The 72,089-nt window shown below is 43.4% G+C and overlaps 1 protein-coding gene across 1 annotated transcript; it reads right to left on the bottom strand.

Moving 5' to 3' along the window:
• Positions 1 to 20,583: 20,583 nt before the first annotated feature.
• Positions 20,584 to 46,386, bottom strand: LOC142699079 (uncharacterized). Its single transcript, XM_075847987.1, has 11 exons — positions 46,260 to 46,386; positions 44,669 to 44,784; positions 44,420 to 44,459; positions 39,745 to 39,876; positions 30,106 to 30,278; positions 29,716 to 29,876; positions 28,018 to 28,144; positions 25,792 to 25,869; positions 25,598 to 25,674; positions 23,573 to 23,683; positions 20,584 to 21,299 (listed from the first exon to the last, which is right to left on the bottom strand). Exons 1-11 carry the CDS (start codon positions 46,384 to 46,386, stop codon positions 21,257 to 21,259), a joined length of 1,185 nt encoding a protein of 394 aa, XP_075704102.1. The 3' UTR covers positions 20,584 to 21,256.
• Between the last annotated feature and the right edge of the window lie 25,703 nt (positions 46,387 to 72,089).

Here is a 72,089-nt window from a genome sequence, read left to right as displayed (position 1 = left end):
GAAGTAATAATGGGGGGCTCATGTTAACCTTTTTACTGGCTAGTGCTAAGTCCTGCTTTAGTAATCAATGTCGTCAAACAGACAACTGCCATTACTAAGATGGTAATAAAGTGTTAAAAAATATACAGGCATAAAAATGGTGGTAAAGCAATAAAAACATACAGGCATAAAACATTTTTGGACTAAAATAAAAACTCCCCCACACAAACCTCCTTGACCATTTTATAAAGAAAAAAATAAATAATGCGTAAATCATCGAAGTAGTCCAACGAATCTTCAACGTAGTCCAAACGGTCCAGTGGAACCTGCAAAATAAGCAATTTGAAAAATAAAAAAAACGTATACTCACCCATAGCAGTCTTCTGTCTTCTTCCTTCTCTGCTGTGCCGCAATAGAATCTAGACATCAATAAACTCTCATTTCAGGACCTAGAGATGCACCAGAAATATTAATAGATAATGGGAGGTCCTGTGTGCCAGAAAAAGCTAACACAGGGACTCCTAATATAACACAATACCTTTCCTTTAAATGGGAACTAAACTTTTAAAAACTTCTGAGATGTCATAGTGACATGTTAGAAGTTATTGTCAGTGGGGGTCCAAGCACTGAGACCCTCACCGATCGATAAATCAAAGAGGCAGAGCTGCTTGGGTGAGCGCTGAGCTGTTTCGTTTCTGATGGGCTTTTCTAGGAGCCGTGTATGAGCTCAATAGAAAGTCTATGAGTCCGTACACCAACTGGTTGGCTTTCTGGGAAGAGCCGATCAGAAGCGAAGCAAAACTCACCCGAGCACTTCTGCGGCTTCGTTTTAGTGCTCAATGGGGTCTCAGTGCTCAGACCCCCATCGATCAAAACTTTTGACATGTCACTGAAGTGTCTCAGAATTTTTTAAAAGTTTAGATACAGTTGAAGCAGTTAGACAAACCTCCCCCTTGCAGTATAATATTGAGGGCTCTATAGGGGAAATTATACTACAAGGAGGGGTCTGAGCTTCTGACTGCTAAGGGCTCTATGTGGAAGGATTATCATGCGCTCAGCTTCCTGCCCCCACTAATTTAAAAGTGATCGGCTGATGCTGGGGGTGGGATTATACTGCAAAGGGGGGGGGGGGGTGTATGAGCGTCATGCTGCTGACAGCAGAGGGCTCTGTGGGGGAGAATCCCCCCATAGAGCACTCAGTAGTAACTGTCTGAGTGTCTAACTGCTGAGGGATCTATGGGGAAATTAATCCCCCCCCCCACAGAGCCCTCTGCAGTCAGATGCTCAGACCCCCCCTGCAGTATAGTAGCTACTGAGGGCTGTATGGGGGGGGGATTATTCTCCCCCACAGAGCCCTTTGCTGTCGGCCGATCACTTTTAAATTAGTGGGGGCAGGAGGCTGAGTAATGTAAGCGGCGCTCTGTTAGCCTCACCTTTTAAATCACAGGCCGCTCTGCTCCTCCTTCTGACCTGCTCCTCTCTGGCTGTGTGTGCAGCGTCAGAGAGGAGTGTTCTAGCAGACATGCACTTATCCTGCAGCACGTCTGCTAATAAGTGCTCTGGTGGATGGGTCATCAGCTATCCGGTAGTGGACAACCCCTTTAAAGAGTGTCTGAGTAAGATTGTTTATCGTTTCCAATGACAGGCAGAATGGTGAATGCGGCTCTAGAATTTAACACAGGCTGTTACTTTGGATCTAAAAAGTAATGAACGTTTTATATTATATAAACTGTAAAAAAGGGATGTTCTAAGCTGAACATACACTTTACAATTCCATTCCATCAGCTTTTAAAATCATTACCATTAAAGGGTAACTAAACATTTGACAAACTTCTGACATGTCATAATGACATGTCAGAAGTTTTGATTGGTGGGGGTCCGAGCACTGAGACCCCCACCAATCGCTAAAACGAAGCGGCGGAAGTGCTCGTGTGAGTGCTCAGCCACTTCGTGTCTGTTCGGTTTTTTCCTGAAATCAGTGTATCAGAGTACGGACTCAATAGAAAGTCTATGAGCCCGTCCTCCAATACATCGGCTTTCCGGAAAAAGCCGAACAGACACGAAGTGGCTGAGCACTCACACGAGCGGTTCCGCCGCTTCGTTTTAGCGATTGGTGGGGGTCTCAGGGCTCGGACCCCCACCAATCAAAACTTCTGACATGTCACTATGACATGTCAGAAGTTTGTCAAACATTTAGTTACCCTTTAAGTTAATAAAATCTAGCCTGGACTATAAAATACTTAACAATGGAAATCCAGCAGTAATTATTACACCTTATTTTAAAAATACAACAAACAAATTTACATTTGGTGAAATGTTAAAAACGTTCTAACATGCACGATATTCTCAGAGGTAACAAAGCATCCCTAAACAGACATAATGTACAGAGCTGTGAACTACTGAAAAAAAATATTCGTATAAAAGTCTATAGCAAATTAATTCTACAATCAGCCCAACACTATCCATCTAAGGCTGTTCCCAAGTAACGTAAACACAGCAGAATTTGACCAGATGTTCCGTCCAGAAATTCTGCAGTGTTTACAGTAGCAGCAAGGTACATGAGATTAAACAAATCTAATCCACACAAAGAGTTTTAACCCTTTCCCTCTTTGGCCGCTTTTGACCTTCCTGACAGAGCCACATTTTTGAAATCTGACATGTTTCACTTTATATGGTAATAACTTCGGAATGCTTTTTACCTATCCAAGCGATTCTGAGATTGTTTTCTCGTGACACATTGGACTTTATGTTACTGGCAAAATTTGCTCGATACATTGAGTATTTAATTGTGGAAAAACACAAAAATTTTGCGAAAAATTAAGAAAATTAGCATTTTTATAAATTTAAATGTATCTGCTTGTAAGACAGGCAGTTATACCACACAAAATGTTTTCTAATTAACATCACCATATGTCTACTTTAGATTGACATCGTTTTTTGAACATCCTTTTATTTTTCTAGGACGTTACAAAACGTAGAACTTTAGCAGCAATTTCTCAAGAAAATTTCAAAAGGCTATTTTTTCACGGACCAGTTCAGTTGTGAAGTGGCTTTGAGGGTCTTATATATTAGAAACCCCCAATAAGTCCCAATTTAAAAACTTCAGCCCTCAAAGTATTCAAGACAGCATTTAGAAAGCTTTTTTTAACCTTTTAGACGTTTTACATGAATTAAAGCAAGTAGAGGTGAAATTTCCAAATGTCATTTTTTTTTGCAGAAATTCATTTTTAATCAATTTTTTTTGTAACACAGAAAGTTTTACCAGAGAAATGCAACTCAATATTTATTGCCCAGGTTCTGCGGATATCCCACATGTGGCTCTAGTGTGGTAATGTACTGAAGCACCGGCCTCAGAAGCAAAGGAGCACATGGAGGATTTTGGGGCCTTCTTTTTATTAGAATATATTTTAGGTACCATGTCAGGTTTGAAGGGCTCTTGAGGTGCCAAAAATGTGGAAATCCCCCAAAAGTGACCCCATTTGGGAAACTACACATCTCAAGGAAATTATCTAGGGGTAAAGTGAGCATTTTGACCCCAAAAGTTTATTGCAGAAATTAAAGGAAGTAGGCCATAAAAATGAAAATCTACATTTTTTTCAAAGAAAATGTAGGTTTAGCTAATTTTTTTTTAATTTCCAGAAGGACTAAAGGGGAAAAAGCAACATTTGTAAAGCAATTTCTCCCGAGTAAAACACACGGCAGGGCTCAGAAAGGAAAGAGCACTACTTGGCTTTTGGAGATCACATTTAGCAGGAATGGTTTGCGGAGGCCATGTCACATTTACAAATCACCTGAGGGGACAAAACAATGAAAACGCCCAAAAAGTGACTCCATTTAGGAAACTACATCCCTTGAGGAAATGATCTAGTGGTGTAGTGAGCATTTTGACCCCACAGGTGTTTCATAGAATTTATAAGAATTGGGCAGTGAAAATAAAAACAATCCCTTTTCTTCAATAAGACGTAGATTTAGCTCAACGATTGATTTTCATTTTCTCAACAAATAAAGGAAAAATAATTATTTTCTGAAAAAACATAGAAATTTGTAATACTTACAAGGAATAAGGAAGAAAATGCACCCCAGCATTTGTAAAGAAATTTCTCCCGAGTACGGCAATACCCCATATGTGGTCATAAACTGCTTTGGGCACAGAGTAGGGCTCAGAAGAGAAGGAGCGCCATTTGGCTTTTGGAATGCAGATTTCGCTGGATTGGTTTCTGGTCGCTATGTCACATTTGCAAAGCCCATGTGGGACGAAAACAGTGGAAACCCGCCAGAAGTGACCGCATTTTGGAAACTACACCCCTCAAGGTATTCACCTAGGGGTGTAGTGGGCATGTTAACCCCGCAGGTGTTTTGAAGAAATTAGTGTGCACTCGATGTTGCAGAGAGAAAATGGGATTTTCTCCATAGATATGCCAATATGTGGTGCCCAGCTTGTGTCGCCATAACAGGACAGCTCTCGAATTATTATGCTGTGTTTCCTGATTTTAGAAACACCCTACATGTGGCCCTAATCTTTTGCCTGGACATTTGATAGGGCTCAGGAGTGAAAGAGTACCATGTAAAATTGAGGCCTAATTTTGCGATTTACAAAGTATTGGCTCACAATTGCAGAGCCTCTGATGTGAAATAATACAAGAAAGCCCTGAGAAGTGACCCCATGTTGGAAACTACACCCTCAAGGCATTTATTAAGGGGTGTAGTGAGCATTTTCACCCTACAGGACTTTTCCATAAATGATTGCGCTGCAGATGGTGCAAAGTAAAATTGTCAAGTTTTCCCTAGATATGCAATTTCAGTGGCAAATAGGTTGTGCCCAGCTTATGCCACTGGAGACACACATCCCAAAAATTGTTAAAAGGGTTCTCCCGGGTATGGCAATGACATATATATGGAAGTAAACAGCTGTTTGGGCACACTGTAGGGCTCAGAGGGAAGGGAACACCATTTGGCTTTTGGAGTGTGGATATGCTTTGTAGTAATTTTGTTTGAGTATTGCTGGTGTTTCCATTTATAATGTGGGGGCATATGTAAGCTTGGCAGAGTACATCAGGGGCATAGTCATGTGGTATAATAATTGGGTTAAAAAAAAACAGTAAAATAATCCATAGATGTGTGTTTCACTGTGACACAATCCCTTCTGCACAGGCCAGTGTCGCACTGATAAATGTCCTTCCTTATCCCCCACTTCTGGTCCACACTTCACACCTTTGCAGTTTGGGGAATTTTGCTGGGAAAGTGTTGTCCAGAAGATATGTTTAGGCCCTCCCCTTCCTGGTTCCCTAATTTTTGGGCCTTGATAATTCACCTCTTGAAACAGAAGATATGTTCCCCTCGGGCCTGCACAACTGCGTATTTTTTACTTCCTGATTTATGGAAGTCTTAACTAATTTTCTTTTTTCATAGACGTAGTGGTATGAGGGATGTTTTTTTGCGTGACGAGCTGTAGTTGTTATTGGTACCATTTTGGGGTACATGCGACTTTTTGATTACTTTTTATCCTATTTTTTGGGAGGCAAGGTGACCAAAAAACTGCAATTCCAGCATCGGTTTTTTTAGGGGTTTTTTATACAGCGTCCACCATGCGTTATAAACTACATTTTAACTTCATTCTGCGGGTCAGTACGATTCCGGCGATACCTAATTTATAGCACTTTTTTATGTTTTACAACTTTTTGCAAAAATTTGTTTTTTCTGTCACCAAGTTTTGAGAACCATAACGTTTAAATTTTTTGGTCGACTGAGTTGTATGAGGGCTTGTTTTTGAGAGCCGAGCTATAGTTTATATAGGTACCATTTTCGGATACATGCGACTTTTCATCACTTTTTATTCCGATATTTGTAGGGCGAAGTGACCAAAAACCAGAAATTCTGGTATAGTTTTTTACGCCGTTCACCGCGTGGAATAAATAACACAATATTTTTATAGTTCAGGCCATTACGGACACGGCGATACCAAACATGTTTGGTTTGTTTCTTTTTTTCAATAATAAAGGACTTGATAAGTGAAAAGGGCGATTGTGTTTTATTTTATTACTTGAAACTTTTCTTATATGTTTTAAAACTTTTTTACACTTTCTTTCAAGTCCCACTAGGAGACTTGAAGGTCCAACTCTCAGATTGTTTTTTTTTTTATATATACATTGCGCTACCTATTTAGTGCAATGTATTAGATCTGTTAGTCATTCACTAACAGCAAACCGATTAGGCTTCACCTCCCGGCTGGCCTATTCGGCTTCCGTAATGGCAGAGCAGGAGGACATTGTTAGGTCTCCTGTTGCCATAGCAGCAGTCGCCAGCCCTGATTGCATAGCTGGCGATCTGCAAGCAACCTCTAAGATGCAGCCATCGTTTCCGATCGCTGTATCTAAGGGGCTAATGGCAGGGATCGGAGCTAGCTCCAGTTCCTGCCGTTACAGGTGGATGTCAGCTGTAACATAGAGCTGACATCCACCGCTGATTACGCCGGTTCAGCTCCTGAGCCAGCGACATCTTGCAGTCGGCTACGGGAGCTTTTCAGGCTTCACCGCCGGGTGGGTCCTGTAAGGCTCCCGTGTTAGGCATACCGGGAGGCCAGTATTAGGCCTCCTGTTGCCAATGAAGCCACCGGAACCCCTGCAATGTTATTGCAGGGGTTCCGATGAGCTGCAAACAACTTAAATGCAGCGATCGCTTTTGACAGCTGCATTTAAACATCGGTCCTCGCCATTACCCCAGGGTGTCGGCTAGAAGATGGTGGCACCGCATTCCACAATTTGTCGTATGGATATGGCAAAATGCGGGAAGCACCAGTTTCCATGACGTATCCATACGACAAATGTCGGGAGGGGTTAAACCCACAGAAAGTGTGGTCAGAAATTCACATTCTGAACGGAGTTTCATTCTGCAGTATGTCAATTGTTGATGTGAATTTGGAACATACCCTTGAAAATTAGCCCATCTTTAGAAAACTACCACAGTAAACGTGCCATTTTTTGTGGTTTACTTATTTATTTAACCCCTTAATGACCAGGCCATTTTGCACATTAATGACCAAGGATTATTTTTGGTTTTTTCACGGTCGGATTCCAAGAGTCGTAACTTTTATTTTGTTCCGTCGATATAGCCGTATAAGGGCTTGTTTTTTGCGGGACGAGTTGTATTTTGTAATTGTGCAATTTTTAGATGCTTATAATATATCGATTAACTTTTATTAACTTTATTTTAGGAGATAATTGAAAATAAGCAGCTATTCCAGCATTGATTTTCAAGTTATAAATTTACGCCGTTTACTACGTAGCGTAAATAACATGTTAACTTTATTCTATGGGTCGGCACGATTACGGGGATATCAAATATGTAAAGGTTTTATATGTTTTCCTACGTTTGCACAATAAAAACCCTTTTAAAAGAAAATTACTTGTTTTTGCATCGCCGCATTCCAAAAGCCGTAATTTTTTTATTTTTCCGTCGATGTGGCCGTATGTGGGCTTGATTTTTGCGAGCCAATGTGTAGTTTTCATTAGTACTATTTTGGAGTACATAGAACCTATAGATTAACTCTTATTTAATTTTTTATGGGGGGGAATGGGAGAAAAGAGAGAATTTTGCCGTTATTTTTTGCGTTTTTTTTTGGACGCCGTTCATCCGGCGGTTTAATTAATGGGTTCATTTTATTGCTCAAGTTGTTATGATCGCGGGGATACCATATATGTGTATGTGTTATTTGTTTTGGGCACTTTTACTGAATAAAACCACTTTTTGAGCATAAAAAGTTTCATTAGATTTTGACTGTAAATTCTAATTTTTTTTCACAAACTTTATTTAACTGCTTTACATTTTTTTTTATTAGTCCCACCAGGGGACTTCACTATGCGATCTGCTGATCGCATATATAATGCTTTGGTATAATTAGTATATACTACTATATAGTATATACTTCGCAATCTATTAGGCCATGCCTCCGGGGAGGGGGGGGGCGCTGATGGGGTAGAAGAGGGAGCTCCCTCCCTCTGTCAAACACATTAGATGTCGCTATTCACAGTGGCATTTAATGGGTTAAACTGCCGGAATCAGAGCGCACTTTATCCATCACCCTTTAAATATGAGGGGATTTACGAGTTCCAAGAGTTTCTTGTGGGCAGACACCCATCCCTTTTTTTTTTTTTGCTGGGGGACTTTAATAATATCGTAAACTTGTATAAAGACAAATTCTATTTAGGAGTGAGAAATTACTCTAAACGGACTACATTTGGAAAATTTTTGAAAGAACTTAAATGATTTGATTTATGGCGTCTAAAAAAAAACCCAGACAAAATTTATTTTTTACCTGCTTCTCTAAAACGCATATGTCACTAACCAGGATAGATTTAGTTATAGGGCATCAGTGGGCATATAATTTATTGGAAAATACATATTATGGGTCTAGAGAGGTCTCAGACCACTCTATTGGTATAAATTTTGGCACTAAAAATAGTTTTAAGAGTAGAAATTGGAATTTAAATCCACAATGGTTAGAATATATTGGCACTCAAAATAAGCTTGGGGAAGAACTTATATTTTTCATGAGGTTAACAAGGAGCCTGCATCTCAAAATATTATATGAGATGCTAGTAAAGGAAACCTAAATGGTATTTTGAACAGGGAAATATGTAGACTTATAAAACAATATAATGTAATTGAAACACAAATGAAGGAAAAGGTTCAGGACAGTGAAAATAAATTCTTGGACCATCCTAGTACACAGGGAAGAAAACTTTCTGTAGAAGCATAAGAGGAACTCGAAAAAGGTTTCTATTAGCCAAAGTAATTATTAAAAAAATAATTAAAAAAATGTAGACAATTATTTTGTAGAGGGGCAAAAATGGGACAATAAAAATATTGAAGTATTAATTCTGAAATTGTTAAACTTATAGACCCTCAGTCAATTAGGGATAATTTTTTTCACTACTATGAAAGCTTGTACCAATCCCAGACTTCAAATATGCTCTACAATTTTCCTCTGTATATGGAGTCCATGAATATGCCTATGCCTTATAAAGTGAGCGTTGAAAAGTTAGAGGCACCAATATTATTACAGGAACTACAGCAGGTTATAGTGGAAGCCCCAAGTGGAAAGGCATCGGGGACAGACTTCCTTTTGATGTTTATAAAAGATATACGGACACACACTCGTCAATGCGGTTATTAAGAATGATGCCATTTTTTTGGGGGACCTCCCTGATTCAATGCATGAAGCAGCAGTGCTGATATTCCCAAAACCAGGAAATCATATAGAGGAAATCACCTCATATAGAGCAATCTCTCTACTTAATGTGGATGTCAAAATATTGGCAAGGGTTTTGACGAACAGTTTCAAAAGTTATAGAAGTGGTGACTAGAGATCAGGCAGGGTTTATGCCCAACAGACGCACAACGTAAAATATTAGTAGTTTATGTTTGAATACGCAGGGCACCCCACCTGATCCTAAACATCTGCTGGTATTACTAGACGCCTCCAGGGCCTTTGACCCGGTTAAGTGGGGGCTCTTGCAAGACGTACTGGGGAGGATGGGTTTTGGTACAATAGTCAGACAATGGATAAAAATAACATATCTTAGACCATGGGCACATGTTCTAATTAATGGGGGGAAAAACATCTAACTTCCTGCTTGGTAGAGGTATCCGTCAGGGGTGCCCTCTGTCCCCACTCTTGTTTGCCCTCGTAATTGAACTTCGTCCTGTAGCAATAAGAGGAGACTTGGGTATACGTGGCTTTAGATATGGCAGGTTAGAGAAAAAAATGTATGTTATATGCAGATGATGTAATGTTATTCTTGGAGGATAGGGGGAGATCGCTATCCAGAGATATGGGAAAAAAATACATGAATATTCAGATTAACGCACAAAAGTTTAATTATGCCTCTGGATAACTCATGTGTGGACATTTCTCTTCCGGTTTGTAACACCTCGTTCAGATATTTGGGGATAAATATCTCTAAAAATTTTGATGATTATCTTGAATTGAATACAAAACCCCTATTTAGATGGAGGTCAAAATCTGGTCAAAACTCCCACTCTTTACATGGACGGTCTGCATTGGTTAAATCTGTGCTGCACCGCCAGGTATTGTATATCCTGGTAAATAGCCCAGTATGGCGGAATCCTAAAATATTTAAGACAATAGATGCAAATTATAGGGATATAATATGGAAAGGCCGCAATGAAAGAATAGGTTCAAACATCCTGCAGAGAAATAGAGAGGGGAGGGGTTTAGCTGTTCCAAAAACTCAAATGTATTTCCTGGCAGGCCAAATGTCTCAGTGGGGAGGCTGGCATTTAAAGAGGCTCTGTCACCAGATTTTGCAGCCCCTATCTGCTATTGCAGCAGATAGGCGCTGCAATGTAGATTACAGTAACGTTTTTATTTTTAAAAAACGAGCATTTTTGACCAAGTTATGGCCATTTTTGTATTTATGCAAATGAGGCTTGCAAAAGTACAACTGGGCGTGTTGAAAAGTAAAAGTACAACTGGGCGTGTATTATGTGCGTACATCGGGGCGTGTTTACTACTTTTACTAGCTGGGCTTTCTGATGAGAAGTATCATCCACTTCTCTTCAGAACGCCCAGCTTCTGGCAGTGCAGATCTGTGACGTCACTCACAGGTCCTGCATCGTGTCGGCACCAGAGGCTACAGTTGATTCTGCAGCAGCATCAGCATTTGCAGGTAAGTAGCTACATCGATTTACCTGCAAACGCCGATGCTGCTGCAGAATCATCTGTAGCCTCTGGTGCCGATGTGTCCTCGCTCGTCCGACACGATGCAGGACCTGGGGCAGGAAGTGAGTGACGTCACAGCGTGATCTCTCGAGAACACGGCTGTATCTGCACTGCCAGAAGCTGGGCGTTCTGAAGAGAAGTGGATGATACTTCTCGTCAGAACGCCCAGCTAGTAAAAGTAGTAAAAACGCCCCGATGTACGCACATAATACACGCCCACTTGGACTTTTACTTTTCAACACGCCCAGTTGTACTTTTGCAAGCCTCATTTGCATAAATACAAAAATGGTCATAACTTGGCCAAAAATGCTTGTTTTTTAAAAATAAAAACGTTACTGTAATCTACATTGCAGCGCCTATCTGCTGCAATAGCAGATAGGGGTTGCAAAATCTGGTGACAGAGCCTCTTTAACTAATTGAGAATATCCCTGGGAAATTGCTAAGTTATTATGGAGTAGGAAATTCGGAAAGTTATACTAGAGGCTAACTCCAAAATATTTTGCACTAAATGCCCCACTGGGGTGATGTTGCACAGCAGCCCCAGTTACAGGTGAAATCAGACCTCTCATAGTGACGATTGTCACTAATAGGACTGTGCTGGGTCTAGTAAGACCCAGCAGCAGTCTGTCACTAACGGCACCCGGCGATCATGTGACCAGTCACATGAACACCAGGAGGAATAGAGACAGCGCCGCTGCCTCTATTCCTATACACAGCGTTCATTGAGCACTGTGTACAAGTGATCAGAGAAGGCAGAATCTATCCTCTCCTTAGGTTCCCCGGCAGTCACTGACAGCCGGAGACCAGACATTCAGCTGCCCGATCGCTCGGGCAGCAAGTTAAAACCAGAGTTGTAAAAAGTCTATGGCTCGGGTTTTAAGGACCCGTCCCTGACCGCTGGCCGTAAAAGCACAGCCAGCGGTCGGGAACCAGTTAAATAAATCCCATGTACCCCAAAACAGTACCAATCAAAACGACGTCGCGTGCCACGAAAAACAAGGCCAAAAAAATCACTACATTGAGAGACAAATAAAAAAAATTACGGCTCTTGGAAAGAGTCGATGCAAAAACAAAATGATTTTAGTTCAAAATTGTTTTTATTGTGCAGAAGTTGTAAAACATAAAAAACCTATACATAAGTGGTATCGTCGTAATCGTACCGACCCATAGAATAAAAGTAATGTGTTATTTACGCCGCAGTAATCGGCATCAATTTAAAACGCATACAACAATGGCGGAATTTCAGGGTTTTTTCTCTATCCCCCCCCCCCCCCGCCAGATGTTGTTCAAATAATATGTACCCCAAAATGGTGCCATAAAAAAAGTACAACTAATCCCACAAAAAACAAAGTCCTCATACAGCTATGTCGACGGAAAAATAAAAAAAAAGTTATAGCTCTTTGAACGAGACTATAGAAAAACGGAAAAATTAGCTTGGTCATTAGGGCCTAAAATAGGCTGGTCACTAAGGGGTTAAAGAATTGATTTTGAAAAAAAAAAAAAGGGATAAAAAAAAAATCTATGGGGAGTCGATTAATAAAAAAGCAGTGAATTGGGAAACCCTAGTGGATAAATGGGAGGACGTAGGGAAAAGAGAGGAAGCAGGGGTTAAACGTATTTCTTTATCTGTATTCCTCTCCCAAAGGACCTCTCAACTCTTCATAATTCATAGTGCTCATTATACACCGACCACATTAAGAGATGGGATATAGGGAAACTGATAGTTGTCCAAGATGTATGGGCCTGCAGGGAGATCTGATCCACTTAATATGGAATTGCCCAAAGCCAAGAAGATACTGGAATACGGTTATAGAATAGAATTTATAATGTTTAGATAGACCGCAGCCCAATTATGGATATACTTGGATTTAGCCTTGGGATAAATCTAAATAACGTTCAAAAAAAGATCATTAGGGTGCAGTTTATATATCGATAAAAAAAGGATATTGAAAAAAAAAAAAAAAAAATGGATCTCAAATAAGCCCCCGGGATGGAAAGCAGCGGTTCTGAGGTATATCCATCTGGAGGGTATTCAATGTAAAAATATGAAGACAGCTAAAAAATTCTCAGCAATGGGGAAACTGGTATAATGAGGTAACCGCAGATATTGAAGAACGCTGGTTGAAAAAAATTACAATTTGTGTTTTTTTTTATCCCTTGGGGGTTGGGGTGGGCAGGGAGGGAAAGGTGATTTATTACTTGCATTTTTTTATGTATTTAATGTGAAGTAACTTTGTAGATGAAAAGTAGTGAAATCATTTTGTATATGATGTGAAAATTAAAGGAAAAAAAAACTAAATCTAGATTTTATGCAAATTGCCACTATAAAAGTTGAAGCAGCAAACTTTGTGAAAACCAAAATTATTGTGTCAGTCTCAAAAGTTTTGGCCAGGACTGTAGTCACAGCAGCAACTCTTGCTATAGCAGTCACAGAAATATTAAAACACCCACCTTCACTAGTAGTCACAGCAGCTGCACACAAGTCTCAACCTCACCATGCGCAGTGCCAAGTGTTGGCTGGAGTGGCGTAAAGCATGTCGCCACTGGAATCTGAAGTGATGGTGTTTTGTGGAGTGATTAACTATGATTCAACATCCAGCAGTCTAAATGGCCAATTCTGTTTGGCGGGTGCCATATTGCTACCTACCAGAACGCAAAGTGCCATGTTTTTTTTAGGGCTTGAGCTAGGCACCAGTAAAAGGGAAACATTGATGCTAAAGCACACAAGGACATTTATGCGTCTAACTTTGAGGCAACAGTTTGTGGAAGGCCAGTTCCTGTTCCAGCATGGCTGTGCCCGTGCACATAGCAAGGTCCATAAAAGACATTGGGATGACAAATTTGGTGTGGAAGAAGTTGACTGGCCTGCAGAGCCCTGAAGTCAGCCCCATCCAACAACACAGGGATAAACTAGAATGCAGATTGCGAGTCAGACCTCACCCAACATTAGTGTCTGACCTCACAAATGCTCTTTTGGCTAATTGTGCATCTATTCCCAAACTCTCCAAAAACTTGAGGAAAGCCTTCCCAGAAGAGTGTGGTTTTCCATTGGGATGACCAAAAAGCTCATAGATGTGACGGGCAAATGTCCACATGCTTTTGCCCATGTAGTGTGTATATAGCTATAGAAATATATGCTCTTGTTAATGTGAAGGTGCGTTGCAGTGACATCTAGTGGCCAATGGACAACAGCCTAACAAATTACACTGCATTTTGATTACTATATAGCTTCATGTATACATTTGGAATTGATTTAGTAATCAATGTTTCTTTTACAGAGGATGCCTTGAACTATATGGAAAGCTTTTCAAGCCTGTTACAAAAAAATGACCACTTGAAGACTATGACCAGTCCAAATGTGTAATATAATGAAACTTGATGTGGAGTGAAGCAGCAGCTGTGCCAGAAGTCCAAGATTTCCACTTCTATACAGCGCTTGTAGAGTGTGGTCTCGCTCAAGAGTTTTAGTAAATTGACTTTGCAGACAAGAAATGAAGGCAATAAAAATTCAATATCACAGTTCTTTTTGAGTGAAATAGTGATTTTTACAAAACAAATGCTATTTATTGTAATGGCTTCAAGTGAACATTTGGGTGAAATGACACTCATTACCCATTGTAGCGCCCATGGCCGCGGGCCGTCGGGTTCACTCACCTCCTGACGCCCGCAGCCATGGATCTGTGAGCGCTGGCCTCCGTCTCCCTCCTAGGAGATGCCAGCACTCACTTCCGCTCCGTCCGGCCGGGTCCCGTAGGGTGCGCGCGCACGCTCGCGCCCGCTCTTAAAGGGCCAGCGCGCGCACATGAAAACAATGTTCATTAACCCAGATGATTTCCTGTCCTATAAGAATGCCCCAGCCCTTCTGATCCTTGCCTGAGCGTTGTTAGTCTCTCCCAGTCTGTCTCGCAAATGGTCCCTTAGTGTCTCCCGTTCCAGCTGTTACCTGTGCCCTGTTACCGTTCCTGTATTCTGCATTGTTCCCGTGCCTACCCGTGTTCAAGTGTCATCTGCCACGTCAAGTGTCATCTGCCACGTCAAGTGCCATCTGCCACGCAAAGTGCCATCTGCCACGTCAAGTGCCATCTGCCACGTCAAGTGTCATCTGCCACGCCAAGTGCCATCTGCCACGCCAAGTGCTATCTGCCACGTCAAGTGCCAACTGCCACGTCAAGTGTCTTCTGCCACGTCAAGTGCCATCTGCTCATCGGATACTGCCCGCCACGTCTGGCGCCACTTTCCGTACCTGCCTCCATCCGTGCTGAAGCCACAGCCACCGCCCGGACTATTTCAGGTACCTAAGCATTACTGGCTAATGAAACAAAAATGGTGTGTAGAAAAGGCAGATCCAGCACTCCAATGTATAAAATTTCCAATTTTTATTAGGTCATTTTAAAAACATAGCTTAAGCTATGATTAAGGACCCCAGTGGTCTGAAACGCGTAAGCGTGGTCCCGGGATTTTTGTTTTATCCTTGTTTTTAAAATGACCTAAAAAAAAATAAAAAAATAAAATTGGACATTTTATACATTGGAGTGCTGGATCTCCCTTTTCTACACACCATTTTTGTTTCATTAGCCTGCAGTCGACACAGGATCAAGCTCAGGAGGATCTACGAGCACCTACAGCTTTTGTATTTTTCATTCATACATTGGTATCAATCAAGCTTCATAAAAACGTATTGGAAAAACGCAATCAAGCATGTTGGTTATGAGGTGAGCAAAACTTTTGGTAAAACATTTTTTCACTTTTCAGCATTACTGTCTGCCATCTTACTTTCACATAGACTGTGGCCTGGTCAGCTGCCTCCCCGCTACGGCGGAGCGGCCTAGTGGGTCCACAAACCCAGTGTCCGTGACAGTACGCTCAGGCCATGGAACCCGCTGGCCAGCCCAAGACCCCAGTACAGAAGATTGAGACAGAGATGCATGACCTACGCACTCGTCAGGATCAACTCCTTGAGGCGGTGAATTCTATTCTGGTCCGCCTGGATCTACTCGCTGTTCCACCCCCGGTCCTTCCTCCAGAGGATGTTGCCGTGCCACTGCCTGTTGCTCCCCCTGTTTGTTCCGGATCCTCAGTTCTTCTGCCTCTTCGTCCTCGCTACGACGGTGACCCCAGAGCATGCAGAGGATTTCTTAATCAATGCACGGTGCATTTTAGGCTACGGCCTCATCTCTTCCCCTCCGAGGAGGCTAAAGTAGCGTTCATTATCTCCCTCCTCGCTGGCAAGGCCCTCGCATGGGCGAACGCAATCTTGGAGCAACAGGGACCTGTATCCTCGGACCTAGCCTTGTTCCTGCAGTCCTTTCGTGCCATGTTCGAGGAGCCGGGTCAAACATCCTCTGCCGCAGCTACTCTGTTGACCCTCAAGCAAGAAGGCTCCACAATAGGGGAGTATGCGATCTCCTTCCGTACCCTAGCAGCCGAGCTGGCATGGAACAATGAGGCACTGGTGGCGACCTTCTGGCAGGGACTGTCCTCTCACATCAAGGACGAACTGGCAGCCTGCGACCTTCCTTCTACCTTGGATGCCCTCATCCTGTTAGCCACCCGGGTTGATATGAGAATCGGGAAGCGCTCTCAAGAGGTTTGTCAGGAGAGCCGGGCCCACAGACCAGCACCCCCTGCCCAGAGACCACTATTGCCCACTCCTAGTGCGCTACCTGAGGAACCCATGCAGGTAAACAGAGTCCGGTTATCTGAACAGGAGAAGCAGCGCAGACGCTCCTCTGGACTTTGCATGTATTGCGGCCTCAAGGGTCATTTTGTGCGTCAATGCCCACAGAAACCGGGAAACTCCAGTACCTAGGGTTGGTTGGAGAGGCAACTCTAGGTGGAACGTCTCCAAACGTTAAAACCTCTTCCAAATTATCGATACCTGTGGCCATCGTCACCGGACAGACTTCACATCCTTCCTCCGCCTATCTTGATTCTGGAGCGGCTGCTAATTTTATCCACCAAGATCTAGTGGATCGGTTTCAACTACCCACAGTTCGTCTGGAGAGACCCCTGGCAGTTGCCTCTGTGAATGGTCTACCGCTGCCTGATCCAATCATGCTCATCACTGAGCCGGTGACATTACGGGTCGGAGCTCTTCACTCAGAACAGATCTCCTTCCTGGTACTACCCAAGGCTATCAATCCCATCCTGCTGGGCCTGCCATGGCTCCGTCTACGCGCCCCGACACTCGACTGGAGTTCTGGAGAGGTTCTTCAATGGGGCTCCAGATGCCATAGCCATTGCCTGTCACAAGTCCGTCCTGTTGTGCTCCCTCTGCCTCAGTCACTCTCCGATCTACCTTCTCAGTATGCCAGTTTTGCGGATGTCTTCTGCAAACGAGAGGCTGAGACGTTGCCTCCACATCGAAATTATGACTGTCCCATTGAGCTGGTTCCCAATGCTTCACTTCCCCGTGGACGAGTATATCCTCTCTCCTTGCCAGAGACTTTATCGATGTCAGCCTATATTAAGGAGAACTTGGAGAGGGGTTTTATTCGAAAAACTTCAACCCCGGCCGGGGCAGGATTCTTCTTCGTTAAAAAGAAAGATGGATCTCTCCGACCCTGCATTGATTACCGTGGTCTCAATCAGATCACGGTCAAGAACAAGTCCCCTTTGCCACTCATTTCCGAGCTGTTTGATCGCATACGAGGAGCCAAAATTTTTTCCAAGCTAGATCTGCGAGGGGCCTATAATCTAATCCGGATTCGCCGGGGTGACGAATGGAAGACGGCATTTAACACCCACGATGGGCACTACGAATACTGAGTGATGCCCTTCGGACTGTGTAACGCTCCCGCAGTATTTCAGGAGTTCGTTAATGACATCTTCCGAGATCTCCTCTATACATGTGTTGTAGTTTATCTCGATGATATTCTAATCTTCTCCCCAGATCTGATGACCCATCGGAGGCACGTTCGTCAAGTTCTTCTGCGACTAAGAGAGAATCGCTTGTATGCCAAGTTAGAGAAATGCACCTTTGAAAAGAGGTCCCTGCCCTTCCTGGGCTATGTCATCTCGGATCAAGGCCTTAAGATGGACCCTGAGAAGTTAAAGTCTGTCCTGGAATGGCCACGTCCTCAAGGCCTAAGGGCCATACAGCGGTTCCTGGGTTTCGCCAATTTCTACCGGCAGTTTATTCCGAACTTTTCTTCTCTGACGGCCCCCATCTCTACCCTTACCAAGAAGGGTGTGAACGCCAAGGTGTGGACTCCGGAGGCAGAGTCCGCATTCATTAGCCTCAAGAAAGCCTTCACTTCAGCTTCGATCCTCCATCACCCTGACATATCTCGGCAGTTCTCACTGGAAGTGGACACTTCCTCTGTTGTTGCAGGCGCACTTCTGTTCCAGAGGAGCTCCAAAGGAAAGGCAGTAGTGTGTGGCTACTACTCAAGACTGTTTTCCTCGGCTGAGCGCAATTATTTCATTGGAGATCGGGAGCTACTGGCTATCAAATTGGCCCTGGAGGAGTGGAGACATCTTCTGGAGGGCGCTGCTCACCCCATTCTGATCTTCACCGACCACAAGAATCTCACTTACCTTCAGTCCGCTCAAAGACTGAATCCTCGTCAAGCCAGGTGGTCACTGTTCTTCACCCGTTTCCAATTTCTGCTCCACTACCGTCCCGCTGACAAGAACGTGAGGGCCGATGCCCTGTCCAGATTATTTGAAACGGAAGACACAGTGGAGTCCCTTCAGACGATCATAGACCCATCCTGCGTTGTCACCGCCAATCCTCTGCAGCTTAGAAATATCCCTCCAGGGAGAACTTTTGTTCGGTTGGCAGACCGGAAAAGAATTCTCCGCTGGGGACACAGTTCTAAACTAGCTGGGCACGCCGGTGTCCGTAAGACCCAAGACCTGATCGCTCGTCACTTCTGGTGGCCCACGCTACCTAAGGATGTTCTGGACTTTGTCTCTGCTTGCACGGTGTGTGCCTCTAACAAGGTGGCTCACAGCAAGCCTGCCGGCCTGCTTCAACCCCTGCCTGTACCCAGTGCCCCCTGGCAGCACATCGCTATGGACTTCGTCACAGACCTTCCTCTCTCAGCAGGATGCAACACCATCTGGGTGGTGGTGGACCGGTTCTCTAAGATGGCACATTTTATCCCGCTGACCGGCCTACCCTCTGCTCCTCGACTGGCAAGCTTCTTCATTCAGCACATCTTCCGCTTGCATGGCTTGCCTCTTCACATTGTGTCCGACCGGGGGGTTCAGTTTACCTCCAAGTTCTGGAGAGCCCTCTGTAAACTCCTGGATGTGAGTTTGGACTTTTCCTCTGCCTATCACCCCCAGTCCAATGGGCAAGTTGAGAGGATCAACTAGATCATGGAAAATTATCTCCGCCACTTCATCTCTTCACAGCACGATAACTGGGTACAGCTTCTACCATGGGCGGAGTTTTCACCACCACCACCACCACCTCCACTCCGTTTCACATCGTGTACAATCAACATCCCAGAGTTCCTCTTCCAGTGTCGACTTCATCTCAGGTACCCGCTGCTGACTCTGCATATGGGGACTTCCTGCAAATCTGGCAACAGACCCGGTCCTCTATTTTGCAGGCGGTAGATCGCATGAAGCGTAAGGCAGATACCAAAAGAAGAGAGCCGCCTCAGTATCTTCCTGGGACTAAAGTCTGGCTGTACTCTCGAAACATTCGCTTGAGGGTGCTTTCATACAAGTTTGCTCCCAGGTTCCTTGGTCCCTTCGAGATCCTGCAACAAATTAACCCTGTTTCCTATAAGCTGCGGCTGCCCCCTACCCTCAGAATCCCTAACTCCTTCCATGTGTCCCTCCTGAAACCAGTAGTCCTGAACCGCTACAGCAAGACCTCTAGTTCCACAGTTGCTTCCAGCGGTCCTTCTGATGTATTCGAGGTAAAGGAGATCCTGGACCGCAAGAGGGTTGGAGGAGGGACTTTCTATCTGGTGGACTGGAGAGGGTTTGGTCCTGAGGAGAGGTCCTGGGAGCCAGAAGAGAACCTCAGCGCCCCTACTCTTATTAAAAAGTTCCTCTCTCACTCTGGTCCCAAGAAGAGGGGGCGTAAGAGGGGGGATACTGTAGCGCCCATGGCCGCGGCCCATCGGGTTCACTCACCTCCCGACGCCCGCAGCCATGGATCTGTGAGCGCTGGCCTCCGTCTCCCTCCTAGGAGATGCCAGCGCTCACTTCCGCTCCGTCCGGGTCCCGTAGGGTGCGCGCGCACGCTCGCGCCCGCTCTTAAAGGGCCAGCGCGCGCACATGAAAACAATGTTCATTAACCCACATGATTTCCTGCCCTATAAGAATGCCCCAGCCCTTCTGATCCTTGCCTGAGCGTTGTTAGTCTTTCCCAGTCTGTCTCGCAAATGGTCCCTTAGTGTCTCCCGTTCCAGCTGTTACCTGTGCCCTGTTGCCGTTCCTGTATTCCGCATTGTTCCCGTGCCTAACCGTGTTCAAGTGCCATCTGCCAAGTCAAGTGTCATCTGCCACGTCAAGTGTCATCTGCCACGTCAAGTGCCATCTGCCACGCCAAGTACCATCTGCCACGTCAAGTGCCATCTGCCACATCAAGTGTAATCTGCCACGCCAAGTGCCATCTGCCACGCCAAGTGCCATCTGCCACGTCAAGTGCCAACTGCCACGTCAAGTGTCTTCTGCCACGTCAAGTGCCATCTGCTCATCGGATACTGCCCGCCACGTCTGGCGCCACTTTCCACACCTGCCTCCATCCGTGCTGAAGCCACAGCCACCGCCCGGACTATTTCAGGTACCTAAGCATTACTGTCTGCCATCTTACTTTCACATAGACTGTGACCTGGTCAGCTGCCTCCCCACTACGGCGGAGCGGCCTAGTGGGTCCACAAACCCAGTGTCCGTGACACCCATTCACACACCTACACAAAAGAAAATCGTGTAGAAAAACAATTTAAATCTATTTCACATGAGCTGCTTGTACAAAGGAGACATACGGTACAGACAGGAAAATCCACACAAATATAAAGGATATTATTGTGCCCCCATAAAATTAAACACAACTAAATAGTGGATGACAAGTCTAAAGTACAATATATACTTCAATCAAAAAATTCATATACAGGGGGATGACTTAAGGAGCTGGTCCTAGATAGTAACAGGAGAGAAGTTCACTTTTCCAGTGGAAAAATATGAGCAATGTTTGCACGAAGCTGCCTGTCTTGTCTGTCCAGTCATAGGAGAGGCACCTGAAGGCACAGTATCTGACAAGTCTTACTCCTCTCCTTGCTATGTTAAAAACAAAAATAAACAAAACCGTCTTTGCACTGACCAGTTAAAAATGGCATTTTTGTATAAAATATTTATATATAAAACTGAAAGGATTTTTCTGACTAAGATGAATAAAAGCAAGTTGGAATGAATGAGAGGAGCGATTGCTTGCAGAACAGGAAGGTCAATATCCAAGTGCTGGATAAAGAGACATCTGGGAGTGAGATGCCACTAGATCGCAGCAGGGAAATAAAAAAACCAAAGTATATATATATTAGAATTACAACTAGGAGCCCTGTCCCTCTGGATCTACACCACCCTCTGTGTCTTCATCATTGTAGATATTCTCTGCCTGTGGAAACAAACCAAAGCGCTTACCAACTGTTTAAGGTAATTCAGTTTTATTGCAGATATTTTACACATACACACACGCACGCACGCACGCACGCACGTTACCTCTCCTGACATGTCTGTTTTAGTAATCACTTGTAGGGATGCACGACGCATCGAAACTTCGGTACGGTTTCGATACGGTGCATCCCCAAACGGTCCGATACCATTATTTCATGTATGTCGATACTTAGCTGTGCGGGCGCACAGCTTAGTATAGTAATACATGAATGTATGAGAGCGGGGCTGCGGCTGTGTAATACAGCCATTGCCCCGCTCCCGAGTAATGACAAGTGCGCACAGTCAGGATCATGCGATGCGGGCGGCGCTGCACTAATGAGCGGCGGCACGGACGACAGAACATGGCAGGCGCGCTGCAAAACACCCCCATGTTCTGTCCTCAATGCCTGCGTCGCCGCTCATTGGTGCAGCGCCGGCCGCATCACCTCATGCTGACCGACCGCGCACAGTCAGGACAATGACTGTATCACACAACCGCAGCCCTGCTCTATAACGGCGGAGATCAGGGAAACCTCATCTCTGCCGCTATTCTCCTGAATGCTGCGATCATAGCTGACTGCAGCATTGAGAGGTAAATGAGAAAGGGGGATGCCCCTTTGGATCGCATCACAGGTAATTCCTGTGACGCGATCGAGGGACATACCATATATGGGCAGACAGCCAAGGGTCCGATAAAGAACCCCAGGGCTGTGTTACCATATTTCCTGTTAGGGCATACTTAGGTATATCCTAACAACTGCCTGTGTACTATCCGTACACAGGCTAATGTACTGTAATATAGATATATGCCAGTACATTAGTTTAAAAATGAAAGTAAAAACTTAAAGTAATATTAAATAAAATAAAAATACACTTTTTTTTTTTTAAATAAACATTAAAATAAGTCCCAATACATAAAATATACATTCGGAATTGGCGCGGCCGTAATAACCTGCACAACTATTTTTTTGCATCTTTTAGGATGTGTAAGCCGTAAATAAAATAAAAACGCCTTTTTCACTTATTGTGAGGCGCGTGGTGGGATAATGAATTTAACCTCCATGTGCCTCACATTAATAGTAATTAACCCCATCATGTAACTTACACATTAACCCATTATGACGGAGAAACATGATGGGGTTAATTACTATTAACGTAAGGCACATGGAGGTTAAATTCATCATCACACCTCGTGCCTCACATCAGAAAATGAAAGAACTTTTTTTTTATTTTTTTTATTACTGGTGGCAAAGTATCGTTTTGCTATAGAAATCGCAATACTACACAAAGTATCGGTATCGAAGTCCAAATTCTGGTATCGTGACATCCATAATCACTTGTATTCCCTATAATTCTGGAGCATCTTTTTCTTAAAACTCTGGGTTGTACCTTTCTTCTGTTATTCCTCCTAGAAATGTATGAATAAATTGACAACTGGGATTATCAGTCCCCTTGTCAAAGGGGTGTCCCTACATAGTTTACACCCAGTTGTCAATTTTTTTTCATACATTTGTACGAGGAATAACAGAGGAATAATTCAACAATTTCAAGTTTTTGTTCTCCGTAGCTAGATGGGTTTCCAACTCAATCTTTGGTTCTAAAGCGAATGTCAGATGTCAAAGACATTTGATTTTTGCCAGTGGATGGCACCAATTTTGAGTTTATCCGCCAACAATCTAATGTCTGTCAAAAAATCTGCAGTCACGGTTAACAAAAGATTTGGACAGGTTAAAACACGATCAGATCCAGCAGTCTGCTAGAAACGTATGCCTTTCCCAATTTCATAAACATTCACATTTGACCAAGCTAAATTTGCAGGATAATAGAGGAATTAGGAATGACCACTATCATCCGACAATTTTACAATATAATCTAAGGATTAGGAGAATGCCTCAATACCATTATTTTATTCCCTCAAGGGGAACCCCTCTTAACATGCCTTATTAGGGCATATGACGCCAGCATGTCCCCCGCTTGCCACCCTCTATGAGCCAGAGCGTATGACCAGCATCTAAATGATACGTTTAAACTGCAGAACCTGCTGCAGGGGGAAGTGTATGGCCTGCTGTGACATCCCCAAGGACACTAGCTAAATGCTGGGGCTTACGGAAGCTAAACACATGCAAATATCTAAAGTATAAAAATTAAAAAGAACAAACAGAAAAACTACTTTACTACATGCAAATTTAGTGGTGTATAATATTAAAAACAATTGGCTACTTTATCAAAACTCACCATTTGCCAAACTTGCATAATATTGTCTTCAGATACTGAACATATAACCCAAGGCTCATTAGGATTCCATGAAAAGTCTGAAATCTTTGCAGTGTGACCTCCATGAATAAACTGAGGAAAACAAAGAAAATGAATGAATGGAAAAAATAAAATAAAAAAAAGACTTAAAAGGAGATTTCCCACGAGAGACATTTATGACACATCCGCAGGATGTCATAAATGTCAGATAGATGCAGGTCCCCAGCTTTGGGACCCACACCTATTTCCAGAACAGGGCCCCCTAAACCCCATTCAGCCGCTGTGTGTTGCGGCTGATTGAGGTGCTTTCCGACCATGAAAAAAAGTTATATGGTCATGAGTTACGTAAACAGCGTAACTCGGAGCTACGCTGTTTACGCAAGCCTCATAGAGCTTAATGGTAGTTACAGAAACAACGTAGCTTGCATGCTACTTCTGTAACTGCCATTCACTACTATTGGAGTTACGGAAACAGCGTAGCTCAGCGAGTTACGTAAACGGCGTAACTCACGACCATATAACTTTTTCATGGTCGGAAAACACATCATCCAGCCGCAAAACACAGCGGCTGAACGGGGTTTAGGAGGCCCCGTTCTGGAGATAGGTGGGACCCGCATCTGACATTTATGACACATCCACAGGATATGCCTCTCGTGGGAAAACCCCTTTAACACATATCAGGCTTACGGATATCAAATATCGACATAGCTACTTACCAGCAACTCAGGGGGGCCGTCTTCAGCATCCTCTGGATGAAAAAAATATTAACCCCTTGACGACATGTGATAGGGGGTGTGTTTGGGGTAGTATTGAGGAGGCTCAATGGCAAAGCCCACTCCATACTCTGTGTGAACTGTATGTAGCAGCCAACACCCAACCGCAACAGTCAAGTGATCGCAGCATCTGTGCCGTTAGAAAGAGTGGAACAGACCCCTCTGATAGCCTATTGGCTGTGATGTGGGGTTCCGATGGTTGTCATGGCAGCCTGGGGGCCTAATAAAGGCCCCCAGATGTGCTGTCTGTTCCTATTAAGCCCTGCCGGAGCTTAAAAGGAGGGCCGGGTAACCGTAAAATACACTGCAATATACAAGTACTGGAGTGTAATATACCAGCGACCAAAGAATCGTTTGTTCAAATCCCCTAGTGACACAAAATTCAAGTGGTTTTTAATATACAAAAAAATAGAAATGTATTTTTTACAGCACATTGAATGTTGTAAAAACTAAACCCAGAAATCTGGTGGGAGGTTTTTTTCCCCCCATTTCAACCTAAAGTACTTTTTTTCCCCCGTAGTACATTAAATAGTGACATCAAAAACGACAACTACTCATGCAAACAGAAGAGAAAATAAATAAATAAAAAGTCCTCATAGCGACATCTATAGAAAAACGTATGGACTTTGGAAAGCGAGGCGGGGGGGCTTGGAGAAGGCAAGAAAATAATAAAATTGGCTGCGGCACCAAAGTTTTCAGAGCTATTTAACCTTGAACCGGCGGTCATTTAAGAGAACGGTGTTCTGAGCAAAAATCAGTCTGAAAATGTCACTGATCAAATTCTGGCACTACACAAAAAAACAAAACCCTACACTATTATATGTACATAGAACTCTTCTTTGGCAGTATACAGTAACCTTGAAAGAGACCTATCAATCAAATTGATCCCTTTAAAGAAAAGGTTGGCAATACCGCCTATAGTGAAGCATGAAGAATTAAAATCCCCTTCCATATCAGTACAACAGTGTGTATGTTGTCGACCTAGTCACAGGCTACAGATATCTAGAAAGTCTTGACACATGCAGGGCAACAATGCAACATTTTAATTCCACACATCCACACTCCTATCGAAACGCATCAGCATGTAAAATAGACATCAATTGTGCAAATCCCTAATCTATTAGTTTAAATTCATTACAAAACCTACAATTCAATATTCCCTGTATACAAGTCGCATGAAAACATTCTAAACTAATGACGGTCAGTAAACAGGTGTTGAAGCACTGCGTCGTACCTTAAATCCCAGACATTCAACCTCCGATCAGTACCACTAGATGCCAATATAGTTTCATTGTGTGGGGACCACTGTACCTGCAGGTAAATTAAGACGATGCAATAAAGTTATCCCGTATATACTAGAATTTGGCATCCATCACATCTTGCTGATGCCAGTTTAAACAGAATTCACTAAGAATTACTGATCTATACCTGGAAAATTTCATCTTTATGGGACTCAAAAGAATGTAACTTCAGTTTCAGATTACGCAAATCCCACAATGCAACAGTCTATTGATAGAGCAAAAATGTGTTAATAGGTAGCAAATCAATTCACTCCAAAAGTTGTTACAAAAAAACACACTAAGCAATACCAAAACTATAAAAACAAATCAAAATTAGTCAACTGAAATATTGCAGATTAACGCATTACATACATTTTAGATTGACAAAAACTATGCGGTGTGCAATTTCCTGCGCCATTTGCATGTAAATATCTATACATGCTTAACCAGAAACATTGTTCAAATACATTGTTTTCTGTTAACTCTGTTCTAGAAAAGCATAATCTATGGAGCACTGCAAATTCAGTGATTAAAACTCCCTCTAAGGCTGGATTCACACGAACGTGGCGTTTTTGCGCGCGCAAAAATCACTTGCCAGCTCCGTGTATCATCCGTGTATGATGCGCGGCTGCGTGATTTTCGCGCAGCCGCCATCATAGAGATGATTCTAGCCGACGTCAGTCACTGTCCAGGGTGCTGAAAGAGTTAACTGATCGGCAGTAACTCTTTCAGCACCCTCGACAGTGAATTCCGATCACAATATCGAGAAACCTGTTAAAAAAAAAAAGAAGTTCGTACTTACTGAGAACTTCCCGGCCGTTGCCTTGGTGACGCGTCCTTGGTGACGCGCCCTTGGTGACGCGCCTCTCTTGACATCTGGCCCCACCTCCCTGGATGACGCCGCAGTCCATGTGACCGCTGCAGCCTGTGCTTGGCCTGTGATTGGCTGCAGCTGTCACTTGGACTGAATTGTCATCCCGGGAGGTCAGACTGGAGGAAGAAGCCGGGAGTTCTCGGTAAGTAGGAACTTCTTTTTTTTTACACGTTCATGTATATTGGGATCGGAAGTCACTGTCCAGGGTGCTGAAACAGTTGAACTCTTTCAGCACCCTGAACAGTGACTATCTCCTGACGTCGCGTACCGGAAATTTTTTTGCCGGGTTCGGCCAAAACGAGTTCGGCCGAACCCGGTGAAGTTCGGTTCGGTTGTCCGGGTTCGCTCATCTCAAAGACACTCCGTTTGGATGTTTGTAAACAGAAAAGCACGTGGTGTTTTTCTGTTTACATTCATCCTTTTGACAGCTCTTGCGCGAATCACGCAGTTCGCACGGAAGTGCTTCCGTGCGGCATGCGTGGTTTTCACGCACCCGTTGACTTCAATGGGTGCGTGATGCGTGCAAAACGCCCAAAGAACGGACATGTCGTGACTTTTTTTCAGCGGACTCACGCTGAGCAAAAATCACGGACATGTCTGCACGGCCCCATAGACACATATAGGTCCGTGCAACGCGCGTGCAAATCATGCGCGTTGCACGCACGTATTTCCAGTTTGTCTGAATAAAGCCTAAGGGCTCATTCAGACGAACGTGAATAACGTCCGTGTGCTGCGCATGGAAATCACGTGCAGCACATGGATCTAATGGTTTCAATGGGGCCGTTCACACATGCAGGGGTTTTCATGCAGCGAGAGTCCGTTGAGTGAAACTCACTGCATGTCCTATATTGGTGCGTTACGCATGCACATCCGTGTGCGATGCGTGATTTGCACATCAATTCAATTTGCGAGTGCGTGAATAATGCATGCCAATCGGATATGCTTGTGTGAATGGAGCCTAAGGGCTTGTACATGTAACGAAATTGCTTCAGAAAAGTTCTGAAGCATCTCCGTGAAAACCAGCAGACAACCTGCTGCGGAAAAACCACACCCTTTCATGCATTTATATTGCTACGTTTTTTTTTTCAAGCCTGTGTAATGTTGATATCTCCTCTGAAAAACGCAGCAATTCAGTCCACTTTCCACAGCAGCAATGGACATGCTGCGGAAAGAAGAATATGCAGCGCAGGTGAATTTCAAGACTGAAATTTTATGCAGCGTGTGGATGACATTTGAGCATTCACAACCACTTTGCTGCGTATTTTCCACCCGCATTTCCAGATGGAAAATACGTAGCAATTCCGTTACGTGTGGACAAGCCCTAAAGTGGTGCTCACATTGTAGTCTTTATGGGCTTTATATTCAGCTAAAAACAAAACTTGACTAAAAAAAAATGGAAAGTTTTTCCTTTATACGTTTCTTCTGTTTAGCATCCACTCCAGCAAAAACTGCACCAAAATGTAAATGTTTGAGAAAGGCCTAAGAGAATGATTGTATTACCTTGTCTGCAGACCCAGTAGCTAAGATGAACTCACTATAGGGGTTAAATGACAAGCAGTTGACCTCAGCTGTGTGAGCGTCCACAGAATGACTTGGTTTTGATGTGTTGTTTGATCGAGTGTCCCATCTACAACAGAGAGAACAGGAACAGTGAGGCAAAAGGATAAACACAATGAAGATTTCAAATTCCATAAACCTTGGGACCTGGTCGGTAACCATAAAACAGATATCTAGCTTCTCCATCTCTAGGTCGGAATACAAATGTTAACATACAACTACATTATAGTAGTCTGAAACCAGCCTTAGATATCCCTATGACGCAGTTAGTTTGGGTCATTAGAACATCGGTCGGGGCAGCCCTGCGGCCACATTTTACCTTACCTTGTTCACCAAACCATTCTCCACTGTTTGACAATTACCGCCACTTCATTCCTGACTCATTATTATCAAAGCCTCATAAACCAGTGATCGCTACTGATCTTGTGACTAAAAGCAAATGCATTAGCCTGAAGTCCACATCAGTGGCTAGACTCACATGTAAAACTGGGCAGAAATTTGCTTAAAAGGGCGTTTTCCTAGAATTTTGATGACTTATCCTTAGGATAGGTAATCAGATCGGTAGGGGGCGGATTAAAATCCCCCACGATCAGCTGACTGAAGTGGCCGTGGTGCTTCGTCCTCTTCATTGCTCAACAGGCACAGATAGTGGCTGTGGCTGGTACTGCAGCTCAGTCCCATGCACTTGAATGGCACGGAGTTGCAAAAAGCTGCTTGTGTTTTACAGTCAACATAACTGTATGAGGGCTTGTTTGCATGACAAAATAGTTTTTAATTACATAATTTTTGGGTACATTAACTGGTCTTGATAGCCTTTGAGAGTGGTTGCGTGTGGTCAATGGAACACCTGTAGCTGGACGTCTGGCTCGTAGCCCAATGTCATGCAAACGCCTTCTGATATTTGTGTCGACACTGGTTGCCGCCCTAAGCTTCGGATGTGACGTTCAATTTCACTTGCAGTACAGAATGGATCACTACGCGCCATTCTTCCAATCAGACTAGTCTTGCTGTCATTCCAGTTCGTTGTTCCCCCAGCCTACGGGACACACAATGTTGAGCAGTGGATTCTCTGCCTAGGCTCGTAGCGATAGTAATAAACCAAGGCCTCTCAGTTCAAAGATTCTGTCCCTGTCAGTTTGCGACAAGTGACGATAACTCTTACAACGACGAAGAGGAGGCATCGCACAATCATCCCACACCACTTGATCTGATTTTTGAGGTATCATGTGGTTAAAAAAAACTTTGCTTTCAGTCTGGCTTTTATGCTCGTCCCACATGCCACAGATTGGAGCTCGGTGCTTGAAAATGTGATCACTTGCAGATCTTAGCGACACCTGCTGCTTCCTTGATTTGCACAACCTTATAGCTTTCCCTTCTTGGTGTTGCAATTTCAACGTTGAGGAGTGTATAGAAAACTTTGTAACATGTTAGGGAAAAATAGCAAATTCCCCACTGAACAGCACAATGTAGACTTTTTAAAGGTTTAAATCTCCTCTGCACACCGTCTCCAAAAAAATAAATATCCAAATAAAATACAGAACACAGGTAGGAGCAAGATGGAGAGAATATGGATTTTTTTTCTTAATGACATTTATACACTCATTCAAGTCACACATTTTACCAGACGAGTACAACACGTACATCATGAGTTTCTGGTCATCCGCTACAGATCCAAATAGGGATTCATGTAGTAAGTGCCAGGAAACATCTTCCACCACGGCAGTATGTCCTGTAAAACTGGTCTTGGCATCAACCACCTTGCCCTCTTTGGGCACTGCACTGATACCCCACAAGCAAATTGTCTGCAAGGTTAAAAAAAACATGTATTAATCAGGTCAATTAATTCTGCAGTGACATAAATGTACCTATAAAACGAAAGAATCTAAAAACAATTCTAGAAAAAAAATCTGCTATAATAAAGTAAAGATAGACTGCCCTGCTTGTGAACACCTTACAATATTTTAGTGGGGGCTCAGTATAAAGCATTACGATTTTAAAACAAGGAAAACAAAACAAACGAAAACGACTTACATGGTCATCAGATGCACTAAGTAGGTTTCCACTAAGATTAGGATTCCAGGACAATCCATATCCTTCCTTTTGGTGACCACGAAGCCGGAGATCAGGGTTACATTCACCTGATGGATCTATACAATGAGAGAAGGGCTTTCTTATACGCAACAGCAAAAAGGTACTTGAAGCACCTTATACAGTTGATGTAATCTCAAATATATGAAAAAATTCGAAACAATTTAAACTGCATATTTATCAAATTAAAAAAAAAAATCTACACTTCTCAAATCTGAATGCTGCTGGCTCAAAAAAAGACAGTAGCACTTTCACTTCAATGCCCAGATTTGGCTGTACACAATTTGCTATGGAATTTACTTAAATTAACATATTTCACCTTGCAAACCTTGATCGTGAAGCCAATCTTTACTGTGGATTCACACTTAACTTCTGCAACAAAACCTACCGCATGTGAATCCGTTATAGTCAAGTTTACAAATAGCAATTCACTAAAGTAAAGTAAAGTAAAGTGGTCACCACCCCCAGACGAAGGCATTAGCGCCGAAACGCGCGTTGGGGTGGACCTTGGCTGCATTCACTCTGCTTATTTACCATGGGTATGTGAGACTTTATCTATTTTGTGCAATTTCACTTACCTTATTACTGGATTTTCTTGCATGTTTGATCCCATTGTATTCATAACGCCTTGTGTGTTGTTACGATCATTGTATCATGACTACAAACTTTAGCATTGTTAAAATTATCTTGTTGACTATTGGATGTGATTCTATCTAGTCTGCAGTACTTTGCATTCACATATGCATATAGTTGATCTATTTACTTAAATAGACTTTACTTTCATAGATGTTCACACACATTTGTCATATTTATCAAGGGACGTACATGTATCTCATTCACCGTTCATATACAGATATATGGTTTGGTTAATGCTTCAGTCAAGGATCCGTGTTTTTACTGTGGGTTTATGGATTCTTTTTATATGTGTTATTATATGTCAATAAAGTATTTTTGTATTTTCATTACTTCCTTGTCTCTCAGCATCTATTTTCTCTTTTGGTCTCATATTGAATTATGATGCTGTTTGGGTCTAACACCCTGGAATCAACCTATAGAGCTACACATATACTTCATGTGTGATCTGCTCTATATTCTGGTTATGCAGATTCCTGTTGCTTTTTTGGATCGGAAAATCAATAGGGTAGTTGACTATGATTGACAGCGTCCATTACCCTGTACCCACCGCCACCAGGTGTATCGGGAAATTATGAGTACGATTCAGTACCTGACCATCTGAAGTGATGGTCGGGTACAGGGCGGCCGCGGGCCGGTATTATTAGACTATTATTAGATTGGCCCCCTTCTCCCAGGCTCTCCGTGCAACATCTCTGGCCCGGGGGCCCGCCAGTCTATGCACCCTGTCCATCTCAATGGCCATATCACGTGGTCTATCCAGGAGCTTGTTAAAGATATGTGTCACCGCATCATATAGGCCTTCCGGAGGCAATGATTCCGATATGCCTCTCAGTTTCAAATTGTTCTGTCTCCCCCTGTTTTCTACACCATCCAAGTGTAAGGAAAAGTCTCGCATTTGGGTAGATTGAGTGTCCAAGGTCTGAGAAAGTACCAAGATGTGCATGGAGTAAACAGAGTTATGGCGCTCCAATGTCTCCACGCGTGCGGCCAATGAACGTACCTCCTGTGAGACAGCACCAATGGCCTTATCATGCTTCCCTTCCAGCCGGGAGAGGTGTAAATAAAAGATAAGATTTGGTGGGCAACACCCGCACCATTTCACACAATTCCGCCGGGGTCCATTCCATAGTGGGGGAAGGACCCGGAGAAGAAACCGCTGATGGAGTGAGCGGCCCCCTGAAAATGGCTGGCGTCCCCTGACTGAGCAGCATCCAGTCCACTGAGGGAGATTGCCACGGGGTGGCAAAAGAAAATAGCGCCGGAACCGCCCTGCCTTGGAAGGCCATGCGGTCAGCGTCCTGTCTTGGCACTGACTGGGGCTGGAGGGGGGGAAAGTAATCAACCAGAGCTGGAGGAGCCGACCCAGGCATGGCATCTGAGCCCTGACCTACCTCCGGAGTCGCAATGATGGGGGTGTGGACCTGGAAACGGCAGTCGACACTCGCCGGCCCGGAGGAGCAGGAAGTCGGCGAGTGCCCACGTGCTGGCAGGGTCCGACTGCAGTCTGAGGGTGGAATGGAGGAGAACCGCGGAGATGATCCGTCCTGCCTGGAGTGAAGGAACCTGCAGATAGACGAGGTGCCAGGAGTGACCGAGAGGCTCTTGCGATGCCTCCCCTTCATCATCGTTCACAAGCACCGGGTAAATGAGCCCTTTTGGGCGATTTTCTGTGTGTCAAGTCCGGAGCTTCAAGAAAATGCGTCCTCACACCGCCATGTCAAAGCCACGCCCCCTTTTTGTTCCACTAGGGGACATTTAGACTTGCAGCTTTGACAGCTGCTAGAGTAAATTACACTACCTATGTAGTGTAATGTATTCTAACTGTCATTGTCACGTGACAGTCACACTGACAGGAAGCCTAGGAGGACCTTTGAAGAGGTATTGTGATACCTAAACAAAGGAAACACCCCAAAAAATACCCCATTTTGGAAACTACACCCCACAACGAATTTATCTAGGGGTGTAGTGATCATTTTGACCACACAGGTGTTTCATAGATTTTATTAAAATTGGGCAGTGAAAATAAAAATATATATTTTTTCCAATATGACATGGCTTTAGCTCAAAATGTTTCACTTTCTCAACAAATAAAAGGAGAAAAGCACGCAAACATTTGTGAAGCAATTTCTATGGTACGGCAATACCCCATATGTGATCATAAACTTCTGTTTGGGCACAAAGTAGGGTTCAGAAGGGAAGGAGCGCCGTTTGGCTATTGTAGTGCATATTTTGCTGGTTTGGTTTCTGGGAACTATGTCACCTTTGAAAAGCCCCTGTGGGACCAAAACAGTAGAAACACCCCCAGAAGTGACCCCATTTTGGAAACGACACCCCTCAAGGTATTCACCTAGGGGTGTAGTGAGTGAGTCAAAATGGCAATTTTTCCATAGATATGCCAATATGTGGTGCCCAGCTTGTGCCACCATGAAAAGATAGCTCTCTAATTATTATGCTGTGTTTCCCGGTTTTAGAAACACCCTACATGTGGCCCTAATCTTTTGCCTGGAAGATCGACAGGGCTCAGGAGTAAAAGAGTACCATACGAAATTGAGGCCTAATTTTGCGACTTACAAAGTATTGGTTCACAATTGCAGAGGCTCTGATGTAAAATAATAAAATAAACTCCTGAGAAGTGATGTCATTTTGGAAACTACACCCCTCAAGGCATTTTTTATTTAGACAGGTCTTTTCCATAAATGATTGTGCTGCGGATGGTGCAATGTAAAAATTTCAGTTTTTCCCCAGATATGACATTTCAGCGGCAAATATGTCGTGCCCAACCTGTGCCACTGGAGACACACACCCCAAAAATTGTTAAAAGGGTTCTACCTGGTTTGGCGATGCCATATATGTGGAAGTAAACTGCTGTTGGGGCACGCTGTAGGTTTCAGAGGGGAGGGAGCAACATTCGGCTTTTGGACTGTGGATTTTGCTTGGTAGTAGTTTTGTTTGGAGTTTTACTGGTATTTTAGTTTACAACGTGGGAGCATATGTAAGTTTGGCAGAGTACATCAGGGGCATAGTCAGGTGGTATAATAATGGGGCGAAAAAACCAATAACATAATCCATAGATGTGTGTTACGCTGTGAAGCAATCCTTTCTGCACAGGCCGGTGTCGCACTGATAAATGGTGTCCTTTCTTATCCCCCTTTTGGTCCACACTCTGAACGTTTGCAGTTTGGCTAATTTTGCTGGAAAGTGTTGTCCTGGTATAATACGGGCACCCTCGCTTCCAGCAGATATGTTTGAGTCCTCCCCTTCCTGGTTCCCTAATTTTAGGGCCTTGATAAATCACTGCTTGAAAACAGAAAAAATGTTCCCCTCGTGCCTGCACAACTGCATATTTTTTATTTCCTGACTTATTGGAGCCTTAACTTATTTTAATTTGTTCACAGACGTAGTGGTATGAGGGCTGTTTTTTTGCAGGACGAGCTGTAGTTTTTATTGTTACCATTATGGGGTACATGTGACTTTTTGATCACTTTTTACCCTTTTTTTTGGGTGTCAAGGTGACCAAAAAACAGCAATTCTGGCATAGTTTTTCTAGTTGTTTTTTTATATAGCGTTCACCACGCTTTATAAATTACATGTTAACTTTATTCTGCGGGTCAGTACAATTCCGGTGATACTAAAGTTATGCACTTTTTTACGTTTTACAACTTTTTGCACGATAAAATTTTGTAAAAAGAATGTATTTTTTTCTGTCGCCATGTTGTAAGAGCCATAACGTTTACATTTTTAGTCGATGGAACTGCATGAGGGCTAGTTTTTTTTGCGAGACGATCTATAGTTTTGATAGGTACCATTTTTGACTACATGCAAAATTTTGATCACTTTTTATTTACATTTTTGGAAGGCAAAGTGACCAAAAAACAGCAATTCTGGCAATGTTGTTTAGTTTTTTTTTAGGGCGTTCACAAAGCGGGATAAAAAAATAAAGTTTTTTATAGTTTAGGCCGTTACAGACGAGGCAATACCAAATATGTATGGTTTGCTTATTTTTTTCAATAATAAATGGCTTGATAAGGGAAAAATGGCAATTGTGTTTTATTTTAATACTTGAAACTTTTATTTTTTTACATTTTTATTTTTACTTTTTTTACACTTTTTTTTTAGTCCCACTAGGGATATGGCAGGGCTGCCGATTTGCTACAAACCACTAAGATGCAGCGATCGCTTTCATTTGCTGCATATAGGGGTTAATGGCAGGAATCATAGCTAGCGCCAGTTCCTGCCGTTACAGCAGTGTGTCAACTGTAACGTACAGTGGACACCACTGCACAGCCGTCTCCATCTAGCCGTCCATACCGGAATCCTTTTAGTCTCTGTCTCCGAGCGAGGCATAGAAGGCTTCCGCAGCTGGCAGACTGAGAGGCCTCCAGTTGCCATAGCAGAAACCTGCAACCAAGTGATCACGTTGCTGGGGTGCCGGTGTCTAAAAACGCTTCAGATGCTGCGATCTCTATTAAACACAGCATCTAAGGGGTTAATCGGCCGAATCGGAGGCTAGCTCCGGTCTTAGACGTTACATCAGGGTGTCAGCTGTAACATACAGCTGCCACCCGGTGGTGATGGTGCGGTTTCAGCTCCTGAGCCCGCACTATCACCGAGGTGCAATTGTACTGCCGCTTGCGGGAACCGCTGCCCGATAGCGCCGTATATATATTTTATTAAGACGTCTTATGAGTGGGGTCTGAATGGTGACAAGTGCATTATAACAGTCTCTGTAGTAAGGCACATAGGCAGTCTTTAAAGGGTTAATACTTCAGAATTCTCTGCGTGACTTCATAATGAATGAGACATGCATGTATCAGTATTAAACACCTGTAGGAACCATGAAAACGGTGTTTATGTAATAAAAAACCCATGAATGAAGATTCTATAAAAGACCATATCACCACGTGCAGCGCCATATTTAATGCGCCTGAGGACCTTGAGTTTTACAACCCCACAAGACGCGGACCTGGATGTGAAGCCAATTCACCCAAGATCACAGTTCTACCACTGTCTATGATGAATTATTAGTTGGCGTTAACCTCCTAAGCCCAGAGGAAGGGCAATCCTCCAGCCATGGTTTCCCTAGAGGTTTACTCCACAGGGGGGTTTTCCTCTCCTGAGTGCTGGAGGGTGACTCTTCGTGAGTCAGGGGTTACCCATATATTGCCAAAATAATTGGCTATTTAAAGAGGCTCTGTCACCAGATTTTGCAACCCCTATCTGCTATTGCAGCAGATAGGCGCTGCAATGTAGATTACAGTAACGTTTTTATTTTTAAAAAACGAGCATTTTTGGCCAAGTTATGACCATTTTTGTATTTATGCAAATGAGGCTTGCAAAAGTACAACTGGGCGTGTTTACAGTAAAAGTACAACTGGGCGTGTATTATGTGTGTACATCGGGGTGTGTTTACTTCTTTTATTAGCTGGGCGTTAGGAATGCGAGAGTATGATGCTGACAAATCAACATCATCTACTTCTGTTCGTTAACACCCAGCTTCTGGCAGTGCAGACACACAGCGTGTTCTCGAGAGATCACGCTGTGACGTCACTCACTTCCTGCCTCAGGTCCTGCATCGTGTCGGCCACATCGGCACCAGAGGCTACAGTTGATTCTGCAGCAGCATCAGCGTTTGCAGGTAAGTAGCTACATCGACTTACCTGCAAACGCCGATGCTGCTGCAGAATCAACTGTAGCCTCTGGTGCCGATGTGTCCTCGCTCGTCCGATACGATGCAGGACCGGGGGCAGGAAGTGAGTGACGACACAGCGTGATCTCTCGAGGACACGCTGTGTGTCTGTGAACTGCCAGAAGCTGGGCGTTGTGAAGAGAAGTGGATGATACTTCTCGTCAGAACGCCCAGCTAGTAAAAGAAGTAAACACGCCCAGATGTAACACTCATAATACACGCCCACATATTACAAATAGACAGATATCTCCTTTCCACATGGGCCAATAACCTCCCTGTGTTTGCCCCAATGGTTGCCCCCCATGTACGTAAGTACACAATTACAATAGATGGGTACACATCCTCAGGTTAAGTTATTGACCCACAGGTGGCTTCATTTTAGTCAAAATCTAAGTGAACGCTCGGCTAATTTATTGACATATGTTGTAACAAATTTATGATCACACATGTACATGGAAAATCTGTCACGACATACATCACATGGTAAATCTGTCACGACATACATCACTGCCATTAATTTCACACTAGATAAAATGAAGGCACTTTTTCTACACCAGGGTCTGTGTGGATGATGCGACATATAATAATTCTTGTAATGACTAAGTCCTTGATTTGTCCTCTCCTGTCAGGTTGTTAAAAATTCAATTCAGATATTACTTAGGCTAAGTTCACATCTCGTTTTGTGCACACGTTTGTGGTATTCGACGACGTATACGTTATTAAAGTTACAACGTATGCATTTGTAACATAGGGTTACGTTTTTTTGTAGTATTCGTCGTATACGCGTTTATATGTTTGTGTCTGTTCTTACTTCTAAAAACGTTTACTTTTTTTGTTCTTGAGCCAAATCAAACTTTGTAAAGTCAAGATTTTCCATATGTGGTGACAAAAACTTATACGTTTTACCAGTGGCGTAACTACCGCCGTAGCAGCCGCTACGGGGCCCGCGGCATGGCCGGAGGCTCCGCTAGCAGCCACTATGGCTGCTACAGCGCGACGCCACTGAACACTACGGCAGAGCAGGGAGGTATCTCCCGCTCTGCCATTAAACAAAAAACATGTATCCCCTATCCACAGGACAGGGGATATATGTGTGATCGCTGGCAGCGATAAGGAGAATGGGGGACTGAAAGTCCACTGAAGTTCTCCATCACAAACCTCGGACTTCCGGGGTCTGTGTCGGCAGCTCCGTAGAAATGAATGGAGCGCCGGTCGCGCTTGTGCGCATGCGTGACCAGCGCTCCTTTCATTTTTATTGAGCTGCGCAGACGCCGGAAGTCAGAGATTAGTCATGGAGAACTTCAGGGGACTTTCAGTTCCCCATTCTCCTTATCGCTGCCAGCGATCACACATGTATCCCCTATCCTGTGGAGAGGGGATGCATGGCGTTACCTACAGTGGGGGGGACTCTGCATGGTGTTACCTACAGGGGGGGGGACTCTGCATGGCGTTACCTACAGGGGGGGAACTCTGCATGCCGTTACCTACAGGGGGGGGACTCTGCATGCCGTTACCTACAGGGGGGACTCTGCATGGCGCTACCTACAGGGGGGGGGACTCTGCATGGCGTTACCTACAGGGGGGGACGATTCTGGATGGCGTTACCTACAGGGGGGGAACTCTGCATGGCGTTACCTACAGGGGGGGAATCTGCATGGCGTTACCTACAGGGGGGGACTCTGTATGGCGTTACCTACAGGAGGGGAATCTGCATGGCGTTACCTACAGGGGGGGGCTCTGTATGGCGTTACCTACAGGGGGGGACTCTGTATGGTGTTACCTACAGGGGGGGGACTCTATGGCGTTACCTACAGGGGGGGACACTGTATGGCGTTACCTACAGGGGGGGACTCTGTATGGCGTTACCTAAAGGGGGGGGGACTCTGTATGCCGTTACCTACAGGGGGGGGACTCTGTATGGAGTTACCTACAGGGGGGGGGACGGACTCTGCATGGCGTTACCTACAGGGGGGGACGGACTCTGCATGGCGTTACCTACAGGGAGGGACGGACTCTGTATGGTGTTACCTAAAGGGACGGACGGACTCTGTATGGCGTTACCTACAGGGGGGGTGCTCTGCATGGCGTTACCTACAGGGGGGGGGACTCTGCATGGCGTTACCAACAGGGAGGGACTCTGTATGGCGTTACCTACAGGGGGGGACTCTGTATGGCGTTACCTACAGGGGGGGGACTCTGTATGGCGTTACCTACAGGGGGGGGACTCTGCATGGTGTTACCTACAGGGGGGGACTCTGTATGGTGTTACCTACAGGGGGGTCTCTGCATGGAGTTACCTACAGGGGGGGACCCTGCATGGCGATCTCTACAGAAGGGGCTGTATGGCGTTATCTACAGGGGGGGGGGGCTGTAAAAAAGGCACGATCTACATGTGGGGGGTTGTGTGTCACCCAGGGGAGGGGGTGACCCAGTCAAAAGTTTGCTATGGGGCTCAGTCTTTCCTAGTTACGCCCCTGCGTTTTACTTATGCAAACGTAGGGTTTAATATTGCATACGTCGTCTATATGTCGCCATTGACTTCAATACAAATAAAAACTTATACGTGTGGTATAAGTTTTGGAAAGGTACTGAAAAGCGTAGTAGACTACGCTTCTCAGTACATGGAAAAAAATAAGGAAAGAACGTAAGCACACAAAACGCATGCACAACTACACCATTACGCATCATGCACACGACCGTGTGTGCCATCCGAGTCCCGTCAGTGATCCGAGGAAAGATAGGACATGTTATATCTTTCCTCCGTTCGGAGACTCGGACCATTTTTCACCCGCTAAAGTGAACGGGTCCGTGAAGACTATTGTGTACCACTCGGATGCAGTCAAAAACGGGCCGAGTGGCACAACGGTCGTGGGCATGAGGCTTTAGGGCATCCGTCCTGAGCATAAAAATCAATGTGCACGCCGTGGCACACATTTTGACACTGCTATATCACGCCAAAACGTGCACGCCAGATGTACAGTAAAAACGAGATGTGAACTTAGCCTAAGTCATGTGTTTGTAGAAAAGCTGGATGATAGCAAATATGTCCACCATTACAACTGTTGCATGTATTGTCATCCATCTTTCCCAGAAACCTGAATGGCAAAAGTGCCATGTTACACAATATCTCACATCTTACAGTATAACTCGGCAGACTTGCTGTTCAGAATAAGAAGACTGCTGGGGGGAACAGCTGTAGCTGTAATGGTGGACATGTCACCCAGCTTTCCCCTAAACGGATGTGACTAACAACTTGATACCAGGGTGCTCAGAGTGCACTGCCGCCAGACACGGGACGCTTATGTGCAGGAGAGCTGTGTACCTCAGCTGCTGGATGACAGGACGTGCCAATACTCCAGAGTTCCTGGGCATCGTCACGAAGAGCTGGTGTCCTGGGAAAAGGAAAGTGAGTGATGGGTCTGTACTGCAACACAGTTCAGTTCTGAAGTGGCTTTTAGGGCCTTATATATTAGAAATCCCCCATAAATCACCCCATTTTAAAAACTGCACCCCTCAAAGTATTCAAAACAGCATTTAGAAAGTTTATTTACCCTTTAGGCATTTCACAAGAATTAAAGTAGAGGTGAAATGTACAAATTAAAATTTTTTTTGTTGCAGAACTTCATTTTTAATTCATTGTTTTCTGTAACACAGAAGGTTTTACGAGAGAAACGCAACTCAACATTCATTGCCCAGATTCTGCAGTTTTTAGAAATATCCCACACATTGCCCTAGTGTGCTAATGGACTGAAACACAGGCCTCAGAAGCAAAGGAGCACCTAGTGGATTTTGGGGCCTTCTTTTTATAAGATTATATTTTAGGCACCATGTCAGGTTTGAAGAGGTCTTGTGATGCCAAAACAAAGGAAACACCCCCAAAAAAGACCCCATTTTGGAAACTACACCCCACAAGGAATTTATCTAGGGGTGTTGTGAGGATTTTGACCCCACAGGTGTTTCATAGATTTTATTACAATTTGGACGTGAAAATAAAAACATTTAAATTTTTCCAGTAAGATGTCGTTTTAGCTAAAAAGAAAAACTATTTCCACAAAGAATAAAGAGGCAAAAGCCCCCCAACATTTGTAAAGCAATTTCTCCAGCCAGAGTATGTAAATACCCGATAAGTGGTCATAAACGGCTGTTTGGGCACACGGCAGGGCTTAGAATGGAAGGCGCTCTATTTGGCTTTTGGAGCGCAGATTTTCCTGGATTGGTATCTTGGCACCATGTCACTTTTGCAAAGCCCCATGTGGGACCAAAACAGCGAAAATTCCCAAAAAAGTGATTCCATTTAGTATACTACACCCCTTAAAGGAATTAATTTAGGGGTGTAGTGAGCATTTTGACTCCACAGGGGTTTAATAGATTTTATTAGAATTGGGCAGTGAAAATAAAAAAAATTAAATTTTTCCAATAAGATGTTTTAGCTAGAAAAAAAAATCAAGTTCCACAAGGCATAAAGAGGAAAAAGCCCCCCAACATTTGTAAAACAACTTCTCCAGCCAGAGTATGTAAATACCCCATATGTGGTCATAAACGGCTGTTTGGGCACACGGCAATGCTTAGAATGGAAGGCGCTCTATTTGGCTTTTGGAGCACAGATTTTGCTGGATTAGTTTCTCGGCACCATGTCGCATTTGCAAAGCCCCTGAAGGACCAGTACAGTGGAAGCTCAAGAAAAATGCCACATTTTAAGAAACTACACCCATTGAGGAATTAATCTAGGGGTGAACTGAGCATTGACTCCACAGGTGTTTCATAGTTTTTAATTAGAATTGGGCAGTCAAAATAAAACATTTTACATTTTTTCAAAAAGATGTAGTTTTAGCACAAAACTTTTCATTTTCTCAACAAATAAAGGAAAAAAAGAACCCCAGTATTTGTAAAGCAATTTCTCCCGAGTACGGCAATACCTCATATGTGGTCATAAACTTCTGTTTGGGCACAAGGCAGAGCTCAGAAGAGAAGGAGCGCTATTTGGCTTTTGAAGCACAGATTTTCCTGGATTGGTTTCTTGGCACCATGTCGCTTTTGCAAAGCCCAATGTGGGACCAAAACAGTGAAAATTCCCAAAAAAGTGATTCCATATCGTATACAACACCCCTTGAAGTAATTAATTTAGGGGTGTAGTGAGCATTTTGACTCCACAGGTGTTTCATAGATTTTATTAGAATTGGGCAGTGAAAATAAAAATATATATTTTTTCCAATAAGACATAGCTTTAGCTCAAAATGTTTCATTTTCTCAACAAATAAAAGGAGAAAATGCACCCCAACATAAGTAAAGCAATTTCTATGGTACGGCAACACCCCATATGTGGTCATAAACTGCTGTTTGGGAACACAGTAGGGCTCAGAAGGGAAGGAGCGCCGTTTAGCTATTGGAGTGCAGATTTTGCTGGATTGGTTTTTTGGCACTATGTCACCAAAACAGTAGAAACCCCCCAGAAGTGAGCCCATTTTGGAAACAACAGCCCACAAGGTATTTACCTAGGGGTGTACTGAGAATGTTAACCTCGCATGTGTTTTACAGAAATTAGTGTACACTCGATGTTGCAGAGTGAAAATAGCAATTTTTCCATAGATATGCCAATATGTGGTGCCCAGCTTGTGCCACTATGAAAATACAGCTCTCTAATTATTATGCTGTGTTTCTCGGTTTTAGAAACACCCTACATGTGACCCTAATATTTTGCCTGGACGATCAACAGGGCTCAGAAGTAAAAGAGTAACATACGAAATTGAGGCCTAATTTGGCGATTTACAAAGTATTGGTTCACAATTGCAGAGGCTCTGATGTGAAATAATAAAAGAAACTCCTGAGAAGTGTTGCCATTTTGTAAACTACACCCCTCAAGGCATTAATTAAGGGGTGTAGTGAGCATTCCCCCCCCCCACAGGTCTTTTCCATAAATGATTGTGCTGCGGATGGTGCAAAGTAAAAATTGCAGTTTTTCCCCAGATATGACATTTCAGTGGCAAATATGTCGCGCCCAGCTTGTGCCACTGGAGACACACACCCAAAAAATTGTTAAAAGTGTTCTCCCTGGTTTGGTGATACCATATATGTGGACATGGACGGACTGGGACCTAAAATCAGCCCTAGCATTTATAAGAATAGTTCCTGATATCTCCAACTCCAACGAACCCACTGCTATTCTACGAGTATAATGAACATGCTCATTATTCTAGAGGATTTTTTTCGCGGAGCCGAATAAAAATGAAGCAGACTTATTTCTTCTGCATGTGAATGGGGTTTAAAAGTAGGCCAATGAACATAGGTAACCCGGGCCAATGTGATGTAAACTAACCAATGACAGCTTAGAGTCTACTGTCAAAGACCCAGGAAGGTAAGTATGATAATGGTTTTGCTTTTTTACTTAGGCTGGGTTCACACGACCTATTTTCAGACGTAAACGAGGCGTATTATGCCTCGTTTTACGTCTGAAAATAGGGCTGCAATACGTCGGCAAACATCTGCCCATTCATTTGAATGGGTTTGCCGACGTACTGTGCAGACGACCTGTTATTTACGCGTCGTCGTTTGACAGCTGTCAAACGACGACGCGTAAAAATACAGCCTCGTCAAAAGAAGTGCAGGACACTTCTTTGGACGTTTTTGGAGCTGTTTTCTCATAGACTCCAATGGAAACAGCTCCAAAAACGGACGTAAAAAACGCTGCGAAAACGGCGCGAAAAACGCAGCGAAAAATGCGAGTTGGTCAAAAAACGTCTGAAAAGCAGGGTCTGTTTTCCCTTGAAAACAGCTCTGGATTTTCAGACGTTTTTGGTCACTACGTGTGCACATACCCTTAGTGTTACTATTGTTTTTTTGTGTGCATTTTTTTTACAGGCTTGGTTATTGGACTATGTCGGATTCGAAGACTACTTAGATGACAACCAATTTATTGAAAATAAAAACGCCCACAAGGGTCTTGTGGGGGATTTTTATTTCAATGCAATATTTTTTCTGTGTTGGTCTTTTTTTATTTAACTTTATTACTACCTACTTTGTAATGGCAGCTAAGAGGAGATGTCACAGTAACGTCAACGGCTCCTCTTGAATCGGAATCCCCGGCCAGAGGGATTCCGCTCCCACAGGGTGCTACAGTGGTGCTATCTACAGGGAAGTGCCATCTACTGGGGAGTGCCATCTGCGGGGGGGGGGGGGGGGGGAGGTTAACTCCCCTATGAGTGACCTGACCGCTTGTCTTAAGGTATGTTTGATGCCTTTGCTATCTATGACTTCCCACCAACAGTAACCCAATAAGGGCTCACAACTTGAAATTGGTGTAAAGGCCACAGCAGCCATTTATACACAAAAATACTCAAATGCAATCAAATAGCATAACAATAATATAACAAACACTCTATAAATTAACATCCTGCTCTATTCTGCAAACATTCCCCTGTTAAAGTATCCTTGGAGGCACTTCAGGCATTATATTTTAACTCCATCCTTTCCTTGTCAGGTCTGGAACTTATTGTCCTACAGCCGTACTGCACCTGACCTGAGGGCACCAACCATCTCCAAGACCTACTCTTCCTGGGGACCCTGCCCATCAGGAATGTATGAAACAAGCTAGGTAACCACTCCCCAGCCCCTACGATACTACCCAGGGTTAAATGGCAGAGTTCTTTTCCCACAATGTCATATGTTGTTCTCCATTACGTGCCTTCAAAGACCCCTTCTCCTACCGCCATGACATTCATGTGTGACACCTTACACATGAACGTCCCTCCACAAACACAGGGAGTTTTCCAAACCGTCTCGAATGCCCAGAGTCCACATGTCCAACCCCACATCATTTAAACGGACCCCATTAGACCGAAGAAAGCCGACCTCGGCCCCCTCCAACTCCCTATGGCGCACCACCACACCACCATTGCGAGCCACAAATTATCCCACAACTTTATTAACCTTTGCCCTAACCGGTTTCAAACTCTGCACTGAACACGTTTCTCTCCACACCCTGCGAGCCACAATGTCAGACCATATGATGATAAGACCCGGAAATGAGGACCACAAACGCAAAAGTTCCAACTTAACATCCCTGGACGACCTCATTCCTAAATAATTTCCGCCAAGGTGAATATCAGGTGCCCTATCCAAACCTGCATAAAACGGAAGCTCCGGCAACAGCCTGCACCAAAGCATGCCCCTCAAACCCAACCATCTGACCTGAACCTCGTACTGGTCCAAGCCCAGCTGGCGTCCAGCCGGACGAACATCAGCCTGGACACCTCCCCAGTGCACGTATGAGTGCCCCATTATCCACACCAAGCAGGGGCCCACACCTAGAACAAAACACATAACAATAGTAAGGTAAGCAAATCAATCCACACCTACAACATAACTCACCCCAACCGCCCTAAAGCAAATTAGGCCGGAGATAAATCCTATATCTGTCCGACTCCCACCTACCTATTCAAAACGAGTGAGAGCTATATCCCATTCCCATCCACCAAGACAACAGGATACATTTCCGAAAAACCTGCACAAACTGATATTTTGACAACTATAGGCCATCTGCATGAACCAACATCAATTCAACATCCGTGAACAATAAACCCCCAGATACCCGCTTACTTGCCGCCACCAATTCCGATATCCGGAACGCCCCGAAGAAAGAAAGAAAAAGCCAGCATAAACAATTGTACTTCAAACACCGACACACAAACAGACTGCAAATGCTCACAAAGAGATTCAGAGAGATCAAAAGATATCGCATTCCTATAATCCCTAGACACGGAACCCCTCCTAAAACCTTTCATCGCCTGCCTAACCAAAAAAGACTTAGTCACGTCCTCCTCCCCTCTGAGTCTTAACCAAAAAGCTAATGCAGACAAATGCAGAGAGACCCCCGAAGCAGACACCCCCTCACTGTAAGAATTACCTATAAAATACAGCAAGCACGGCTTCAATACTCACCTGAGTACTCCCCAACAAGGCTTCCCAAACCCGCCAAACCGCACTGTACCTCTTCCATGTAACCCCACTAACTGACCGTCTAATTAACGACATCGCCACCGTCATACCACCTTCCAAAGATGCTCCGGGCATGCAATGCCATGATTTTCCCCCCCGGCGCTAGAATACGAAACCTGTCCCACTGTTGACGAGAGAGGGAATCAGCCACTGAATTAAGCACCCGTGGAACATGAACTGCTACAAAATACAAATTCAACACCAGCCCCCTCAAAACCAAATGCCGCAATAATCGCACAACTGGAGGGCAATTTGCCGTCTGCGCATTGATGGCCTGAATCACTCCCAAATTATCACACACAAAAGGCACTCTCCTGTCTCTCAGACAATCACCCCAGATTTCCGCAGCCACAACAATCGGAACAATTCTAGCAAAGCCAAATTACGGACAAAACCACATTCACGCCATGCACTAGGCCAGACATCCGCGCGCCATTGCCCCTAGAAATATGCCCCAAAACGAGAAGCACCTGACGCATCCGTAAAGAGCTCCAAATCCACACTAGACACTGGCCTATACATGAGAACGGACCGACCATTGTAGCTTTGCAAAAACTCCCCCAACACCAACAAATCCGCTTTCAACTCACAGGGCAAACTCACGAAATGATGGGGAGAATGAACCCCCGCGGTTGCACTAGCCAACCACGTACAAAAAACCTGCCCCATTGGCATTTTAATACTACATGCAAAAAACGTCCCAATAAGGATTGCAAGTCCCGTAACTGAATCTTCTTCCTGCGTAACGCACTAGCCACCAACTCTCTCAATTCTAGCAATTTACCTTCAGGCAAACGACATTCCAGTCTGTCCGAGTCAATAATTATCCCCAGAAACTTGATGACCGTCGTAGGTCCCTCAGTTTTCTCGGGCGCCAGCGGTACACCAAAGTCAATCGCCACCTTTTCCATTTTTATGCAGCAACACTGCACACACATATGTAGCTGGAGGACCGATAAACAAAAAAATCGTCGACATAGCGCAGCGCCGACAGCACCTGCGTCTCACTCCGAACCACCCATTCCAAAAACGTGCTAAACATCTCAAAATAAGTACAAGAAATAGAGTAGCCCATCGGGAGGCAACAATCAACAAAATATCCACCCTGCCAACAGCAACCTAACAAACAAACACTCTCCGGCTACACCAGCAACAAACGAAACGCGGCTTCAATGTCGGTTTTTGCCAAAAGGGAGCCCTTCCCGTATTTGCGAACCCAAACGACCGCAGCATCAAACGAAGTATAACTGTGCAAAGGTTAGGATCGATGCCATCGTTCACCGACTCCCCTTCCAGATATGATAAGTGATGTATAAGGCGGAATTTGTTAACCTTTTTTGGAACCAAACCCAAAGGGGAAACCCGCAAACCAGGAACCATGTGGCCCAAAGACACCTCTTTCATCAATTTATCCGTAACTAAATCAGGCCGCACCAAAGCAGACAACAAATTGCGGGACACCCCATCCCGTACTGCAGAAGTACAAGGAATCCGAAAACCCTCCGCAAAACCCAGAAACAATAAATCCGCCACCTTCCGTTTTTAAGGGTGTACCCAAATAAGAAGCATCCTTTCCACCCTCACCGGCGTCGCCCCCCTTCTGTTCAACATCCCCCTGCTTGCCCTTATGCTTCCTGAAGCATCAGGACAAACCATGGGCGCCTCAGCAACCGGAGCACTCGTGCGTGTACCTGCAATCAGAGCAAAATTTACAATGCTCCTCATTGAACTGCCAGCAACATCCTTTCCCGGATGAAGCTGACCGTCCCGTTGCCGACCGTCACGCAAAAAATAAGGCCTCGCACGGATTTATTGATGGAAAAATAAAACAGTTCTGGCTCTTAGAATAAGGTAACACAAAAAGTGAATGATTTTTTACAAAACGTATTTTATTGTGCAAACGCCATAAGACATAAAAAAACTATAAACATATGGCATCGCCGTAATCGTATCGCCCCGCAGAATAAAGTGAATATGTCATTTATAGCGCACGGTGAACGCTGTAAAAAAAAATAGAATAAAAAATTACAGTTTTTTAGTCACCACGCCTCCTAAAAATAGAATAAAAACTGATCAAAAAGCTGCATGCACCCCAAGAAAACTACAATGAATTCCTCAAGGTGTCTAGTTTCCAAAATGGGGTCACTTTTGGGGGGTTTCCACTGTTTTGTCACCACAAGACCTCTTCAAACCGGACATGGTGCCTAATAAAAAAGAGGCCTCAAAATCCACTAGGTGCGCTTTTGCTTCGGAGGCCGGGGCTTCAGTCCATTATCACACTAGGGCCACATGTGGGATATTTCTCAAAACTGCAGAATCTGGGTAATAAGTATTAAGTTGCGTTTCTCTGATAAAACCTTTTGTGTTATAAAAAAAATGGTATAAAGTGGATTTTCTGACAAAAAAAAAAAGTCAATTTCACCTCTACTTTGCTCTAAATTCCCGTGAAACACCTAAAGGGTTCATAAACTTTCTAAATGCTGTTGTGAATACTTTGAGGGGTCTAGTTTCTAAAATGGGGTGTTTGATAGGGGTTTCTAATATATGGGCCCCTCAAAGCAACTTCAGAACTGAACTGGAACCTAAAAAAATAAATAAATGAGGCAATACTTCGCTTCTTACATTATACTGATAATGAGCCGTGCCCACCACGAGATGACCCCAGTTTTGACCGTTTGTATAAACGGAGACCCCTATTAGACCGTTTCAGTGCCTGGTTTTCCCCAGCATACACCCCCGAGAAGTGTATTTCTATTGATGAGTCCTTGGTGGATTTTAAAGGGAGGGTTCAATTCCGCCAGTACCTGCCGAGTAAGATGGCAAGGTATAGTGTGAAGATGTATAAGCTGTGTGAGAGTGCATCAGGGTGTACTTACAAATTTAGGATATATAAAGGGAAGGACACCAGCATTCAGCCCCCAGAATGCCCCCCCTTACTGGGAGTTAATGCAAAAATTGTGTGGGATTTGGTGCTGCTGGACCAGGGTTACCACCTCTACCTGGATAATTTTTATACCGGCGTCCCACTCTTCAACTGCCTCGCTTCCAGTCCTGCGGCATGTGGCACTGCTAGAAGAAATCTGAGAGGCCTCCCTAAGACTCTTCAGGCCAAACAAGAAGGGGTGAGCGCAGGGCACATTCTAGCAGCAACATATTGTGTGTCAAGTACAAGAGAGATGTCACACCAGTACCCATGTACCTGTACGAGGTACCAGTACAGAGACCCCTAAACCAGACTGCATCCTGGACTACAATAGGTACATCGGAGGGGTGGACTTGTCAGATCAAGTCCTGAAGCCCTATAGCGCCATGCGGTGTGGTATAAGAAGCTGGCCGTGCACATCATACAGATGGCATTGTACAATGTGTATGTGCTACGTCGATGTACAGGCCAGAGGGGAACTTTCCTGGAATTTCAAGAGGTGGTAATCAAGAACCTAATCTTTAGGGACCAGGAAGGGGGGGGCACCCAGTACTTCTGGAAGCAAGTCCACACGCATCGCACCAGGGCAGCACTTTCCAGGAGAAGTTCCCCAAACTGGCAAGAAGGGAAAAAGTCAAAAGAGGTGCAAAGTCTGCTATAAGAGGGGTATAAGGGAGGACACAATATATCAATGTAACGCGTGTCACGAAAAACCAGAGCTCTGTATGAAAGAGTGTTTTAAAATTTATCATACAGCCCTTGATTTATAATTTACCCCAATTCTACTTACCCTGATGTACTCCGCACAGCTTATCCCCCATTATCTTTCCCTTCTGAGCCCTGCTGTGTGCCCAGGCAGCTGATAACAGCCACATTGAGGGTATTGCCATACCCGGGAGAAACCATATTACAGTTTATGGGGTGTATGTCTCCGGTAAAAATGCTCACTACACCTCTAGATGAATGCCTTAAGGGTGTAGTTTTTAAAACAGGGTCACTTCTTGGGGGTTTCAACTGTACTGGTACCTCAGGGGCTTCTGCAAACATGACTTCGCACCAGAAAATCACCAGTAGGCCAAATGGTGGTCCTTTCCTTCTGAGCCCTCCCATGGGCCCAAACGGCAGTTTATCACCACAAATGGGGTATTGCGGCACTCAGGACAAATTGCGCAACAGAATGGGGTATTTTATTTCTTGTGAAAATAAGAAATTTTCAGCCAAAACTACATATTATTGGAAAAAATTAATTTTGTTTTAATTCCCAGCCCAATTCAAATAAGTTCTGTAAAAAAACTATGGGGTCAAAATGGTCACAACACCCATAAATGAATTCCTTGAGGGGTGTAGTTTCCAAAATGGGGTCACTTCTGGTGGGTTTCCATTGCTTTGATACCTCTGGGGCTCTGCAAATGCGACATGGCACCCGAAAACCAATCCAGCAAAATCTGGACTCCAAAGAACAAATAGTGCTCTTTTCCTTCTGAGCCCTCCCATGAGCCCAAATGGCAGTTTATCATCACAAATGGGGTATTGCCGCACTCAGGACAAATTGGGCAACAGAATGCAGTATTTTATTTCTTTTGAAAATAAGAATTTTTGAGCTAAAACGACATATTATTGGAATTTTTTTTATTTTTTTTAATTCCCAGCCCAATTCAAATAAGTTCTGTGAAGGAACTATGGTGTGTAAATGGTCACATTACCCATAAATGAATTCCTTGAGGGGTGTAGTTTCCAAAATGGGGTCACTTCTGGTAGGTTTCCATTGCATTGATACCTCTGGGGCTCTGCAAATGCGACATGGCACCCGAAAGCCAAACCAGCAAAATCTGCACTCCAAAGAACACACAGCGCTACTTCACTTCTGAGGCCTCCCATGGGCCCAAACTGCAGTTTATCGCCACAAATGTGGTATGCCGCACTCAGGAGAAATTGGGCAACAAAATGGGGTATTTTGTTCCCTGTGAAAATAAGAAATTTTGATCACAAATGACATCTTATTGGAAAAAATGACATTTTTTTAATTTCACAGCCCAATTCAAATAGGTGCTGTGAAAAAACTGTGCGGTCAAAATGGTAACAACAACCATAAATGAATTCCTTGAGGGGTGTAGTTTCCAAAATGGGGTGACAATTCGGGGATTCCTACTGTTTTGGCACCTCAACACCTCTTCAAACCTGGCATGCTGCCTAAAATATATTCTAATAAAAAAGAGGCCTCAAAATGCACTAGGTGCTTCTTTGCTTCTAGGGCTTGTGTTTTAGCCCATGAGCGCACTAGAGCCACATATGGGACATTTCTAAAAACTGCAGAATCTGGACAATACATATTTAGTAGTGTTTCTCTGGTAAAACCTTCTGTGTTACAGAAATTTTTTTTAATAAAATTGAAATTCAGCAAGAAAAATTAAATTTGCAAATTTCACCTCCACTTTGCTTTAATTCTTGTGAAATGCCTGAAGGGTTAAAAAACTTTCTAAATGCTGTTTTGAATACTTTGAGGGGTCTAGTTTTTAAAATGGGGTGTTTTATCAGGGTTTCTAATACATAGGCCCCTCAAAGCCACTTCAGAACTGAAGAAGTACTTAAAAAAAAAGGCTTTTGAAATTTTCTTAAAAATATGAGAAATTGCTGTTTAGGTTCTAAGCCTTGCAACGTCAAAAAAATAATAAAAGAATGTTAAAAAAACTATGCCAATCTGAAGTAGACATATGGGAAATGTGAACTAGTAACTATTTTGGGTGGTATAACCGTCTGTTTTACAAGCAGATGCATTTAAATTCTGAAAAATGCTATTTTTTCCAAATTTTCTCTAAATTTTGAAATTTTTCACCAATAAACACTGAATATATCGACCAAATTTTACCACGAACATGAAGCCCAATGTGTCACGAGAAAACATTCTCAGAATCGCTTGGATAGGTTTAAGCATTCCGACGTTATTACCACAAAAAGTGAAATATGTCAGATTTGAAAAATGGGCTCTGAGCCTTAAGGCCAAAACTAGGCTACGTCCTTAAGGGGTTAATGACAATGAGACAACAAACAAGTTAAAATGATTACCATAGTATAGAGTGACACACAGGATGGGACTATTGACTGGAGAGAGCTAATGAATGTGGAGTAGGTCACAACATACAAGCTGCATGTACATATAAGAGGCCACAAAGAGCCAAAGACGAAGGCTTCCTGCCGAAACGCGCGTCGGGGTGTGATGCCAGACAGTGCTCTTCACATGATGGGTAAGTTGTTCCATTGCACTTTGCAGCTAAGATTATAGGTATTTTCGACCTATTTCATTGGACGTTACATTTATATATACACACTTCCGCTGACAGCTAGATTGTTGTAACCAGGGTTGGGATTCAAATTTTAACAACAGGTTCCCTATTTTTCGGACGAAGACATACGTGCCGTTGGGGGTGGGGGGGGTTGGGGAGTCACAGTGTTTTGCGGAGTATCGCGCCATTGAAAATGATTCTAATAATAAAATAAAACAATTACGATATTCCAAATACCCCCTACATTGAAGTGGACTCTAAATAAAGTAATTCCTTGTCCAGAATGCTTTAGTATGGATTGCCACACTATTTATATAATTACATAAGCGTACAGACCTGCCCACACATTATATTAACCCCTTAGTGACCAGCCCATTTTAGGCCCTAATGACCAAGCTATTTTATTCGTTTTTCTATAGTCGCATTCAAAGAGCTATAACTTTTTTATTTTTTCGTCTACATAGCTGTATGAGGACTTGTTTTTTGCGGGATTAGTTGTACTTTTTTAATAGCACCATTTTTGGGTACATATCATTTTTTTATTAACTTTTATTAACTTTTTTTGGGGGGATTATAAAAAAAAACTGAAATTCCACCATTGTTCTATGCGTTTTTAAATTGACGCCATTAACTGTGCGGCGTAAATAACATGTTACCTTTATTCTATGGGTCGGTATGATTACGGCGATACCACATATGTAGAGGTTTTTTTATGTTTTACAACTTTTGCACAATAAACACTTTTGAACTAAAATTATTTGTTTTTGCATCGTTGCTTTCCAAGAGCCGTAACTTTTTTATTTTTCCATCAATGTAGTGATTTTTTTGGGGTTGTTTTTTGCGGGACGAGACGTAATTTTGATTGGTACTGTTTTGGGATGCATGGGACTTATTGATTCATTTTTATTATGACTTTTTTGGGGGCGATGGAAAAAAATTGCAATTTCGCCATTGTTTTTTGCGTTTTTTTTTACGGTGTTCACCTTGCGGTTTAAATTACATATTAACTTTATTAATTGAGTCATTACGGTCGCGGCAATACCATATATGTGTACTTTTATTTATTTTTTACCAGAGCATTATTGCCTGTCAGTGTAAATCTGACAGGCAATCTATTAGGACGTGCCTCCGGCGCGTCCTAATAGGCATATGTCCAGGGCAGACCTGGAGGCTTTTATCAAGCCCCCAGCTGCCATGACACCCCATCGGAGACCTGCACTCCCTCTGTAAACAAGAAAAATGCCGCGGTCGAAATTGACGGCGGCATTTAACAGGTTAAACGGCCGCGATCTAAGTAAACTTCGATCGCGGGTGTTGGAGCAGGAGCCCAGCTGTCATCAGACAGCAGAGCCCCGGCTCCAGCCTGCACGGGACACCCGTGCAGGACTTAGACTGGGCCAACGTGAAAAGGCGCCGGCCTAGCCTAAGGCACCTTAGTGACCAACGTGAAAAGTGGTGGTCACTAAGGGGTTAAACTCACCCATTACATATAGGCCTATATGGGCACATTCAATATCCTAAGCGTGCTCAGCCCATTTAGTGAGGCTGTGCACATCAGAAGGGTGGAGGACAGTGCGGAGTGCGCAGTAAGCCGCGACAACTCTCCCAGCTAATGCACAGATACGGTGTCAGGAGCAAGCTCAGTACATATATACAGCACCAGAATGAAGCTCAGTACATATATACAACACCAGAACAAAGCTCAGTATATATACACTAGTCCTTCTCAATGAATTAGAATATCATCAAAAGTTAATTGATTTCAGTAATTCAATTCAAAAAGTGTCTCTCATATATTATATAGATTCATTACACACAGAGGGATCTTTTTCCAGCATTTTTTTCTTGTAATGCTGATGATTATGGTAACAGATCATGAAAACCCAAAATTTAAGTCACCCAGAAAATTTGAATATTATATAAGCCCAATTTCACAAAAATGATTTTTAATACCGAAATGTTGTCCTACTAAAAAGTATGTACAATATATGCCCTCAATACTTGGTCGCTGCTCCTTTTGCATGAATTACTGCATCAATGGTGTGGCATGGAGGCGATCAGCCTGTGGCACTGCTGAGGTGTTATGGAAGCCCAGGTTGCTGTGATAGCGGCCTTCAGCTCGTCTGCATTGTTGGGTCTGGTGTCTCATCTTCCTCTTGAAAATACCCTATAGATTCTCTGTGGGGTTTAGGTGAGGTGAGTTTTCTGGCCAATCAAGTGCAGTGATACTGTGGTTATTACACCAGGTATTGGTACTTTTGGCAGGGTGGCAGGTGTCGAGTCCTGCTGGAAAATGTCATGCTAGACGCTGCGCTTACTCTGGACTTGATATAACACAGTGGACCAACACCAGCACATGACAGGGCCCCCAAACCATCACTGACTGTGGAAACTTCACAGTGTACTGCAAGACACTTGGATTGACGCCTCTCCACTGTTCCTCCAGACTCTGGGACGAGATTTCCAAATGAAATGCAAATTTCACTTTGTGAAGTTTCCAGTCAGTGATAAGCAACCTGGGCTTCCACAACAGCTCAGCAGTGCCACAGGCTGATCGCCTACATACCACGCCGCATTGATAACACCTCAGCAGTGCCACAGGCTGATCGCCTCCATGCCACGCCATTGATGCAGTAATTCATGCAGAGTCGGAGCCCCGACCAAGTATTGAGGGCATATACTGCACATACTTTTCAATAGGACGACATTTCGGTATTAAAAATCATTTTTTAAATTGAGCTTATATAATATTCCAATTTTCTAAGACTACATTTTGGGTTTTCATTAACTGTTCCCATAAACATCAACATTAAAAGAAAAAAATGCTGGAAATAGATCCCTGTGTAATGAATCTATATAATATATGAGAGACACTTTTTGAATTGAACTATATATGTTTTGAGCTCGGTTGTTCTGATATATATGTACTGAGCTTGGTTCTGGTGGGTATATATGTACTGAGCATGGTTCTGATGCTGTATTTAAGTACTGAGCTTTATTCTGGTGTTGTATTTATGTACTGAGCTTGGTTCTGGAGTTGTATATATGTACTAAGTTTGGTTCTGGTGTTGTACATGTGTATGAGTTTGGTTCTGTTGCTGTATATGTCACGAAGGGTCTGTGGACCCACTGAGCCGTACCGCTTTGGCGGTAAGGCAGCTGGCCAACAGGGAGCAGGTGAAAGTCTATAGGTATCTGTGGCAGCGTAGACAGCAGCAGGGCAGGTTCGGCTGGGACTAGGTAGCAGGCGGACATCAGGCGAGGTGAAGCAGGTCAGACGTGGATGCAGCACGGCACGACTTTGGCACAGCACAGTGCTAGACCAGGAATGTATGGATTGCTAGGAACAGGAACTGGAAACAGGTATAGGTACAGGGACTGGAACAGGAAACACACTAGGAGGCCATCACAAAGACAAAAATAGGGAACACAACAACGCTCAGGCATAGAACTAGGGGGCTGGACCCCTCTTATAGTCCAGGGTTCTAAGTTCATCCATGAGGTCCGGTGCGCGAGCTGCCCCTACGGGTTCCGGCAGAGGTGAGTGGACGCGAGCGCTGGCGTCTCCTGAGGAGGAGGCTGGGGCCAGCGCTTGCCGATTCGTGGCTGCGGCTGTCAGGTGGAGGTTGGAGCTTACAGCTCCCAGCCACGGACATTACAGTATATATGTACTGAGTTTGGTTCTGGTCTTGTATATGTGTATGAGCTCTGTTCTGATGCTGTATATATGTACTGAACTTTGCTCTGATGTTGTATATATGCACTAAGCTTGGTTCTGGTGCTGTACATATGTTCTGAGCTTCTCTTTGGTGCTGTATATATATATTGAGCTTGGTTCTGGAGTTGAATATATGTTCAGAGCTTCTCTTTGGTACTGTATATATGTATTGAGCTTGGTTGTTATGATGAATATAGCTCCAGAACCAAGCTCAGTACATATATACACAGCACCAGAACCAAGCTCAGTATGTATATACAGCACCAGTACAAATACAGCTCAGTACAGAGATAATATGCAAATTTAGTTTAACCCCTGCCATATAAGTTTGTACAGAATAAACCTACAGTTTCCAGTATAGCCAGAAAGATGGTAAGGATATGCTGGGAGTTGCAGTTTCACAAAAAAGAACGATACACACATCATCTCACTGCAGATCATACAGTGACTACAGTACTGAGCAGTCACAGGGAGAATAAACATTTACATTTAGTGACTTACCAGTGACGACTTCTCAGATTCTAGTCGTTCTCTTTACTTTTCCAACTAGTCCAGAACTCTATGATCCCTCCTGGCCATGACCCATTTCTGCGGAAATGGGTCAATTTGCTCAATCAGATGTCTTCGGAAGCTCACTTTTCAACATTTCTGCACCTATAAACGAAGAGCAAATTCTTATGGTGCCACACTCTATGCCACTAAATATAATAGTATCATACACTGTGTCCCCGAATATAATAGTACTACACACTGTGCCCCTGAATATAATAGTACCATTCAGTGTGCCCATGAATAAATTTGTTTCAAACACTGTAAAGTAATGCACCACACACAGTGCCCCCTGTAGATAGTGCCCCTCATAGAGCCCTCTGTAGATAGTGCTCCCAGTAGAGCCCTCTGTAGATAGTGCTCACCGTAGAGCCTTCTGTAGGTAGTAGCGTTCCCTGCATATAGTGCCCCATGTACCGTTCCCTGCAGACAGGGCTCACTGTAGCATTCCCTGTAGATAGTGCCCCCTGTGGCATTCACTGTAGCGTTCCCTGTATAGTTCCCCCTGTAGATAGGGCCCCCTGTGGTGTTCCCTGTAGACAGGGCCCCCTGAGGCGTTCCATATAGATAAGGGCCCCTATATAGTCCCATGTAGTTAGTGTTCCCTATATAGTCCCCTGTAGTTAGTGCTCCCTATATAGTCCCCTGTAGTTAGTGTTCCCTATATAGTCCCCTGTAGTTAGTGCTCCCTATATAGTCTCCTGTAGTTAGTGCTCCCTATATAGTCTCCTGTAGTTAGTGCTCCCTATATAGTGCCCTGTAGTTCTGTTACCTATGTATAGTCAGTCCCCTGTAGTTACTGTTCCCTATATAGTCCCCTATAGCTACTGTTCCCTATATAGTCCCCTGTAGTTAGTTCCCTATATAGTCCCCTGTAGCTACTGTTCTCTATATAGTCCCATGTAGCAACTGTTCCCTATATAGTTCCCTGTAGCTACTGTTCCCTATATAGTCCCCTGTAGTTACTGTTCCCTATATAGTCCCCTGTAGCTACTGTTCTCTATATAGTCCCCTGTAGCAACTGTTCCCTATATAGATCCCTGTAGCTACTGTTCCCTATATAGTCCCCTGTAGCTAATGGGGACTATATACAACGCTGCCCACAGTAGAAGGAAAGAAAAAAAAAAACATTTCTTACTTGTCCCATTCCAGCTCCACGTCATGTGCCTCGCCAGGGCAGCGCTAGTGAAGTCAATTGTATCTGCGTCCTAAGGACGCGAATACAATTGTGTGCAGGGGACCTGTTCCGGCTTCCCGCTTCACCCGGTTCTGGGAACCGGCTGTAATTTTAACAACTGGTTCGGGGCGAACCGGCCGGATCCCACCCCTGGTTGTAACTACATCTGTCATGTACGATTTTGATATATGAGTGTTGAACATACTTTCTTTGGCTCTTTCTGGCCTCTTATATGTACATGCAGCTTGTATGCTGTGACCTACTCCACATTCACTTGCTCTCTCCAGTCAATAGTCCCATCTTGTGTGTCACTGTTTGGTGTCCATCTATACTGTGGTAATCATCTCTATATTTTAACTTGTTTGTTGTCTCATTGCCACATACATTTATACCTATTTAATAATCTGGTGTGTCAGACTCTGAATTTTTGGGTTGTTACTCTTGATACAAAAGTCCAGAGGCTTAATGCTTTACTTTCTACTTACCACTATGTTATATGGAATTTGACTAGAAATAAATGAGAATTCGAAACTGTTCAACTAGATATGACTGGTCCTCTATACAAGAGGCCTATGGTCCCATTAGTCCGCAGTACAAAATATTGGGTAATTCCTGAAGATGAACTGTATGGTTATGTCACTGTACATATATACTCTCTAATCTGTAAGATAGAAGCTCATATATAACATGTTAATTGAAATGTTCCATTACAATGTCTGTGGATAAGCGAGTCTACATCTATGCATACAGTCATTGAATCTGGTTTACTGATAATGGATGATTCAGTGGTACAATAAATACCCTTGTTCCTGTCACCCCCTTTTCATGTAGACTGTACGCTTGTGAGCAGGGCCCTCCCTCCTTATATTTACATTGTAACTTATTGGATTTGAAGGTCACTGTAGCCTGTAACTTATTGTATAGCGCTGTGGAAAATGTTGGTGCTTTATTATAATTTATAATGTGTAGTTACAATGTTATTATAAAGAAAGCGCCGTTACATAAATCAGCGCAGTGACGATATATATTATACAATCAATGCCACCCCCTCACTTTACTATAGGATGCTGCCTGAGTTCAGGGGGCTCTAGACTTCATACAGGTTGTGTCCATGGGGCTTCCTATAGGGCTGGGATATTGGCTGGTATAGGGCTGCTGCCGGCCGCATTCTAGGGTCATCGGTCCCACGTGCTGATGAAGAGGAGGGGGGGATGTGCAGGGGGAGACAATTGCGGCCAGGGAACAGGGGCACAGAACATCAGCTGTAGAGAGCAGATTGTCAGAGATTGTGATTGGCAGGTGCTGGAGTCTCCCTGACAGTCAGCTCCTCTGTGCTGCTGTACACTGTCCCTCCTGTTTAAACCTCCAGCAGCTGCCTGATAACAGCAAAACTGAAACTACATGGTGAAGGACCTGTGGTGACGTCACAGTCACATGATTAAGGTCCTGAAGGCTGCCAGAGACAAGCACCGCAGAGGAAGAGACTGGTAAGTGTGTGTGTGTGTGTGTGTGTGTGTGTGTGTGTGTGTGTGTGTGCGTGTCATAATGTAAGTCTATATAGTGTGTGCTGTGTATATAGTGTGTGCTGTGTATATAGTCTATATAGTGTGTGCTGTGTATATAGTGTGTGCTGTGTATATAGTCTATATAGTGTGTGCTGTGTATATAGTCTATATAGTGTGTGCTGTGTATATAGTCTATATAGTGTGTGCTGTGTATATAGTGTCTGTGTGTGTGTGTGTGTGTGTGTGTGTGTGTGTGTGTGTGTGTGTGTGTCATAATGTAAGTCTATATAGTGTGTGCTGTGTATATAGTGTGTGCTGTGTATATAGTCTATATAGTGTGTGCTGTGTATATAGTGTGTGCTGTGTATATAGTGTGTGCTGTGTATATAGTGTGTGCTGTGTATGAAGTGTGTGCTGTGTATATAGTGTGTGCTGTGTATATAGTGTGTGCTGTGTATATAGTCTATATAGTGTGTGCTGTGTATATAGTCTATATAGTGTGTGCTGTGTATATAGTGTGTGCTGTGTTTATAGTGTGTACTGTGTATATAGTGTGTGCTGTGTATATAGTGTGTGCTGTGTATATAGTGTGTGCTGTGTATATAGTGTGTGCTGTGTTTATAGTGTGTGCTGTGTATATAGTGTGTGCTGTGTATATAGTGTGTGCTGTGTATATAGTGTGTGCTGTGTATATAGTCTATATAGTGTGTGCTGTGTATATAGTCTATATAGTGTGTGCTGTGTTTATAGTGTCTATAATGTAAGTCTATATAGTGTGTGCTGTGTATATAGTGTGTGCTGTGTTTATAGTGTCTATAATGTAAGTCTATATAGTGTGTGCTGTGTATATAATGTGTGCTGTGTAATCTCCCCCTGCAGTGTAATCTCCCCCATAGAGCCCTCAGTAGTTATTATACTGCAGGGGGGGGGGGGGGTCAGAGCGTTTGATTGACTGTTGAAGGTTCTATAGGGGAATAACTCCTTCCCCCCCCAGAGCCATAAGGGCGGATTTACACGAACATGTAATACGTCCGTGCAACGCGCGTGCTTTTCACGCGCGTCGCACGGACCTATGTTAGTCTATGGGGAAGTGCAGACTGTCAGTGATTTTTGTGCAGCGTGAGTCCGCTGCTTAAAACTCACGACATGTCCTATATTTCTGCGTTTTTTGCGCATTACGCACCCATTGAAGTCAATGGGTGCGTGAAAATCACGCATGCCACACGGAGGCACCTCCGTGGGACGTGCGTGATTTGCTCAACAGCAGTAAAACTATGATTGCAAACAGAAAAGCATCAGGTGCTACAAACATACAAACAGAGTGTCATAATGATGGCGGCTGCGCGAAAGGCACGCAGCCGCGCATCATATGGTGATGACACACGGAGCTGTTAAGTGCCTTTTGCGCGCGCAAAACGCCGCACTTTTTGCGTGCGCAAAACGCACACGCTCGTGTAAATCCGCCCTAAGTGTCAGACGCTTAGACCCTCCCATAGGGCACTCAGCAGTCAGTCAGATGCACTGGGGAGGGGTGTCTGACTGCTTAAAGGGTAACTAACGAAACTTTTTTTTAAAAATTACATGTCATAGTCACATGTCAAATGTTCTAATCGGTGGGGGTCCGGGCACTGAGACCCCACCAATCGCTGAAACAAAGTGGCAGAAGCGCTCAGGTGAGTGCTGTGCCACTTTGTTTCTGATCGTCTTTCCTCTGATAGCCGAGCATGCGGTGTATGGGCACAACAGAAAGTCTATGAGTCCGTACACCGCGCCGAGGAAAGACAATCAGAAATTAAGTGGTACAGCGCTCACCCGGGCACTCCTGCTGCTTTGTTTTAGTGATCGGTGGTGGTCTCAATGCTGGGACGCCCATCGATCAAAACTTCTGACATATCACTCTCACTATGACACGCCAAATGTTTTTTAAATGTTTAGTTACCTCTTGGGGACTGAATTTATTGGTTTGAGTTAATGTATGGGCCTGGGTCTTAATTTGCTTAGAGGTCTGGGGTATAAGACAATTTATGGTGTTTATGTCTGAATTTGTATGTTGCTATAGACGCTGAAAATGGCTACAGAATCAAGGGGAAAAGATTTCTCATCAGGAAACTCTGCAGTCATCAGGAGAAGTCGCCATAACGGTCTGTGTCAGATGGAGAAGAAAAGAGAACGACCCATCAGTGAAGACATCTCCTGTGAGTCATTGCATTTATAGATCTGTCCCCTCTCCTGACATGTCTGTTATCGGAATTCCTTGTATTCCACATAAAGTCTTTGTGTACCCAGGGCTAATAGACAAATGCGTGTTACCATTCTGCTTGTCAGGAGGATGTGTCCCTACACAGTGTGATACTGTCAGCGATGGTTGGAGACTGTCAGTATGTAGGGACACAGCCCTTTGACAAGGGGAATCGTAGCACCCATTTGTCAGTGCTCACACAGAAAGGTGGTGTTTAATATAGACACGGCGTGGCAGGGCGGTGGTGGAGAAGGGGGCCCAAGCTTGTGGAACAGCCCAGTGCCCATGGTTTACTTAATCCGCCACTGGATATTGGTGTCCTACTGGGGATATATTATTGGGTGTAATTGCACCCACCAGCTGATCGGGGATGTTGGTTATGAACGTTATCAATGTAAACCGCATGTCATTGCAATATCTAAGTTATTTCCTTTGACTGACATTTATTAAATTAATTAAAACGTTTCTGACCTGTCTGTGTCCTTTTGTAAGTATGTCCTTTTTTGTGTTTTTCTGTATATATGTCCCCTTGTTTTTATCTGTATGGTTTGCACATTAGGAATATTAAGTTGCAGTTAGGGACTGGCAAGTCTGGGGATCCTTGTCGTGGATTGAGAGCTTGCGTCCTTTTGGCCAAAATGATTACTAATAGCCCATGTAATTTTCATGCTTACTTGCATTATATTTGCTTCTTTTGGACACAGCGGGGTCTTTGATGCTGGGAGAGTATGGTGTGTTGTTGTTTGGCATAGCAAGCCGGGTAGCCCGCTCTATGTATTATCAAGGCGTTACAAATAGGCTTCTACCTGGCTATATACACTGCGCCTCATGACACATTATCCCTCCATGTTTCACACACTTGCACCCCACTATTCTATTTATTTTTATTTAGGCACTTTACTCATTACTGCCCCCTATATTTCACTCCTCATATTATCACTTGCGCATACACAATTCATTTATTATTTTTTACTACACATCTCATGCACTACACGCCACTCCCCTCAAGGCTAGTGGGAGTGGCTATTACTATTTAATGCACCTGTTCACTCTCCTTCATCAGCGTTTCTGACCTGTGTCCTTTTGTAAGTATGGCCTTTTTTTGTGTTTTTGACATTTCTTAAAGCATTATGGGTAATATATATATATCTCAAAAGGTTTGAATATGGAGACCAAGTGGATAAAGTGAAGAGATGATATAGTTGGTTTGTGATTGGTTGGCATGTGACTGGCATATGATTGGCCACTCCCTGGCACTCTGCCTGGAATGGTATGATTTGAATTTTCTGCTCGGCCTACAGGTCAGTTGGTTAGTTGGTTGGAAGCAACTGCAGCGTCTTGATACACTCAAGGAGCTATTCAGAGATATTTGAGCCGCAAAGGCACATTTTGGGTTTTGGGGGGAGTTTTTTTTTTTGCTGTTTTTCATTCCAGGATTACACCATACTTTCCTGATCATCTACCGGTAAGTGCAGATCTTTACACACCACACGCACTACACACAGGACAGTATATACACAGTACACAAGGTATTTGATGACGGGTGTGACCTGTTCAGTCGATTGATATTTTTAGGGGCCATGTAATTTACTGATCAGTTTTCACAGAGAATTGCTGTGGACATGGAGACTGCTTCAGATGTAAATAATGTAATTCTTAACCCCTTGTGGACACAGCCCATTTTTTCAAATCTGACATGTGTCACTTTATATGGTAATAAATTTGCAACGGTTTTACTTATCTAAGCGATTCTGAGATCGGTTTCTCATGACATTGTACTAAAATTTGGTCGATAAACTCAGTATTTATTTGTAGCAAAAACAACATTTTGGGGAAATTAGCAAAAATGTTCATTTTTCAAAATGTAAATGTACCTGCTTTTAAGACATAGTAATACCGCACAAAATAGTTACTAGTTAACATTTCCCATGTCTATTTTATTTTTTAAAAATTTCCAAAGCCTATTTTTTTAGGGACTAGTTGAGTTCTCTAGTGGCTTTGAGGGCCTTATATATTATAAGGCCCCCCATTTCAAAAAAAACCTCTCAAAGTATTCAAAAACAGCATTTAGAAACTTTCCTAACCCCTTTGTGTTTCACAGGAATCACAGCAAAGTGGAAATGAGATTTACAAAATTCCTTTTTTTTTTTTTTTTTAGAAATTCATTTTAATTTATTTTTTTCTAGAACACAGGATGTTTTACTAAAGAATTGCAACTGAATATTTAGTGCCCAGGTTCGGCAGTTTTTAGGAATATCCCACCTGTGACTCTAGTGTGCTACATGACTGAAATACTGGCCTCAGAAGCAAAGGAGTACCAAGTGGATTTTGGGGCCTCCTTTTTATTAGAATATGTTTTGGGCACCATGTCAGGTTTGAAGAGGTCTTGTGGTGCCAAAACATAGGAAACACCCCCAAAAAGAGACCATTTTGGAAACTACACCCCCCCCCCCAACTAATTTATCTAGGGGTATAGTGAGAAATTTGATCCCACTGTTTTTTTGATAAATCTATTGGAATTAGGCCGTGAAAATCAACATTTTTTTTCTCATAGAACATACATTTAGCTCAGATTTTTACATTTAAATAAAGAATTATGGAGAAAAAGCACCCCAACATTTGTAAAGAAATGACTCCCGAGTACGGCAATACCCCATATGTTCTCACTAACTGCTCTTTGGACACACGGCAGAGCTCAGAAAGGAAAGAGAACCATTTGGCTTTTGGAGTTCAAGTTTTGCTATAATGGTTTTTGGGTGTCATGTCGCATTTGCAAAGCCCCGAGGTACCAAAACAGTGGAAACACCCAAAAAGTGACTCCATTTGGAAAACGACACCACTTAAGGAATTCATCTATGGGTATAGTGAGCATTTAGACCCCACAGGTCTTTTGCAGAATTTGTTGGAATTAGGTCATGAAATTAAAAATATACAGTTTTTACCAATAAATTGTAGAATTTTTTCATTTTTATAAGTGATAACGGAGAAAAAGAACCCCAACATTTGTAAAGCAATCTCTTCCGAGTACGGCAATACCCCATATGTGATAATAAACTGCTGTTTGGATACACAACAGGGCTCAGAAATGCAGGGGCGCTATTTGGCATGATTTTGCAGGATTGGTATTTAGGCGCCACGGCGAATTTGCAAAGCTCCTGTGGTACAAGTACAGTAGAAACCCCTGAGAAGTGACTAAATTTTGGAAACTACACCCTTCATCTAGGGGTATAGTGAGCATTTTGACCCCACAGTTGTTTCATAGATTTTATTAGAATTAAGCAGTGAAAATAAAAAAAATATTTTTCTCAAACATATGTAGATTTAGGTCCCAATTTTTCCTTTTCATAAGGGGTAATAGGAGAAAAAAACACTACCAAACTTGTTACTCAATATCTCCCGAGTATGGCAATACACTATATGTGGTCGTAAACTGCTATTTGAGCACACGTCAGGGCTCTGAAGGGATGGAGCGCCATTTGGCATTTAGAGCTCAGATTTTATTGGATTGCTGTTCGAGCGCCATGCCACATTTGCAAAGCCTTGAGGTACCAGAGTACAGTGGAAACCCCCAAGAAGTGACCCCTTTTTTTAAACTACACCCCTCAAGGCATTTATCATTTGCCTGGACATATGACAGAGCTCAGAAGTGAAAGTACCATGCCCATTTGAGTCCTATTTTGGTGATCTTCACAGCATTACCCCACAATTGCAGGGCTCCGGGATCAAATAGTGAAACACACCCCCAGAAGTGACGCCATTTTTGAAACTACACCCGATTAGGCATTTTTTTTAAGGGCTGAAGTGAGCATTTTGACACCACAAGTGTTTTTTTTTTATTAGATATTAATGCACAGCGGATGGTGTAAAGCAGAATATTTTTTTTCAACTAATTCTCTAATTATTATGCCGTGTTTCCTAGCTTTAGACACACCCTACATGTTTCCCTAATATTTTTCCTGGACATACGACAGGGATCAGAAGTGAAAAAGCACCATGCGCATTTGAGGTCATTTTGGCGATTTATGCAGCATTGGCCGACAATTGCTGGGCTCACAGGTCAAACAGTAAAACAAATCCCCAAAAAGAGACCCCGTTTTGGAAACTACACCCTCAAGGCATTTATCAAGAAGAAATCAATGCGCAGGGGATGGTACAAATTGAGAATTGGAATTTTCTACTGATTCATGATGCCATTTTAGAGCACAATATATTGTGCCCAGTTTGTGCCACTGAAGACAAATACCTCATAAACTGTTCAGTGGGTTCTTCCTGGTATGGCGATGCTGATGTTTGGGCACACAGTAGGGTTCAGAAGGGAGGGAGCGCCATTTGGAGCGCAGATTTTGCTTGGTGGTTGTTCTGTTTGGGGTTTCGCTGGTGTATCAGTTTATAATTTGGGAGTATATGTATGTTTGTAAGTTGCGCGGAGTACATCAGGGTATAATAATGCAGTTAATAAATAATAATCCACATGTAACACCGCTTTGGGCCGACCTCTACAGGCAGGGTGTATTGTAGTTCTCGCCTCACCGAATCTTGCTAGGAGCTCTATAGGAGCAGGAGGGCCTTCCTCTTCTGCCGGCGGTCGACTCGGGAAACCCCCACCTGAGCTCAGCACACACTCACAAGCGGTTATGGTGAAACTACTCAACAGTTTTATTTAGGGAAAGGTAAACAAGGGCGATCAGAATAAGAATGATGCAAATAAAGAAATAAAGTGCAAATGACAGAACAGTTACAGTTCTGTGTGAATAGTGGTGGGCATGGACTATATGCCAGGCCTGGCTGGTACAACACATATCAATATTCCCTGAAATGTTATGGGGATAACAAAGGGTTAAGATACTGTCTTCACCAAACATATACAGTATATCAGTGACCCACACAGGATAATGATCACTCACCCACACTTATACTACTGGTAATAGCTGGAATACAATACAAAATTACTAATGGCTGCAGTAAGTACAAACGTTGGGGCCCTGTTGCCGTGGACGTTGGCGCACTTTTCAGGAACCGTTGGTGCACTTAGATACTGAAATTCCTCTCAAGAACAGTTCTCTCACTAAGTCCTCAATATCAGCACAATAAGTTCCAGCAATGTGTACTCACTACTTCTTGCTGCAAAGATGATATTCCCCCGGGATCCAGCTCGGGGCTGCAGCGTTCAGACGCGTGGACGACAATGGAGTGGCAGACAAAATCCTCCTGTGTTGCAGACCAGGGAACCTCCCTGGAATCAGGCTGTTTTGCAGAGGTGATGCTGCTGCAGCATTTCTTTCTCTCATACAGTGATCAGGTGGGCTGTCAGGACTGTCTGTACGTCTCTGTGCTGTGTGCCCCAGTGCAGGACTCTCTTCTCTCTGCACTCACAGTCTACCTATCTCCTGACCATGTGTCTCTCCCAAAGATGGCCACTGTCTCTCCTCCCTGCTCAGCCTTGTTCCACAATCCCCTGCTCAGCCAATCAGTGCTCCACTCTGCTGCTCCTCTCCTAGGCTGCAGGGGTATAGAGAAGCAAGTGGTGCTGGCACATGTAGTCCACTGCACTTCAGAAGAAGAAGTGCTAATGTCTGTTGAGATGAGTCCCTGCTTGGCAGTAACTGCAGCATCCTCTATACACAATGCTGTCTCTGCAGGTGTTACACACAGATATTTGGCCAGTGTCGAACTGATAAATGGTGCCCGATGTTATCCCCCTTTTGGAACACACTCTGCACATTTTCTGAGAGGCAGAATTTTTTTATATTTTCGTCAACTGAGCTGTGTGAGGGCTTATTTTTTGCGGGACAATCTGTAGCTTTTATTGGTACAATTTTGGGGTACATGCAGCTTTTTGATCACTTTTTATAAAAATGTTTGCGAAGCAAGGTGACCAAAAAACAGCAATTCTGGTATTGTTATTTTTATGGCGTTCACCATGCATTATAAATGCCATATTGAATTTATTCTGCGGGTCGATACGATTACGGTGATACCAAATGTAGATAGATTTTTTACGTTTTACAGCGCTACCATGGATAAACTTTTTTTTTTTTTAAAGTATTTATTTTTTGGGCTGCCATATGCTAAGAGCCATAACTTATTTTTGGGTCAACAAGGCTGTGTAAGGGCATGTTTTTTGTGGGACGAGCTGTAGTTTATATTGGCACCATTTTGTGGTACATGCGACTTTTTGATCACTTTATATTACAACTTTTGGGAAGGCGAGGTAACTAAAAACAGTGACTCTGGCATTGTTTTTTATTATTTATGTTTTTATGGAGTGCACCATGCGGGGAAAGTAATCTTATAGTTTTATATTTGGGGTCGTTACGGATGCGGCAATACCAAATATGTGTAGTCTTTTAGGCCCCATGCACACAAAGAAGCTTTTGCTGCCGCAGGAGAATTGCGGCCCCAGAAAATAATAGACGCGGTCATGTGCATGGCCCGCGATTTGAGGGCGGCTCGCAGGTGACACTCCGCTGCCGGCCGACCCGATAATAACGGCTGTGCACATGGCTAGGGTCGTGTGCATGAGGCCTTAATGTTTTCAGTTTTTTCCTATAATAAAACATCTATTATGGGGAAAAAAGCAGTATTTTGTTTATGTAACTTAAAACTTTTTTTTTTTATTCAACATTTTTAGTAACTTCTTTTTTGTCCCACTAGGGGACTTAAAGGCCTGAAGCCCTGATTGCTATTCTAATACACTGCACTACATATGTAGTGCAGTGTAAAAGAGCTGTCATCTATTCACTGACAGCAAGCCTATTAGGTACCACCTGTGGACGGGGCCTAATAGGCTTCCGTACTTGGCAACCAGGAGGCCATTGTTAGGCCTCCGGTTGCCATAGCAACCATCAGCACCCTTGCGATCGCATCACAGGGGTGCTGATATTGTACAAACCAACTAAATACTGCCATTACAGCAGAGTGTCAGCTTCTGAGCCTGCTCCATCACTGTCACGTACAGTTACGCGACAATGCGCTAATCCCTTGGCGGCAGCGACGTAACTGTACGTGACATGTCACCAAGGGGTTAATAATATATCTTCTATTTTCTCACATATATGGGGGTCACAGAAAATCAGTACAAGTATTAGATTGTGTTACAAACAAAATCACATTTTTTTTACTGAGTTAAAGTCTCCCAATATGTCTCATGCCTTACAATGGTCACTTTGGAATAGATTATCTGAAAAGTTACAAAACTTTTTATATTGGCCCAGTTTTTAGAATTAGAAAACTAATTGCTTATAGTCATGGCTGGAGGCTGGGCATTACCTGGCACATGTACCCGCTTAGCATGTTAGAATTTGAACTGAAACTATTTGGGCCTCTGTAGATTTTTGCTGCAGCAGTCCTATACCATTCAGTTCTGCGCACATAACCCATAAATACTGTGCGGGGCAAGAATTTATTAAGACTGGTCTTCCAGTCCTAATGGGAAACAAGCGGAGTAAGATGCAGCTAAATTATTAAGAGGCACATGCTAGATTTACGCTATAATTTACACCAGTTTCTGGCAGAAATAATAGTAAATGCGTCTGGCCATTAAAAAAAAAGTGCCAAGAGCAATGAAAACAACCCAAAAGTTGAAATTTGTCACTTTTGAGCCGTTTACGATTTTTTGACGCTAGATAACAGGCGTAGAAAAGTTGTTAAATTCCACTCTATGTTTTCACATGTGATAAGAAAAAGCTAATAGTTCTAGAAAATGCTAGTAGTACTATTTCTATTCACACCACACATGGATCCTGCGGCAGGGTTGTTGGTGGAGTGATAGGACAGATCTACCAGGTCTGCACAGAACTTTATTCTTTTACAAGTGACTCTGTCATAAAGACGGACTGAAGACCCGACTGAAATGTAGAAGATGAAGCTCCAGATCTCTTAGTGCTCAATGTAGGAATGACTCCCTCCTTACACTTCACATATAAGAACACGACATATTTCTCCATGTTTAAATATCTTTATATACTATCTGTGTGTTCAGCTGCCAGCGACACACGAACTGCCCGCTAGAGCAGAAGACGTGGAGCCGGCAAGAGAAAAAGGCATCGACGACATGAGCACCATGAAGGCATCAGCAGTGCGGACCAGCTTCACTATAAAGGTATGTTCACACGTTGTTTAAACACTGCGGATTATACGTAACGTATTTCATTGTGGAAAATCCACAGGATATTATAGTAGCAGCAAAGTGGATGGGATTTAAACAAATCCCATCCAAACGCAGCATAAAAAGTTCACCAAAAAGACTGAAATATACCTGTGGTGCGGTTTTTTAATCCGCAGCATGTCAATCGCTGCTTTTCTGTTGTGCATTTTCCCTATTCAATTCAATGGGGTGGTAAAACCCGCAACAAATAGAATATGTTGCAATTTTTGCAGGGAAAAGATGCGACTCCGTAACAAAATTAGCAATTTAAAGGAAAAAAAAAGCTTTTTGTCGTTTAAAATGAGTCAAAAGGTTTATAGTTACGATCCACGCCTTGTCATAGCGATGCATTATTTTATTGTTCGTCATGGCTGGCCTCCTGGGATGACGTTTTATCCCATGTGACTGCTGCAGCGGTCCCATGGGCTGTAGCGTTATCCCAGGAGGCCGGACTGTAAGGACAACAGAGGGACGCGTCGCCATAACTATGGGGAACGGGCTAATTATAAGCTTTTTTTTTCTGCAGCGGAGATTACGCCCGGAAAAACTGCACCACAATTTGGTGTGTTTTTTCAGCCGGAATTCCGTGCGGGTTCCAGGGTGGATATGCTGTGTACTTTTATGCTGCGTATCCGCCCTGTGTGAAAATGGCCTTAGTGTCAGGGTCTTTTATTTCTTCATATACAATGAATATATATATATATATACACATCAGATAATTGGTGTAGAAAAGTTCCACCCTATGTTTTTACATGTGATAATAAAAAGATAGTAGAAATAGTACTAGTAGCATTTTTTAGAACTATCCACACCACACATGGATCCTGCGGCAGGGTTGTTGGTGGAGTGATAGGACAGATCTACCAGGTCTGCACAGAACTTTATTCTTTTACAAGTGACTCTGTCATAAAGACGGACTGAAGACCCGACTGAAATGTAGAAGATGAAGCTCCAGATCTCTTAGTGCTCAATGTAGGAATGACTCACTCCTTGCACTCCACATACAGTATATAAACAAATATACACACACATGTATATGTATACATAAACATATATACATACACATAAGCATATATATATATATATATATATATATATATATACACACACACATGTACATACACACCTATATACACATATATATATACACACATTTCTATACATATAAAAACTCTTACATGTTCTGAGTGATCTATGTGATATAAATGGTGCCATTTCTACGCAGACTAGCCCCTATAGAAACTGGCAAGTGCGAAACTGGTCTATCATATACCAAATTTCTATAGGTGCTAGTCTGCAGAAATGCCCAGGTTTTCAACCATATAATACTGAATAGAGAGCCATAATATCTAGTCATAATGGGACATAAGAGATTTCTCTAGTGGAGCCAGGGCAGGGGCTAGTCTACCCTCACACAGAATCAGAGCACCTCCTGTTGTGTCTGTGACTCCTCCGAGTTTATCTCCTGCTGCCTGTCCTGCATAGAATGAATGGCTCTTGCCAGTCCAGTTCTTTTCTGTTCTGTGCCTCTGGCAGTGCATGCCACCCTCCGCCAGCCCTTACAGTAAAGTCCCTAGCCACCCCTGCGCCACTAAGGCTGAGATCTGTGTTGTAGTCGATTACATGACGTCACAGCACCACAGAGCTCCTCCTAACTCCTGCTACACAAAGATGAAGAGATCACATGAGGGGACATGATGATACAACTGGGGGAGGTCTGATGTTGATGGAAGTGCTCGCAGCCTCCCCTGCAGTCTGCAGTTGTGACTTTTGCTAGCACTGCGCTCGCGGTCCCCGTCATTTAAAGAGGTTTGCCCATCAGGGACATTTATGGCATATCCACAGGATATGCCATAAATGTCAGATAGATGCGGGTCCATCGCTTGGTCTACACAGTGGACAGTGTGGTAATGGGGGCCTGTGGCTTAGAGCTCAGGTCACAACTGCGGCCGCTGCGACTACACCACTGGGAGTTGAGTGATATTTTTAGAATATTTTTTAAAATTCTAAATATTTTTAGCATTTTCTTGGAATGTCTCTAAAATTTAAATAAATGGAAATAAATCAAGTTAATTTATTCATTAAAAATTTTTTTAAGTTAAAAATAAAACTAAGTACAAACTGTTCTATTGTAGCTTCCGTCACTCTTCGCTAAGAAGCACATCCTGAGGCCTGCCGAGGACTATGTAAGTTATATCAGCAGGTAATCCTATTATTACACAGAACATCTGTAAATCCACAGAAAAAAATCTCCCCAGAATAAATTTCAACCCTCATCACGCACACACACGCACACACGATGTATATATATGTATATTTTATGTATATGTATTATATGTGTGTATATACTGTATGTATTATGTGTATATATATATATATATATATATATATATACACACACATACATGCACAACCACACACACACACACACACACACACACACACACTGTATCTTTTTGACATACAGCTGCTCTGTATCCTGTATATGGAGCAGCTGTATTGTGTGCTAAGACCTGAATCCTTTAGATCCGCGGGACGGACACGCAGGATCCACCTGTAATCGATCACATCTAAGTTAGGCACCTGACGCACACAGGACCTGATGGGCACAGGATTCAGCCGCACTGTATACAGGATACAGAGCAGCTGTAACTTAAAAGTAAAAATCATTTTTAATAAAAACTAATTATAAAATGGCACAAAACACACTGACTGACCTTTTTATTAAAAAAATCATTTTCAAAACGTTTAAATAGCCTTTATACAATGTTATCTTTCCAGCTCTCCAAGGATCTACAAGTGGAGGAATTTACCATGGAGAAGGTAAGAGCCTCATTTCTTGGACATCATAAAATCCTCCTAAACATGGATTGTAACATAGTAATCTCCACACAGCAGAGAATAGGAGTAAATATCCCAGAGGCCAACATGAGTGACATGTAATTCTGCAGTGTTATTATTAGCACACGGTCTTCTACTGAAAAGTGGATATGGATTGTAGCTTCACACTGACACTGATCACAAAAATCTGTTTTGTCTACTAAGGAAATTTGTAAAGTTGCAAAATGAAGTGTAG

The sequence above is a fragment of the Rhinoderma darwinii genome, unplaced genomic scaffold, assembly GCF_050947455.1.
Source record: "Rhinoderma darwinii isolate aRhiDar2 unplaced genomic scaffold, aRhiDar2.hap1 Scaffold_126, whole genome shotgun sequence".
In the NCBI taxonomy this organism is placed as follows: Eukaryota; Metazoa; Chordata; class Amphibia; order Anura; family Rhinodermatidae; genus Rhinoderma; species Rhinoderma darwinii.
This window is presented reverse-complemented; position numbering and strand designations above follow the sequence as displayed.

Excerpts from the sequence above, each read along its gene's own strand:
- LOC142699079 (XM_075847987.1), bottom strand. The coding sequence starts at position 46,386 with ATGGAAAAGGTGGCGATTGACTTTGGTGTACCGCTGGCGCCCGAGAAA. Across the intron at positions 28,145-29,715 it reads GATGACCAGAAACTCATGAT|ATGGGACACTCGATCAAACA; the intron begins GTACGTGTTGTA and ends TCTCTGTTGTAG. Across the intron at positions 25,675-25,791 it reads ATAAAGATGAAATTTTCCAG|GTACAGTGGTCCCCACACAA; the intron begins GTATAGATCAGT and ends ATTTACCTGCAG.